This window comes from Crinia signifera, chromosome 6 (genome assembly GCF_055691185.1).
Source record: "Crinia signifera chromosome 6, ASM5569118v1, whole genome shotgun sequence".
NCBI classification, from domain to species: domain Eukaryota; kingdom Metazoa; phylum Chordata; class Amphibia; order Anura; family Myobatrachidae; genus Crinia; species Crinia signifera.
This window is the reverse complement of record NC_139222.1, coordinates 71,831,530-71,903,618: the sequence shown is the minus strand read 5'-3', so window position 1 is coordinate 71,903,618 and position 72,089 is coordinate 71,831,530. Positions and strand designations below refer to the sequence as shown.

The window sequence follows — 72,089 nt, the reverse complement described above, 5'->3', positions numbered from 1 at the left end:
GAGGGGGTGTGTCATGCACCACCCAAAGGGAGTGTCTAGTTCCATATATGGAGAGATTGTGAAAAGAGATTGTGAACGTGGCAACTAGAAGCGTGGGTGTGCACTGCTACATCTGAGAGGAATCTTTTAAAATTACTTATATACAAATGTAGATGAGCCCCAAAGCCCTAAAGTAGGAGCTACTATACTTGGTAAAGTGCTGGGAAATGGTGCTGGTGAATCAATGTAAATGTATCTATCTCTCATACCTTTTTTCCCCAAAAATGTAACAGTGTAATGTGGGCTAGGTGACATTAGGGAGATTGCTAGACTAATGAGGGAGATTGCTGCTATTTCAGGGAGTCTCCTGCAGAATGCAGGAGGGTAGGTAACTATGCTGGGGTACTATGTAGATGCAGTGGGACAGGACACTCTATCATGTGACCAAAAATGAGACTCTCCAGTAACTTCAATTTATTGGAGGTTATGCTATTGCTTTGAGATATCATTCATTACATGTCCATAAAGGAGCAATATAGAAATCCATAATAATAATAATAATAATAATAATAATAATAATAATAATAATAATAATCAGCATCCCTTTTGCACTTAACATTGATTAATGGGGAATTTTCTTTTCATAAGGTATATAATTCAAATTCTATATAAATCTTACAGTGTTCACCCCAATTGTTAACATTACATGCATCTGTTATTGTAAACGAAGCAAGGTTGTAATTAAAAGTGTAGCTTTGGATTCCTTACAACGTGATTAGACAATAATGGAGAACAGCTCTAATGAGCTTACACAGAGCAGGCAAATCACTCTGCATACCAATGTTTCATTTTCTGCCAGAGCCTCCGCCATCCCTACAGAGCCAGCTAAACATTGTGGAATCACATTGATCCTGAGCCTCTGAGTGCCGCCGCCGTCTTTCATCATGAGTAGGAACTAATGGAAACCTATTACTTGTTTTGTATTGCGCTCTGATATATACAGTACCTGCAGCAGGAACAGAACACAATGCCATACAAAGTGTCTTTTTAAAGTAAATGACTGAAAAAGTGATGTTACACAGAAAGTCTACATATATTTCTACCAGCAATCAATTCACCAAAAGGTGCTATACATTTTCCTCACATCGCTATTACATTGTCATTTGCTGAACAAAACCTTGTAATTTACGGAACAGAATGGTTGCATTTTATAGCAACTTGGCATTGTTATTATACCAAGAGCACTTTTCCATTCAATTGTGTCACAAGCCCAAAACGTATGTCCGAGCTCTTGCAGAGATGACTCAGAGTCATTCTAATACTGGTCACAGTGAAGACACATTGGGAGATGTGTATAAACACTGGTGACAAATGACATTGTGGTGAAAAGTCAGGTTACTGTATGACTAGTTTACTGTATCAGTCAGGTTACTGTTTCAGCTTACTGTATGACATACTGTATGTTCTGAAACAGATATACCACTCTTGGGTGTGCAGTCGCGCTTGATATATGCATGCCTTGGTGTGCATTACACCACAGGTGCATGTATACCAGAGTGTGACACAGAGAGAGTTCAGAATTGGCTGTTTAATTGTTTATTATTTTTATATATGCCGCTATAAGCAAAGCTGGGATGATCTGCTCTTAGCAAGGCAGGGGTGGGCCTCTGTCAGCGAGGCAGGGGTGGGCCTCTGTCAGCGAGGCAGGGGTGGGCCTCTGTCAGCGAGGCAGGGGTGGGCCTCTGTCAGCGAGGCAGGGGTGGGCCTCTGTCAGCGAGGCAGGGGTGGGCCTCTGTCAGCGAAGCAGGGGTGGGCCTCTGTCAGCGAGGCAGGGGTGGGTCTCTGTCAGCGAGGCAGGGGTGGGCCTCTGTCAGCGAGGCAGGGGCAGGGCCGGTGTAAGGTTTCTCGACACCATAGGCAAAACATCAACCTTCTGCCCCCTCAGGGACATAACTCCCAAAGGCAATGGAGATGCCATCCTCCGGACTAACACCACTGGAGGAGCACCTGCATGTACAGCAGCACCTGTGCGGTTCACAGTGGGATCCAAGTGTGACCACTGCTCTTCCACTGGTGCTCTGTGGTGCACCCACATAGTTAACTGGCTTTATCACAGGATTCAGACTTGGTGGCGCCCCCCCCCCCCCCCCAGAACCTGGCACCCTAGGCAGCTGCCTAAAGCTGCCTAGTGGTAGAGCCGGCCCTGGGTAGGGGTGGGCCTCTGTCAGCGAGGCAGGGGTGGGCCTCTGTCAGCGAGGCAGGGATGGGCCTTTGTCAGCTCTCTGTATTGATTGTTGCTGCCCCTAGAAATGGAATAGGGGTGCCAATGAGACAGAACTACCATTGGTGCAGCAGGTGCATTGCACCAGGGCCCCAGAGGACTAAGGGGCCCACAGCTTGTACCCCATTCACCCACTGGCGAGGGGCCCAAATTATACTTTTGCACCTGGGACCACCACTCACAAGATCCGCCACTGGGTGACATTATGGCATGGGAGTGGCTTCCCATGGCAAATGCTCTCCATACTGGCAAATTGCAGTCCATACTGGCATTCCAGAGAGATAAGACGCCTTCCCCTGAGACTGCCTCGCTGTAATTATCAGGGTTTCCCAGTAGGACTGCACACACTGGGAAACTCATTCCATGGCGGGCAGCTTGCAGATGGATTTGCAGGGAATTGCCAATTCTGCCCTGCTAAGGAATTTGTAGGCTTGCACAGGGCGGGATTTCACTCTGGCTGCGGATATCGGATCGCAGGGCTCTGAAAATTAGCAGTGCAGCAATCAGGTCTGAATCAGGCCCTTGGTGCGATTAGGCCCTAATGCCAATGCACAAGGATGCCCTTTACCTTTATATGTTTATGTGGTGAACCTCCCTGAACACAAAATAGATCTCCTATCTTAGTGGATGTTTCCACAAATCTTCCAAAAAATCCCTCTTTTCGTCTCTTTGCAATATGGTTGGCATCATTTTGCTATTAATTATTTATTAACAGTTTCTTATATAGCGCACACATATTACGCAGCACTTTACAGAGTATAGTTGTACATTCACATCTGTCCCTGCCCCAGTGGAGCTTACAATCTTTATTCCCTACCACATGTACACACACACACAGACATTCTAGGGTTAATTTTGTTGGAAGCCAATTAGCCTGTATATTTTTGGATTGTGGGAGGAAACCGGAGTACCTGGAGGAAACCCACGCAAGTACAGGGAGAATATACAAACTCCGCAGTTAGGGCCATGGTGGGAATCGAACCCATGACCTGCGCAATGGCTGCGTATTGCGAGTGCGCAATGTTTTTAAACTGCACATGCACATTTCTGCGCATGCGCTGTGTGCGAGTGGCCGGTGAGCAGATTGTTCACCGGGCGAGTCTTCTGATTACAGTGAGTATGCACATAGATCCTCTATAAAGTATGCCTTTTATTTTATTCTGGAACCCTCATAAACAGGTCAGTTTCCATCCCAGACATGTTTGGCTTCATAAAACGTAGGGAGACCTCCTATCTGGACAGCAACAGCTGCTTTATCTGTAACTGAAGGAAAATGAGCCAACTTACCACAGCACAAATAGGATACATCTGTAGGGTAGCAACTTCCTTCCATCACTGAGGACATGAGAGATTTCAGCCTCTACAAGTAATTAGAATGGAAACCAAGTTATTCCTCATTATACATTGATTATTTACTGCTAAGAGGGTGTGAAATCATGTTAAACAGTTTAATGCACCTTTCTTGGTTGAAAATACATTTATATGATATAATATATTGTGGCATAAAATATATCACAGTATAAAAAATTTTTTATACAGTATATAATTTTTTTAAAATTTATACTAAGACATATTTTATGCCACAATATATCGGGTCCCTCTGTGTCTGCCCGTTGGAAGTGAACTGTACCTGGGGATCCGGACAATGCTTGTAGGATTGATGCCGCTGCTTCCTCCACCCATGTCAGTGAAGGGCAGACAATTGCTAATGTCTAAGGTCAGCACGGGCAGCTCCCACTGGATTGCTGGTCCGGCAAAAGCATGAGAAGACGCTGATGACGGAACCGGAAGGGACGCAACATGGTTAGTCTCCATGGCAATGGGAAACTTCTTCCACCATCAGGAGACTACTTCTATTTATGCCATTACCAATATTACTTTCAAGTACCCCCAACTGGTCTACAGCATACCCCTAGGGGTACTCATACCCCAGGTTGGAAGTCGTTGTTCTAGAAGATAATAGATAGAGAATCTCGCCCTATGATGGGAGATCTATTTTAGATGGGATGTTGCTATAGGCAACCAATCAGATTCTATCACAGAAATGCGGTAAAAACCCCGTTATCGGGGTTTTTACCGCATTTCTGTATTCTTTAACCTCCCTCCGCAGTGTCACCGCTGCGGAGGGAATCGCCAGCAAAAGCTGGCAGTTCCCCGCAGCGGTGTGTGAGGGATCCGTCACGGATCCCTCCCAGCATGCCCTGCGGCCGGGGCGTCAGTGTGCACATGCGCAGACGGACTCCCGGGTCATAGACCCGGAAGTCCAGCAACGGCGCCGCATCGCAAGGGACAGCTCTTATCGCAAGAGCTGTCCCTTGCGTTAATGACCGCATATTTTAGAGAATATGCGGTTACATAGTTACATAGTAGGTGAGGCGGAAAAAAGACTTGCGTCCATCTAGTTCAACCTGGTATAGATATCCATTGCTGATTTGGTAGGTTCTGGTATTTTACAGACAAATTATATTTCTTATTTGTACCCATGGATGTTTTTCTTCAGTAAATGTTTGTCCAACTTTGCCTTGAACGCATTTAATGAGCCAGCCGTTACCACCTCTCTTGGAAGAGAGTTCCAGAGTTTGACTGTTCTGACCGTAAAGAAATTCTTTCTACTAGCTGAATGAAATCTTTTTTCTTCTAATCTATACTCATGCCCTCGCGTCCTAGATTCCTTTCTAGTAGAAAAGAGGGTGCGTGACAGTTCCTTATATTGGCCCTTGATATACTTGTACATGTTGAGCATGTCCCCCCTTAAACGTCTCTTTTCTAATGTAAATAGTCCCAAATTGCTTAATCTCTCCCCGTAGCTTAAATTCTCCATTCCCCTAATAAGCTTTGTTGCTCGCCTTTGGACTTTTTCTAATTCTATGATGTCCTTTTTATAGTGTGGGGCCCAGAACTGTACTCCGTACTCTAGGTGAGGTCTCACCAATGCTTTATATAGTGGCATAATTACCCTCGAGTCCCTAGTTTCCATTCCCCTCTTAATACATGCCAGAATTTTGTTGGCCTTTTTTGTAGCTACATTACAATGGGCACTTCATCCTAGTTTGCTGTCTATTTGGACTCCTAGATCCTTTTCAAGTATGGAATTACCCAGTTCCTCTCCGCTAAGGTTGTAACTTGCACACTGGTTGTGTCTCCCAAGGTGCATAACCTTACATTTATCTACATTGAACCTCATCTTCCATTTTTTTGCCCACTCATCTAGAATTGCAAGATCATTTTGAAGCATGGTGACATCTTCTGATGATTTGATGACTTTGCTAAGGTTTGTATCGTCCGCAAAGATGGATACATTGCTGAGTAACCCTATCCCAATATCGTTAATAAAAATGTTAAACAAAATGGGCCCCAAAACCGAACCCTGGGGCACTCCACTTAGTATCGGCATCATATCTGATACGGCACCATTCACAACCACTCTTTGTTCTCTATTATATAGCCAATTTCCTACCCATCTGCAGATATTTTCACCCAATCCTAGGTTCTCCATTTTATTAATCAATTACTTGTGTGGGACAGTATCAAATGCTTTAGCGAAATCTAGGAAAATCACATCTACAGCATTTCCATTATCGAGGTTTTTGCTAACCTCTTCATAGAACCCTAGTAGATTAGTTTGGTATGAACGATTTTTCACGAACCCATGTTGGTTAGCACTGAGTAGACTGTGATGATCTAAATATTTCTGGATACCATCCCTTAAAAATCCTTCAAATAGTTTACCCACAATTGATGTTAAACTAACGGGTCTGTAATTAGCGGGATCTTCCTTTTTCCTTTTTTGAATATTGGCACTACCTCTGCTATTCTCCAATCTTTTGGTACTATACCTGACGATAGTGACTTGCTAAAGATATAATGTAGGGGGGTAGCTAGTTCATCCCTTAATTCCATTAATACCCTCGGATGAATCCTATCTGGCCCTGGTGATTTATTTGTTTTTAGTTTGCTTAGCCTCAGTATTATTTCCTTCGGCGTGAAATCCACAATGAGATCTGGCTTATTTGTCCCGTTTGTGGTAAATGTTCGTTCCACAGTCTGCTCTCCCTTAGTAAATACTGATGAGAAGAACTCATTTAACAGTTTTGCTTTTTCCTTGTCCTCAGTAACACTTTTTCCACTAGTATCAGTTAGTGGGCCTATGTTTTCCTTAATTAAACGTTTACTATTTATGTATTTAAAAAACTTCTTTGGGTTGGTTTTGCTTTCAGTGGCTATGCACTCTTCATATAATATTTTAGCTGCTTTGATTACCCCTTTACAAGTTTTGTTTGATTCTTTGTATTTTGCGAACGCCTCCTCATTCAAGTTATTTTTATAGAATTTAAAGGCTCTGGTTTTATTGTTGATAGCTGACCTTACTTCTTTGTCCAACCATGGTGGCTTTTTTTTGTTGAATTTACCTTTAGCTACTTTAGGAATGTATTCAATAGTTAGTGAATCAAGCACCTTTTTTAGAGTATCCCACATTTCCTCTGCATTTTTTCCCTCCATAACCGTTTCCCACCCAATTCCTGTTAGGGCTTCCCTGAATAATTCAAAGTTCGCTTTTCTGAAGTTTAGTATTTTTGCAGATCCTTTTTGATGTAATTTACTGAAGTTGATTTCCAGTGAAACCATATTGTGATCACTGTTCCCTAATTGTTCAATTACTTTTGTGTTTGAAACTAAGTCTGTGTTATTTGTTAAAACTAAGTCCAAGAGTGCCTCATCACAAGTTGGAGTTTCCACCGTTTGTGTAATAAACTGGTCTTTAAGTAAGCTTAAGAACCCATTGCTTCTTGCTGATTTACCTGTTTCGTTTTCCCAATCAATGTCGGGTAAATTAAAATCCCCCATAATTAATACCTGACCCTGATTTGATGCTTGTTTGATTTGGTTTAAAAGAATAGACTCTGCCCTTTCGTTTATATTTGGTGGTCTATAGCATACCCCTATTATAAATTTGTTTTTTGGTTTTTTATTATTGTCGGTTATCTCTGCCCACACTGTCTCCGAGTTGTCGTCTTCCAGGTCTGTGCTCATATTTTTCTCACATGATGTTAAGTTATTATTTACATATAGCCCCACCCCTTCTATTTTCCCTGTCTTTCCTGTAGAGTGTATATCCCTCCATGTTTAATGCCCAGTCATGCGACTCATTACACCATGTTTCTGTAATACCAATGATGTCGTAGTTGTCCCTACTGATCACCGTTTCTAGCTCCCCGATTTTACTCACTAAGCTTCTTGCATTAGCCAGTAAGCATTTTAATTTATGTTTATTTTTAGATATGGCTCTAATATTGTGATTAGTTTCACCCCAGGACCCATTTGAATTCTTTACTAGCTTCCTCTTTCCCCTCTTCCCTTCAATAGACTCTCTACAGGCCTCCCCACCATGCACACTGCCTGCCCTCTTTATAGTTCTGGGAATTCTTCCTCTGTCCTTCCCTCCTTCTAAGATCATCTGTACCTAAGAACTGTAATGGGGTAATGTGACTGTTACAACATAACATTTTATTACATGACATTCCTGATGCACCCTGAGAGTTACCCCCGATTATACCCTTGTTATGTCCCACGACTTTGTCTATGTCTCCGTCCCCCCCATCATCTCCTTCCCCCATATGATTCCTGATCCCAGTCCGGCTTCATTAGAAATGCGATGCCGGGCGAAGAGGGCTGCGGATTTTAGAGAATCCCGCCCTTAGTGAATAAACCCCATACTTGCCTACCTTTAATTTCACCTCTCCGGGAGAAGCCCGGATAGGCAACACGTCAGGGGGCGGGAGCAAGTCTGACATCACTTGGCCCCCATGCCGGAAAACTCTGTGATATGCGGGCCGCAGAGAGGGAGCAGGGCTTAAATGCCACAAAATGCTGTGATCGCGTAATTTTAGCCCCGCCCCCTCTCCGCGGACCCGCTACTTCAGGTAATTACACCTGAAGTAGCGGGGGGGGGGGGCTATCTCCAGAAAGTGGGAGACTTGCCCACCTTCCCGGGGGCCGGGAGAAGGACCCGATTTCTGGGAGGCTCCCTGCGATTCCGTGAGGGTAGACAAGCCTGATAAACCCTTTGTGTTTGCAGTCTAGCAGGACATTTATAGTGAGTGGCAAATAAGTGAGTCATTGCCTTCAATGGGGGCTAGATGTTTGTTAGTTTCTGTTACTTTGTGTTGACTGCTGCAAGTACTTGGTTCTGAGACACTGCACAAATACACTCCTCTATCAGTGTTATTAATACCCCACAGTCAGGGCCGGATTATAATGGGGGCACAGGGGGTCAGTACCCCTGGACCCCCCTCTATCTAGGGGCCCCCTGTGGTTGGCATGTATTTTTTTTTTTTAGCTAATGGTTTTGTGCATGGCAGTGGGGTAGTGCTGCAGCTTCACCTCTCTGCCAATGTGACAATGATTAATGGTGCTGAGCATCGGGAGCCTAGACACACTGAGTGCACACGTGTGCAATGCACTACTGGGAGCTGACTAAGTCCCATAAGACTTTGCACAAGAGGTCAGAGGCTGAGAGGCTTGTGCTGAGCTCTGCTTGGTGAAGCTCATCATATGCTTCTTTGTCATCGGAGGGTTTTTAATCAGAACCAGTGCTGGGGATATATATATATATATATATATGTTTATATTAATTCCCCCCCCCCCCCTGCAGTTGACCATTGACCAAGTTTATACTGCTTTTACATTGTGTTTTGACAGTGTAATATTCTCCAGTGCAGTTTGCGGCCAGTAATGACAAGTAGGAGGGGGCCCCCCTTTCTAATGTTCCTCGGGCCCCCCGATGGCTTAATCCGGCTCTGCCCACATTATCAAAACTATATATAGCCAGATGCAATTTTCATAGCAGCCACTTTTTTGCCTTTGATTTAGCGCATACCCACTGAACGATATAATTCGGTGATGTCGCCATGTAGCCTGTGGTGCATGCAATCACTGGCAATATTGAGCGGCATGCATAGATGACAGGGGGAAGTATAAACACTGGATTAGGTTTAAAACTATGTCGCTTAGAAGGGCCCTTCTGAGCGATGGCTTTTAAAAATCCATCCCAATCCATGGGGCTTTAGATGTTTTTTTTCTTCTTACTATTTAGAACCTTCATAAACCTTCATGAAGCTACCAGCACCAGTTCATGTAATCCAGGGATGGGGAACCTTTGGCCCTCCAGCTGTTGTTGAACTACACATCCCAGCATGCTCTGCAACAGTTTAAAATGGCCAAATAGCAAAACTGTAGCAGGGCATGCTGAGATGTTTAGTTCAACAACAGCTGGAGGGCCAAAGGTTCCCCATTCCTGATCTAATCCAAAACTGGTTGATGTCCCATACTTCTGGTTATATGCTAATTCTGGGTGAAGAATTTCATATTGAAATTGCAATACATGATTCATATCTATGGGGGGAATCCTAATACCCTCGCTAAAAGATTGGGAATTAATTTTTTTTTTTTTTACAATGCTTTTTTGTTTTTATTCGGGAGATCCTATTGGATAGCCCAATAAAAAAGACAGCCGAAAACAGTTTTAAACTTCTGTGTTTTTGAAAAGCTGCAGTCCTATATTTGTTGAAAACGGTGCTGCTTTTGTGGAAGCAAAAACTTGATAAGCCGCGGCTGGTGCTGATTTAAAGTGTGTGTGTGTGTGTGTGTGTGTGTGTGTGTGTGTTGTAATCCCATATCAAATAAGTAGTTTACCTTCACTAGACTTGTCATTTAAAAAAAATATACTTTATTGAGTTATCAGGGGATAAATGTTTGTTTAAAATATTTTTTTTACATTTTCAAAGAAAAACAAATCTGAATGTATAGATTCAATAAACTGATTTTGTTTGCGATTATAATTTGTAATATTTCCTAGAAATGAATGTTCGCACCTCAGATGGAGACTCTAAAAGCACAAATGATTCATTCATTCCATATGGTACGTCACATATGCAGTACAGTTCCTCTGCGTTTCCTGCTGACATAAGGTCCACTCAACATGTTAATTGTTGGATTTAAGCCCTTCATGCAAGATGCTAATGGCACAGTAACTACAGACTAATTTCAGGAAGATAAATACAGATTATAGTACTCGTCGTTAACAGTTTTTAGTATTTTTTACATTATTAATCATTCATTTTTAAGCTATGCTTTTTATTTTCTCAGAGCGCATGAAAGAATACCCAGCAGCGTAAAACAAATAATTAAAGAATCAATGAAGGGTTTATTTGTGAAGCGCATACTAGTAAAACCTGCCACTTCTGACCACCTCCATTCCCATTATATAAAAGGGCAATGCTTTTGCTAGGCAGATATGGCTAGTAAAATTGTCGGGCATAGATGTGATCAGAATTGCCAGGTTTGCTACCCGATGATAAATAACTCAATATCATCGGGTGTACCCATTTTTTTTCTGTGTTTAGATGGATATTTTAGGAATAACTTTTTAGGTACTTATGTAGTTTCACGGCAGCAGTTACGTAGTCAGTGTAGCATCCTTGTCAGTATCAGCATAGTGTTCCCGCGGCCAGCGTATTCAGCATAGTCTGCGTCCCTGTCAGTATCAGCGTAGTGTTCCCGCCCATTCGCGGCTAGCCGGAGTTTACATAGTTAGGGTAGTTAGTCAGGTGTCCTTGTCAGTATCAGCGTCGTGTTCGCGGCTAGCCGGAGCTTACGTAGTTAGCATAGTCAGTCAGCGTTACGCTGTTAGCGTAGTCAGTCAGTGCTTATTACATTGTGTGGGAACCATTGACCATATTAACCTGCCTGACATGACAGGTGCAAATGTGTTCCTGAAACACCCCCACTATCCATGCCAGGCCGAAGCATTGTGAGCGGACGCGATACGCATCCTCCCGACTTGTTCATACCCCCACTATCCACTTCAGCATGGAGTTGATTTTATAAAGAGTGCAGCGAGCGGACGCGGAATACACGTCAAGTAATCCGCTGCGCTTGCCACGCATTATAAAATCAACTCCACGCCGGCGTGGATAGTGGGGGTATGAACAAGTCAGGAGGACGCGTACTGCGTCCCTTCGCGGGGCTCGCCACACTTCGGGCTGGGCGTGGATAGTGGGGGTTTGAAATGGAGGCATTTGCCAGTATTTAACATGGAGCACTGGCAAATGTGTCCTTTATTGTGCATGAGACGCACTTGCGCACCCCCCCCCCCCCTTTGTGCAGAGGAGACGTACGCACTACCGAACCCCAAACACTGTTTGTCTCCCTGAAGCGGACACAGGCAGGGTTGCCGTACCCTGCCACAAGAATTACTGAGACGCACAAGTGTCTGAGATGCATGAGCACCACTCTGCCGGCATCCGCCAGCGCAGGGGATCTGGCTGTTACCGGCGCTGTGTGAGAGGCGTTTACTAGGCTTGCCGGGGACAGAGCTGCAGCTCCCGGGGACAGTACGGTGACTAGCTGTCTGACGGGGACACTACGCATGGTTGCCGTGGAGACACTATGCTGACTACGCTAGGCAGCCGTTGGGATACACTGACAACGTAGCTTATGCTGGCCACACATCAGACCAACTTTCCTCCAACCATCCAACTAGTTGGTTGGTTGGACTGAAAATCTGGTACTGTGTGGGGGCAAATGCCAATAAGCAATTTGCTCACAAACACAGGAGAATGGACAAAAACATTCAGTAAAATTGTCTACAGTACATTGTCTGAGTGACAGTTGTTGTCCATTTTCAGATTTGGGAAACAAATTACTTAATTACAAATTACATTTGCTCCTATGTGGTTTTTATTCCATACGAGCAACTAGTTGGGTGGTTGGAGGAAAGTTGGTCTGATGTGTGGACAGCATTAGCCTACACTGAAAATGTAGCATAGCCTGCCGCGGTGAAACTACACAAGTACCACTTTTTATTTACTCCTCCTTTTCATTTTCCTCGCTACATATGGTTAATGCTTAATTATACAGACGAGCATCTTATGTGCTATAAATAGCAAGGTAAGATTCTGGTATACCTTGCTATTTTTGGCACATAAGATGCTACAGTTACAGGTACTTGGACAAAAGTCCAGTACATATGCAGCGTACAGATGTGTGCAAACCATTTCTTCCCTCTGAAGTAAAGATTCTGCTTCGGCATATACTGTTGTATGCACTGTGCTAGAGGTGTATTAACCACCTAAACAAGTTAAATTGTGACTTCATATATTATCTTTCGAGCCTGTCCTTAAGATATATTTTTGATATATAGCAAAGCCTGGCTTGTACTGAACCATATAATATATCTAAAGCAGGGACCGGCAACTGGCGGACCGCGGTCCATCTCCGGACCGCAGAAGCCAGATCTCCGGACCGCACAGTTATTGTGTAAATGCCAGGGGAAGTGAGACATGACGTCTCCTTCCCCTGACGAGCGAGCGAGCGTGCTATCACGTGGGCTGAAGACGCGCCCAGCGTGATCAGGGGGAGACGCCGCGCGCTCCAAGCCCGCCCCCCCTCCCTCCGCCGAGTGAAGGAGCTGACGCCACGCCGCACTCCACGCCTGAGCAGGGGCTGTCGTAGCGATCCCCATCCACTGCTGGAGAGAGGTGCAGGCAGCGGAGCCGGGAGGCACTTTTAAGTGCATCTGTGGGTTGCGGCCTGCCCGTCCACTTTTGAAGTACAGTATGCAGAGTTTACATTTTTAAAAAGGTGAGCAGAATGTGCCTTCATTGTCATTGTATTGCCATCATTGTCCCTGTGTTCAATACAGGGACAATGCTGCCAATACAGGGTCAATGCTGCCAATACAGGGTCAATGCTGCCAATACAGTGTATTGCCAGCATTGTTCCTGTATTGGCAGCATTGTCCCTGTATTGCCAGCATTGTGCCTGTATTGGCAGCATTGTCCCCGTATTGGCAGCATTGTCCCTGTATTGCCTGCATTGTGCCCGTATTGCCTGCATTGTGCCCGTATTGGCAGCATTGTCCTTGTATTGCCAGCATTGTGCCCATATTGCCAGCATTGTCCCCGTATTGGCAGCCTTGTGCCCGTATTGGCAGCCTTTTTTGGACCTCGACCAAAATAATTTCAAACTTCCGGACTCCATCAAAAATGACTTGCCTACCCCTGATCTAAAGTGTGTTGATTATAAAAAAAAAAAGTATTTTAGTTGATCATGTACCCATAACCCAAGTCATGAGAAGGTTTAAATGAGGCATGCCCAAACTGTGGCCCTCCATCTGTTGTGAAACTACACATCCCAGCATGCCTTGCCATCGTTTTAGCCTTCCCCAATAGTAAAACTGTGGCAAGGCATGATGGGACTTGCATTTTCACAACAGCTGGAGGGCTGCAGGTTGGACATGCCTGGTTTAAAACCATACACCAGGTGTATAATGGGCGACCCTGGTTTAGTGTTAAAGGGTCCGACCTGGCAGAGCGATGTGAAAACGGTATTAGTATCTGTTCCACGTATTATAAAAGCAGATAGTGTAAGCAGTTTCCATAGATGTTTCCCTTCCTCAACGCGCTGTGCAATTTTGCAGGTAACGACAGGACCTGTACATGCTGCAGATTGGAGAATTTATAAATAGGAATGTTTCTTAGTATAGGCAGTAATTCCAGCAGTTCAAGGAGCTTATTACAGTAGCTTTCATATTAATGGCCAGCTTTTAAGAAAATAAATGTTTACAGATCAATACTCTGCCAATGTGTTCTTACAAAAGGTCTATTCATACTCTGTCCCTGCCTGGAAAGCATCTAACAAATAAAACCATCATGGATATATTGCCAATTTGTAGTTTGAATGGGTTAACATTATTCAAGCTGACGTCTGCCAAACAGGATCCTACTTTTAAGCGATTGCAGCAACTGCTTAACAAATCTTAAGAGTGCAATTAAGAAGCTGTTCATTGCTCGCTGTGGAATGCTTACTTCACAGATTTCATTTTTATTGGGTTTCTTTATTGAATATTATCCAGCGTTCTTCATTTGGATGGTACCCAGACAGGCTCTTAGCAAGTTGCATTAAGATAAATGAAGGCGGAACAGTTCACCTAATCAACACTTTCCCTGCTACCTAATCAACACTCGTTTCTTCATTTTAAATATCTCTAATACAGATTTTTGGGGTTTTTTTCCTGTTATATTCCAACTTGACATTCATACGTCACCTGGGAGGGTGGCAATGATGTGATTTCTAACAGGATTAGACAGCAGAATAGTCTTAATTCATCACCCTCCTTACTAAGCAGAGACTGTAGTGTAAACTTTCTTATTCACAGGCAAGGATTCATAATATACAGTACTGTCTGGCTTACCCAGTCATGTTGTCTCACCTGTATACCATGCTCCAGTCAATCATCTTGGTGACTGAGACATATTAATGGGGAAATATAGATTCATTAGCACTTGGATTGAATTAAGTATATATAGTATTTTAAATGAGGCATGCAAACCATATTCCCTAATAAGTGCAGGCATTGGGCGATAATGACGCCAGCATCAGGGTTAATTTGATACCCCCCAGCAAAACAATCCCCCGCAATCAAGGAATTGGATACAGACCTTGGTGTCATCAAGGTACCTTGCATAGTAGCCAATTACAAGGTCATTAATGAGCAGACTGAAAAATATAGGGCCTACTTTAACCATTTTATCCCAGTTACACTATCATTTAGCATTGCAGGGAATAAATGGCTGCGGGGTCTTCGGAGACTCGCTTTTCAGAATATTTGTTCCCATGGCACAGCAAAGGACCATAGGGACCTAGTTAATGAGCCATCTCAACAACATGTTGTTACAATATGGTATATAAGGATACCAAATTATAATTGGTGGATAAGTAAAAATGTTAACCAATTATGATCTAGTGGGTTCTGATGTTATTCCAGAGCTATAAAACTTGGCTGTCCAGGAAAAGGCAGAATGGGACAATAATATACTTTAAGTTTCCTTTAATAATTATTTTACATATGCTGATAAAACTTCAATGCCCAATCTAAACAGCTTGGGTACAAAATACCAGCATTTGGGATCCCAACAGTCAGAATCCCAACACTGCCTGGTAAGTATTTTTACCCTACCCCCAGCCCACCCCTCCTGCAGCCTAACCACCCCCATTAACCCCCTTACTTACCTTCAGGTTACTGATCACCAGGATCTTGACTATTAGGTACTTGTGTAGTATCACGGCGCCCATCGCATCGCAGACCATAAGGCATGCGATGAGACGAGATTTTCCCCGATGTCATACAATGCGATGCGATTTTAAATTGTATAAGCACTATGAACGTGAACTCGAAGCGTGGTGAGCGGTGGCGGTACGCGTCCTCCGACCTTTTCATACCCCCACTATCCACGTCAGCGTGGAGTCGATTTTATAGAGTGTGGCGAGCGCAGCGGAATACATGTAAAGTAATACGCGTCCACTCGCCACGCTTCGGGCTCGGTGGCTCGCCACACTATATAAAGTAAACTCCACGCCGACGTGGATAGTGGGGGTATGAAAAGGTCAGAGGACGCGTACCGCTGCGCTCGCCACGCTTCGGGTTGGCGTTCATTTAACATTGTAAGCACCCATTAGTGGTGCTTATACAATTTAAAATCGTATAGGTGGCTTATACAATTTAAAATCGCATCGGTGTGCACCCGGTGTATGGCATGAGATGCGATGCGATTAAAAGTCATGCGACTTAATATCGGGGGCACCGTGATAATACACAAGTACCGACTTATTATGGCCACATCCCATTTAGTGATCGAAGTGTGTCCAACATAGTAATGACTTGAGTGGCATTGGTAACAATAATATTCAGTGAGCAGGTGTTGCTGGTACATTGCAGTCTACTGCAGTTATCAGACTAGCAGTATAAAAGCTAACCACCTCTTAGGTGCCCATTTCTCATTGAATATTTGTGGGAAATTCCCCCCAAAACACCAATTTTGAAGGGATTTCCTAAGTGTATGACGTAGAAACTGTTTTCAATAGCAAAAGCAGCGACCATAAGTCTCTATGGGGCACAATGCTGTCATATTTACCAAGCATGTGCGGAACTCCTGAAGAAGTGAAATAGTCACAAATTGCAGGGATGAGTGATGAGAAAGTATAATTACGAGGCCTCCTAATTTATCCGTATGTTGACATTTTTATACCCAGACTGACACCCCCTCCCCATCAGCCTTACCCTAACTATTGCCTAAACCTAACTCCAGTACTTATCATCAGGATCCTAACTGCCCAGATATCAGGCATACTTCTGGGAAAATAAAAACCACTGACGCTGCATACGTCGGCCCTCTCACATGTCACTCATTTCCTCCCACAGCACAAACTGTCCCCTCACTTGTCCACCACATTGCACTCACTATTTACTGAACCCATCGAGCGCATATAGTACACACCATCTGATTGACTTCCCTCCTCTCCAGCTCTAACACCCCTCCTTTATGCTCTGCTCAACTCCATTTTATGGGCCTGATTCAGACTTGATTGCACAGCTGTTATGCACGATGCTATGTTGTGAGGAATTAATGCAACTTTTTATGTTTGCATGGTGATTGACATGTGGACATTGACCATTTTTTCAGAGTGCGAAGAATAAAAAAAAGTGGGAGTGTCAGGAAAAACGCAGGCATGCCAAAGGGAGGGTGCAGCAGCCCAGATTTCAACATAGCCCCCGAGTAAGTCCTGGGCTACTGCAGTGATTGGGGCCCAATGTAAAAATCATTTGTACGTGAGCTATTCCGGGAGGGTAGGCGACCCTGGATTGGTATGTGTTATTAAAAAAAAAAAAAAAAAGTTAAGTATCTTCTCCCCATGCATAGTATCCACCACTGTAACTGGCTCTAAAATGTAGATAATATTTATTGACCTGCATATTGGGAGTCTGTTTTACACATAGCAGAGGGGACACAGTCATTAGGTTGACATAAACATTAGGTTCACATGGGCAAGGTCAACATGGGGTTTTTCAGTTTTTTGAGCTGACAGACGGTATTTCATGCCCTTCCATCTACTAGGTCGTGGTGGGAGAATAAAAAAGTGTACTAAGTGTAGTGCGGCACCATGACCGCAGCATGGCGAGCGGACGCGGTGCTACGTTTTAGTGTAGACATTCAGTTTAAAAAGTGAAAAACCCCATGTCAACCGTATGACCTGTCAACCTACACCCATGTCAACCAACTTATTGTAGACCTAATCATCCATACCCTAGCAGAGTACAGCTGCTTAATAAACCCTTTCCCTAAATAAGTTATAGTCTGACTTTAGAAGTTACGCTGGTTTAGACTAATACGCACCCACACCTTTGCCATTGGCCCCACATTACTTCCATTTCTTTTTTCTGGTTTGTTTAATCGTTAATTGTGCTGATTGAGTTGTCTCCCAAAAAGTGTGTGGATCATTAGGTCAACATTGTTTTAGAGGGTCAAATCATTGTCACATGCATTATGTTGACATTGGGTAGGTTAACAGTCAAAAGGTAGACATGGGTTTTTCACATTTTGTGTCAAACGTCAACATAACCATCGAAAGAATGCACCAGTGCCTCCCTAAGCTCGGGCACACGATTATATTCTCCCTCCATGCCCTAGTGCATGGAAGGGCATGAAATTCTGCCTGTCGGCACGTCGGTTGGAAAAAGAAAAGAAAAAGGTCAACCTGCCCAATGTTGACAGAACGCCACATGACCATATACCTACTTAAAATGGAGACAACCGTTCTTAAATAAGTCCCCTCAGACACTGTAGTATATTTAGCCAACTCGTCACAGCAATTTGGCACTAAGGCAGGTGACTGCTATGTAAGCTCAGCACCTCCTGAATCAGTGTGAAGAATAAAGATTCTCAGCTCAGAATGAAGACACTGGTAGCAGAACAGTTTCTCTATTCACAAAGCAGCTCTTACTAGTATAATGGCAGTTTCTTAATTTCCCATTTTTGCATTATATTAAAGTTAACTGGTATTTCAACACGTTTAAAAAGCAGAGTCCTACACGTTTCAGAGCCGTTTTTTAGGCAGTGTGAATGGCTCTATTTCTATGGCTTGAAACGTGTCCCTTGGGGGTTAAACAGGTTGAATGTGTGAATGGTATTAAATGCTTTTTAAAACGGTTTTCACCTGCAATGTGAAAGGTTTTAAAGTCCCATTTAAGAATACAGGGTCAATACCAGTTTCTGCAATGTGAAAGCAGTATAGGGTACTCCTTAAAGTTATCAGACAGGATATTATACCATTCATTTAAATATATAAGTAAACAGTATCATTCACTATTATAGCGGCAGAGGCTAGCGTTTGCACAGGTTTGTATACCCAGGCCCATCAGCAGGTGCACTGGTAACCTCGATATTTTTGTTCTGTAGAACAGGGAAATATTACATAAGTTTCATAATTGTAAGGAAATTTAAAACAAGTGCAATAAAAACAAATGCATAAGTAATCACATATGGGGCCTTTCAGTTTTGTTAGCAAAGCAAAATGCACACAAATTGATGAATCCATATTGTACTGCAGGTGGGATAGTATCTACACTTCTAGGTGCCAGGTTCACAATCTCTCCATATATGGAACTAGACATGCCCTCAATTGGGCACTGTGCAAAATTCTACCACCAACTATAATGTCCCTGAAACTAGTTTACAAAAGTCGGCAAGTATGGTTGAGGCATCCCAGCATGCCCTGGAACAGATTTAGCATTGCCAAGTAGCAAAACTGTAGCAGAGCATGCTGGTACGTGTAGTTCAACAGCTGGAGGGCCAAAGGTTCCATGTCCCTGCTCTATACACACACACACACTGGCCAGCTAGCAATACTTTTGTTAGTTTTCTAGTGTAGTTAGGCACCGAGCCTGAAACATGGCGAGTGCATATCACCATGTGAGGGGATGCGGTGCACTATTTAGAGTCAGGTGACTGTTGACATAAAAACCTGAAAAAGCATGCCAACATGCTTGTGTTGACCTTAAATTTGGGCAACCCAGTACCACAGGACAAACAGAACAATATTTAGTGATGTTAACAGCTGTGCATTCAGTTGTGGACTATATAGTTCTATTGAGCTGGAGGAGGGGGAGGTTAATGCACAGAAGCACATCTTTTAAAATCTAATGTAGTGTGTGGTGTGCTAAACACTGAAATCTTAATTCCTGTATAAAAAAATGAAACTGGGGGGGGGGGTGCAATGTGCATACCCGACATGGAAAAATAGCAGCAGCTCCCTATTCAATGCAGTCATTAACAGCATTAATGCGGGATCACGGCAGAACAGGCCCGACTTCAGAAGCTGTCGGGCCGGTTGTGCCGATAACAGCCATGGATTGTCATGATCCAGGCTGCAGATCGACAATCCACGGCCATTTTTGTGACCATGCCCCTATTTGCGCCTATCGGGACATTGAATCCCGTCTGTCGTTATGCAGTCGATGTGACCGCAAACGGGTCAGGATTATGGCTGTCGGCGGGGATCGACAACCGTGACCCCAGATTGCATACCCCCTTATTGAATGCATGCAAAAGTAGCCAGTATTTGTTCTTTAGAGAAATCATAAATTTTTGCGTCACTTGCATATCATAGTTTAGCCACAAGGGTAATTACTTTACTGAATCTAAAGCCGTGCACACACGGCAGCGATATGGTCTGGAATCGCTAGCAATATGGTCGCTGGTGACCACATTGCCAGTTATGGGAGTGTGCCCCTGCGATAAATCGCCGGGTGTGCGCTCCCATTTATAATCGCTGGTTGCAGGAGCTTGCTGCACCTCAGCACCAATACATTTGACCTTACGTCAATCAACTACCAGAAAAATGTAATGCAGTTTTTGATAATTACTAAGGTTTTAATTAGCATTAACCCTTAAATGTAGTACATTTATAAAATCAATGTCAAATTAGATATGGAGGAAAACAACTCCTTATATAAGGCATGTTTAGGGGCTCATTTAACCCTCAACGGGACAGGAGCACTGTTAAGAACCTGGCCTAGCAAAGTGGAAGCTAGTAAACCTGTGCCACGATTACATAATGCAGGGGTCCTCAAACTCTGTCCTTCGACCCCACACAGTTCATGTTTCCCAGATCACTCGGCAGGTTACTTTTTGTAAAAGCCACAGGTGGAGTCAATGTAACTTATGATTCTGTGAGGAAACCTGCACAAAATGCACTGAGGACAGTTTGAGAACCTTTGACCATGTGAATACTCCTGTACCGCCTCAGATAAAATAGATCAGTAACTGATCTAACAAACCTTTTGGGGGATACGGTCGAATTGTCGACCACACTTGGTCGACAGGTGTGTAGGTCGAGATATGACAATGTCGACAGGGGTTTAGGTTGACATAGGACAAGGCCAACATGTTTTTTTACTGTTCTTTTGAGCTGACAGGCGGTATTTTATGCCCTACCATCCACTAGGGCGTGGTGGGAAAATAAAATAGTGTGCCAAGCGCAGCGAGGCACCGTGCCCGAAGCATAGCGAGGGGCTGCGGTTGCCTTCAACTATGTCCATGTCGACATTCAGGTAATAAAAAAAAAAACAGTGTAAAAAAACATGTCGACCTAACCCGATGTTGGCCTTGTCCTAAGTCGACCTAACCTGTCAACCTTTACCTGGTCAATAAAACGATCCAATCCCCTTTTGGAGATTACCAGCCACAATATGACCCTGCTTTTAGGAATCCTGTGTTTGCTTGGCTAATGCATGAGGCCTCCATAAACCAGGAGGACCCAGTTTAACATTACAGTCCAGGAGATAGATAAAACTTGACAGGGGTACCATTAAGTCAGATACTCAAAAATGGAGTGTAATGGCAGAATTTAGGACATGAGGCCTGAACCCTTTGAGAGCCAACAGCTATGAGATTTGCAAAATATCCACTAGAAATGCCAACATAACTCAGATTTGTTACATAAATTCAAATAAAATAGTATAACAATTTCCTATATGAATGAAACAATACAGGTCATTATGAGGAATAAAAAAAAAAAAAAAAAAAAAAAAGTTTGCTTGGCAATTTTCAGCTATTTTGACAACTCTTGGCACTCAGTGTTAAAAACCTGCAGTGTCAGGGTGTAATTAGAGTGGAAAGTCTTTATATAAGCCAATGTCTTCCTCCAATAAATCTTTGCCAAACAGTAGTCAAAAGCAAAGACAACTGGGAAGGTCTTAAAGAAAAAATAAAGTATGCATGTTTTTGCCACATGCCATTCCCCATTTTAGTTTTAAGCAGCACTCACATAAAGGGTTCCAAATTAACAAAGCTTAAGGAGGGGAAGCTTTCGAAACATAGCACAATAGCAATCAGTGACATATGGAGAAAGATAGGACATGTATGATACATACTAGCCTCTACCTATACTTAACCACAACAGCTAGTACGGAACATAACTACCACATGAAGCATTTAGTACTCAGTGTCACCCAGTGGCGTAACTAGATACTTGTGGGCCCCATAAAAAAAGTTTGTAAGGGCCCCTATTTATCACCTAAAGCTGAAAAATGTATACAACACATGATACTTTGACAGGCAAAGTGGGCCCCTCTCAGCTCTGGGCCCCATAGCAGCTGCACCTATGGCAGTTACGCCTTTGGTGTCACCATTTGATTGGCTGGCAATTTACATTTGTCCCTCCCCTTTTGTTACAGCTGTTACCAGTGACAGGATAATAGCTGTAAACTGCAGGTGCACACAGGGAGAGAATACATAGTGTTTGCACATTAGCAGCACTAGATAACAACAAGTGAAGACATTTTTCCAAATTCAGAAGTGCAATCACCCCACTGCTCAAGTATAGACTTTTAACCAATTTTGTATTTACAGGTTATGTTCCTACATTGGTACCATGTACAAGTTTAACAGGTGGGGGGGGGGGTTAAAGTTAAAGGTTAAAGTTAAGTTAAAAAAAAAAAAAAAAAAAGGGGTGGGGAGGGAGGGAATACATTTTAAGACAGATTCTTCCAGGAGACTGATCATGCTTGTTTATGGGCAGTTTGGAAATGCAACCGACATTATGCGAATATATATATATATATATATATATATATATATATATATATATATATATATATATATATATATATAACCATCTCCAATAGGACCCTCACCCTATGTAAGCTGGTGTGCTTAGCTCAGAAGCAGCAGTACACCTTTCCCCTGTGCAAAGGAAGCACCCCATCAGGTTTTCTGGATGTAATTGTGAGTGTGGAAGTTAAAAATAGCCTGCTTTTGGCTGGGGAGTGCCGACGTTGGGCATCGAAAGCAAAGCTACACAGTCAGGATGCCGTTTCCATGGAAACCATCCATAAAAGCATCAGGCATTACTGAAATTCAGGGTGCTTACAACATGGCTCTCCTGACCCTTCAGTGCCAAAACAGTACACCTAAAACAGGTACAGATGTAGTAAGGACATTGGAATAGGCTCTACAATTGCAGAACTGGCATGACTATCAAGGCATCAATACATTTCATAGCCAATTAAAGTGAACAGCAAACATCAAATAAAACAATTTATAATATTTAGGAATAGATAACTTTCTAATCACATAGTAAAGATACATACCCCTGTATAGGTTGGGGGGGGGACCCCATGAGATACAAGGCAAAAACACAAATGGCCAAAGAAAAATATTTATTATAGGATTACCTGTACAACATATACCATTAATAAACAATACTGTTAATAACATGTTTCAGTAATTTAAACTAACAAGAAGCACAAACAATATGAAATAACAGTGCAGCGTTCACAGGTTGTAGAGTCCAGGAGCCAGACACATAGACCATGAATTACCCAGCCAGGACTGGAGGCACACCAGACTGCCGTCCTGCACAACTTCGTCAAACTGTGCAAGAAAGGGTGTGTCCGCCCAGCCACATTATATTGTGTCCTTGATTGCAGGACAAGGTTCAGGAGGTGCTAGAAGAATTAACTCCTCACGCACTGGTGTGCAGTAGGGAAATCTTATTTGGCTCTCCTTTACTGTAAAGTGATGAATACAACACATCTCGGTCAGGCAAATTAAAAGTTCCAAATCAAAAGTAAATGGAATTTAAAAAATAAAAAAAAAACATATTGCAATGTATATTACAGTGCAGGTGTAGCCAAATCCAGTCTCCGTGAGCTACAAACAGTTAACATTTTCCAGGTCTTCTCACAGAATCAAAAGTGAAGTAATTAGTGCCATCTGTGGATTTTTTTAAAACGTGTCAGTGAGTAATGAATGCACCTGTGCACAGTTAGGTGGTCTGGATAATGTGACCTGTTGGTATGTTTAAAGGCCCATACACACTAGAAGATAATCTGGCCAATCTGGCTGGTTGAAATGGGAATCTGGAAATTTTGGGGAGCAAATCACAATTGGCCATTTGCTCCTAAACATAGCAAACAAATTGGTCAATTTAAGGTCCACACACACTAGAAGATATGAAAGACGAAAGATATTGGTGTCCAATTTCCTTTGAGCTGATCATGAAAGATATTGTGCGTCCACACTGAACACTGGATGCAAATGGCATGAGCAATATTGGCAGATTGACCTGCGTGTCCGGAAGATGTCAGTATCGTTAACAATGAGCTGAGGGGCGCATTGTTGAAGATATGAGGCATACACACTAGAAGATATTGCCATCAATATCTTTCCGAAACCTGTTTCTGAATGAGGTTTCTGATCTTCTAGTGTGTATGGGTCTTTATGACTGCTTTTGTCCGTTTTCCAGCGTTTGGGAGCAAACGGTTGATTGTAATTTGTTCCCAGAAATTTCCAGATTTTAATTCCAACCAGCCAGATAGGAAAGATAATCTTATAGTGTGTATGGGCCTTAAAGGACTGGAGTTGGCTACCTCTGTCCCAGTGGTTCCCAAGCTTGGTCCTTCTGGCACCTTAACAGGTCAGGTTTTAAGGATAACCATTGTTAAGCACAAGTGACTAATACCCCTTTAACATCGCAAATGTCGGGTTGCACACAGAATTTGGACACGGGAGCGACCTGGCATTTGCAATGTTTAGCCCCCACAGCGACAAGTAATAAGCCTGATCAGTGACGTCAGAAAGGGGCAGGGTGTCATTGGGGGAGGAGCCAGCTCTTGGAGCTGATGCTGCCTCCTTCCTATAGTGTGAACGGGACCGGGTTACCCATTTACAATACCCAGCAACCCGGGTCCAACCCGGAATTAACCCTTCTTTTAACCTGGATCGGAATGCTGGGTTGCTGGACCCGTGGTTTTTCAAATGGCCCTGTCTCACACCACAGAGTCCCGGGTCGGGCCCGGGTTACTTGTGCAGTGTGAAAGGCGTATTAAAGGGTATCATCGATGGTCGATGTCCATCCCTATTGTGTACTCAGAACTGGTGCTGCTAAGTGTTACCTAAGCTCTGTTTTTGAGTTATTGTAATATTAAGTATTGTGTACCCTGTGTTGTTCTAATGTGTGCACATGTACAAGGCAATAAACCACTCATGGCGTTATATAAATAAAATGTAATAATTAATAACAATAACATTGTGAAATCTTTAGCAGTGGAGTGGTTACGCTATGTGTTTTTTTTTTTTTTATAGCCTGTTAAGCACCTTTTGAGAATGCATCATTGTTGCAAGCTAGCCTGCAAATCATAATTTCTTTTGAAAATATCTCCGGATGACAAACAATACAGCTCTTAGTATATAATGGAGCAGATGACAGGGAAGAAGGGGGCTACCAACAGGCCTGATTTACAGGAAGCGGTACATCTGTCAGAACAGACTTAGGTCTACAGTCATTAGGTCGAAACTGGAAGGTCGACTGTCCCCAAGGTCGACAGGGTTAAAGGTTGACATGGCTCGAGGTCGACATGGGCCAAGGTCGACATGGTTTTAGGTCGACAGTCATTAGGTTGACATGAGTTTTTCACTGTTTTTTTACCCGAATGTCGACACAGTCGACATGGACACAGTTGGAGTCGGACCGCAGCCCCTCGCATCGCTCGCTTCGCTCGCAATGCTTCGGGCTCGCTGCGCTCGGCACACTATTTTATTCTCCCACCACGCCCTAGTGGATGGTAGGGCATGAAATACCACCTGTCGGCACATGTCGGCTCAAAAAACAGTGAAAAACTCGTCGACCTAAAACCATGTCGACCTTGGCCCATGTCGACCTTAAGTCATGTCGACCTTGAGACATGTCGACCTTTAACCCTGTCGACCTTGGGGACAGTCGACCTTCCGGGGTCGACCTAATGACTGTCGACCTAAGTCTGGTCTGACAGATGACCGTTTCCCGATTTACAGGGGGACAGAAAAAAAGGTACAATTTCTGCATGCACAAATATGCTGATGTCATAAGAGGCATTGGTGTTTCTATAATGGATGCGATGGGTCCGATATAAATGGCCCCTGGGTTCAGGGGGACACACTGCAACCATGCACAATCCCAAACACATTGGTCAGATTGGGGAATACTTGTGGGACTGAATCAGCACCACAGTGCAGACAGATAGCAAAGGAGTTTTCAAAGCATCTCTGCTTCAAGTGCCATGTGCTAATGATTTCCAGTGGCGGGCTGCAGGACTGCAGCCCACCAATGCAATCCCCACCTCAGCTCATGTCAGTGAGCCAGATGCAGCCTGGGAGACTGCACTGGGAGACTTTCTATTCCAACCTGTCAGTCACCCACATGACATTGGGACCCATACCAAGCAGCGATAATCAGACAGCTGGCACTCCCTGCCTGATTGCCAGCCCTAGCCAGCTTCTATGGGCTGCATCTTATTCAATAGCATGGAACAGATCTGACCTGCTGACTTCCTATTGTCCTAACATGCCAGAGACTGTTCACCCTGGAGACCTGCTACAACTGTGCTAGCGCTGGTCCCGGTGCTGGGAACCATGTGGTGGGGGCAAGGTGGCAGGAAAAAGCCACCTTGGCCAGCAGCAGCCCAACCCCTCTACCCAGATAGGAGCAACCGCTGGTGAAAAAAAGAGGTGCTGCGTGGGCACTAATTGCTTGCACTGATTTCACAATGCCCCCTTAGTGCACAAGCACTGTGAATATCTCAGCTGCTCTGAATACCAACATTCCAGTTACAATCGGCCACAGTTATTAGGGTTAAAAAGCATTCCTGAGGTTTTCATGGTATTTCTCTAAACACAGTTCATATGTTTACATTATGTGGCACAATAGGAGTACAAAAGGCGGCACATGGAAATATAAGCAGAACCTGCAGATGTGAACTGCAAAAGGTAGATGACATGGGCAATGGAAGTCATTGTCATATTTGTCTAATTGCCTGGAACCTGGAACCCTAATAATAACAATCTCTACATTGCTGTGCTGATGCCAATTGTGTCAGAATCCCCCCTCCCCAATTGTCATAAGTAGGAATGACCAATGACGTATCTGGGATACATTTTCTGTATCTTTTGTAGATTTTCTAACAGTTTTCATATGAATAACCCAACAATTATACCCTTTTCAGACAGAAAAGTCTGAAAATCCCGGCACATACACAGCATTTCAAATGCCGTGTCATTTTGCCGGGTGCAGTCTGACCCCCCTTCACACAGAAGAACAAATTACCGGGTTGAAAATTTATACCCGGCAATTTGCTGAATAACACGGGTATTTCTTCTGTGTGAAAGGGTCAACACGGGTCATAAATCCCGTGTCCTCGACCCTGGTCAATTCCAGGGTCGGAGACACGGGATTTATGACACGGGTGTGCCCTTTCACACAGAAAAAGGACCCGTGTATTTAATGAAATTCCCGGCTGGAACTGCTTCACCCGGGTATTTCATTTTCTGTACGAAAGGGCTTTTTCCCTGCTTTTCAAGTGCCGGGTTATTCGGCCACCACTGCCAGACCCAACCTCACACAGGAGAGTGTTTCGCAGGGTGGGAGACCCGGAGTTTAAGAACCGGATCACACAGAAAAAGTACCTGTGTTTTTTAATGAAATTCCTGGGTGGAACTGCTTCACCTGGGAATTTCTGTGCGAAAGGGGTATTAATTGCACTTAGTAAGTACAGTATAGTATAGTAACTGTAAACATAGTAATGTATAATGTGAACATCTGAAATGCATGTTATGAAAAAAAAAAGTGTTTGTGGAAAGTTTTGTGATTCCTCAAATGAATGGTACATGCTCCTCAGAAGAGAATTTCCCGTTCTGACTGTCACGGGAGGATTTCCATCTCAGCAGAAAGAAACTGCAGTTCCTCTTTCCAATAAAGTGCTTTATTACTGTGCCATTTAGTGAGCTCAGTCCCAAGCGTCTTACTGTCGCCCCCACATCTCCCTCCCACATATACATGTGGGCTGAATCTAACCCATGGAAATCCCATGGTTTCTTACGTACAGCAAAACAAATAGTACTTCACCTGACTGAAGCAAGTGAAAATAATTGCATGTAAAAATGTAATGTTGATACTGTGCCATTGTCATCTCGTTGAGTTATATTATAATAGTAATTGTGAAGTCATCAGTTATATGATTGTGATTGTGACATCAATGCTAGTAAATTGCATTCTCCCTGCTGTGTGGTACAATAGCTGCACTATAATGTACCCATGCCCGGGAAGTCTTTGCAGCCTGGTAGCCAGATATCAGTGATTATTTTTTCCCTGGCAAAAGCTTATTTAAAGCTGGTACTAAGCATATCAAGTAATATGTGTCCGTTCAATTAGTTATTCCGTTCCATACACATTAATGCTTACTGAATTTTATCTTAACATAAAATACTGGGCCAGATGCAGTAAGCTTCAATAGTGATAAAATGGAGAGTGATAAACAGCCAGCCAATCAGCTCCTACCTGTCATGTCACAGACTGTTTGAAAAATGTCAGGCAGGAGCTGATTGATTGGTGGTTTATCACTCTCCATTTTATCATTTTTGAAGCTTAGTGCATTTGTCCCACAATAACTTAATTTGTAATAAGGATTCTCATTGCTTCCTACTACTATGAAAGGGTTACCACCAAGATAAGATATGGATAGCCTAATGTCTGGCACTGCTATGGGACTACATATGCTAGCATACTCTACCACAGGTGTTCAATAATTTGCCCTAACACCAAAATTGAGGCCGTGCATGCCTGGAGTGCCACACATCACCTACCACTGGCATCAATTATATTTTATTAAAATTTTTTTACATTTCGAAGTTTTTACCATTTTTTTTATTACTTTAATATTTGAAGTTATTTGATATAATTTAGAGAAAAAAAGGGGATGGCATGAGTACTGGGGGTATCGCAACATCACCTAAAAAAAATCTTTGCCCAGTGCATTGCTGGGGGACCTTTCTCTCCCATGGTGTAAGTAAATGGTTGGTGCCCCCCCAACACACACCACCTTACATAAATATATGTATGTATGTGGGTATGTATGTATATTATGTTTCAAATAAAGACAGTGTGACAACTGTGGTCCTGCTAGAAGGGGAAGTCAGCCACAGAACCAATATTGATGGTTTTCAATTAACTGATTCAAACTTGCAGAGGTGCCCCCTTGGAAGCAGGAGCCCGGCGACAGATGACTCCATTTCCTCCCAGAGCTACACCTCTGTTTCTCTCCCTCAGCAGCTTTGCTTAGTAACTGACCTAGGCATGTGGTACAAAGGGGACAGCGTCCTTGCTCAGAAACTGGCCCGGACCCCTCCATATTTTTTAAATAACCAAATATAAGCACACACACCAACATTGCGGTCAGTGGCCAACAGCATTTCCCAGAAAGTGATTGGGATTGCCTATGTCGGCATACACTGCAATGAAATGTTCTGCCGACACAAACATTGTGTTGCCATGAATTTTATCAGTCTGACCTTCGCCAGCTACTAGCTAAAAAATATATATTGTGTTATTTGTGTATATAACTCACACTGTCTTTGAAGGACATCACATTCATGTTTTTACAACAGGGCTGTGAAAATGAAAACCACTCATGACTCAGCGTTGGGGGGAAAGCAAGTGTGTGTTGCCAGCTAGTCTGAGTCAGTGTTCTCCACATTATCATCAGTGCACAGACCTCCTATGTGATGTCAGTATACATATTGCTGGGGAACACTTTCCCGGTTATTAAAAAAAAAAAAAAAAAAACACAAGAAAAATCTTTGTAACATGAATAACTGTACATAATAATATTGTAGAATGTTCTGATGCTTGTGAATGATAACATATATGAATTTCCTCCCAGAATATGTGCATCCTTCTGCAGTGATGCTAGGCTCATCTTGTGTATAGATAACAGTCCCATCCTCAGACATGTTCCCTGCTCAGCAGCACTAGCAGCACCCGGGGGGAGGCGGGGCCAGCCAGGGGATAACCTGTAATACAGGCTGCTGCTCTCCTTATAAGGGGGAGGCGGGGCTATATCTGGCTAGCGGGCGGTGCTGCTGCTGCTCCCGCTCCCAGTCTCGGTCTTGCTGCCGTACACAGGCGGCGGAGAGCACAGTACAGCGCTGGGCTTTGCTTGGGGGAGTCCTGGCAGGATAAGGCGGAGAGTGCATCGTCAGCCTCAGGCTTGGCTCATTGGTAGGAAACTGCTCCTATTCAGGGAATGCTGCAGGTTGCAGACGGCTCTGGGGTATTGTTGGCAGCCTGCTGCTGACCTATATTATCCTGACGCTGGTGTGCATGGTGCCGAAGATGAGGGTAAGGAGCAGCTCTTCTCTTTCCTTTATGCCATGGTCTCATTTATTTATTTATGTATTTATATTTTCCGATAGTTCATAGAAGCCACGTTAAGCTATGAAGTACCGATGCTTGCATTGTAAGCTCTGCAAACCTGTTCTTACACTGCCACCTGTGTGCACTAGCTCTGTACCCAGAAGTACACCTGCAGTCAGTTCCATAGGCATGTTAGCTTATTTTGCCTTGTTCTATTATTACATTATATTCTTGGCATTCATCCCTGACCGCTTTGCTACTTTGTGACCTGCATGTTACACATAGTGTGTGGCTGTTGTATACATTATAGTGTCTCCTGTCAGACTGCCCACACAGCTCAGGCTAGCACCAGGTCAGGGGCAGCGGAGATCCCCATGGAATGCTATTGTGTACTGCTGGCCTTGTGGTTACACTTGGTGACATGATGCAGGGCAGGTGCTGCTTGCTGTGTATCTGATACAGGGACAGTCACTACTTGGGGGTTTTCTACTTTGCTGCTGCTCCAGACAGTACCAGAATTCCTCTCGGGGGAACATATGGGCGTCACTGTAGAGATATATATATATGTTGGGAAAATACTAAAACCAGTAGTTTAACGCAAGCGGCATAAGCCTACTGTGTTATTACTGTGTATCGCCAGACATATTAGTAGTGCTGCCATATGTCTATGATGCACCATGGTGGTTCACTGAATCTTAAGTACAAAGAATAATACAGTCCTCCACCCCTTATGTTTTTTTGGCCATAGACCACAGGTTCTCAAAGTTGGTCCTCAGGACCCTACATAGTGCATGTTTTGTAGGTCTCCTCACAGAATCAAGTGAGTTAATTAGCTCCACCTGTGGATCTTTTAAATGACCAGTAATGAGTGCACCTGTTGGGTTACCTGGAAAACATGAACTGTGTGGGGTCCTGAGGACAGAGTTTGAGAACCCCTGCACTAGACAATCTGATCTAAAGATGGCCTTTACACAGACCAACTTTCATCCTACCAGCTAGCTCATTGGTTGGAGTGACAATTTGGTCATGTATAGAATAGGCAAACACGGGATTTCTGGTGCCCAGAAAACCCCCCTCTTAGCAAGTGGCTCATTATGACCACTCTAGCACTGATATGCAGTGCAATTTCTAGAACTGCCTCTATGCAGTTTAAGGGACAAAGCAGCGCTGTACACTACCAGTGCTAGCAGCTTCTTCTAACAAGCTTGCTGTGTGTGGATCTGAGCCACCAATCCAATGCACTGTAGCTAACCAGATACAGGAGCCCTTACATTAGCTGGGAGGTTGTATGTGTTTGTGTATTTTATTATGGTATGTAACATTTTCCTGACAACTTGTTTGATTCGGCTTATACTTTAGACCAGTGGTTCTCAAACTCTGTCCTCAGGACCCCACACAGTTCATGTTTTCTAGGTCACCCGACAGGTTCACTCTTTATTGACTGACACATTTTGAAAGCGCCACAGGTGAAGCTAATTATTTCACTTGATTCTGTGAGGAGACCTGCAAAACATGCACTGTGTGGGGTCCTGAGGACTAAAGGTGCCCATACATGTTACACTATTGTATACATCGGTTTTGTGATGAGATGTAGTACAAAAAGTATGTGCAGCACAAAACAGATGCGACATTGTATATGATAATTGTACCGTGTATGGGCACCTTAACCTTGAGAATCTGTGGTTTAGACAATCTATAGTTAAATATTAATACTGTATTCTATAAAATGACAAATATTTACTAGGTCTACTGCTCCCTTATGGGCCCCACACACAGCACAATTTTCAGACCTTTTCTGAGTGATTTTAACAAATCACTCAGAAAATCACTGAAACAGCATGTAAATCGCTGTGTATATAGCCCACACAGCGATTTACATGCGCCCCCCCGCCATTCTGAATCTGTCCAAGATTTTGAACGGACCCGCCGTACAATTCAGAGCAGTCGCTCAGAAAGCTCCTGCTCATCTCCCACATGTGTGGCCGCGGGCAGATGAGCAGGGCTGTTCTGAGCGACTGAAGACGCCGCCATCATGCCCGCATATGACGCACTGCCGATGCTCACCTGTCCTGCAGTCTCACTGATGCTGCCTCCTGCGACGTGCCCCCTCTCTTAGCAGAAGATGCTGCGGGAGAGAGGACGCGACGCTGGACTCCGGACTGGGTAAGTGTGTGTATGTATAGATAGATTTTTTTTTTTTTTTCTTCACTGTGCCGCCAACGATTGTGTGTGGTAGGGGGAATTCCACTGGCCACCAATGTATTAAGAGGCTTTTTTGGGGGGGCACTGGCCACCAATGATTAAATTGTTTTATTGGCCACTAACCATTATTTGCTGGGGGGGGGGGGGGGGGGCGACACTATGCCACCATCGTTTATTTATTTAGGAAATTACTGTCTATACCATATAACATTATTTTTGTGATGAAGTGCAGTTTTTTACATATCTTTTCTGTGACCGATTTGAAATCTCCCATGCTGAATCTCTAACACAAATCTCTCTGTATGTGGCTCATTATCGGAAAGAGTGAAATCTCCCGTTATGTATCTCTGGCACCAATCTCTGCGTATGTAGGGCCATTTAGACTTGCTTACTGGCTCCAATTATTCTACTGGGTTGGAGTCTATGGCTTAAGGCCCATACAAACTAGAAGTTTCTTTGTAATCTGGCTGGTTGGAATGAAAATCTGGACATTTTTGGGAACAAATTACAATCAATGTAAGATAGAAGCTGGATTAGCTAGTACATAGTTTTACCTCTACAAGCTTTGATAAATACCCGCTAAACGAATTTCAGGGGTACAGCAGGCCTGGCTGTCCTTTTTGCTCCCATACTAGATTTTCATTCCAAGGACGAAAGATGTAAGCTGTAACCTTGACTGTATTAACCACATATGATGCAGTTAATAATGCATGTTTGTGAAGCTTTTTAAAGTCCTTACTGTATAAGCCCCAATGCAGTTGGGCACCTTTCACACTGTCACAATGGTTTCTAGAACTAATTTGTTAAAACTTGGTCAAATTTGCTCGGAAACTCTTTTTTGCTCTTGTAAGTGCGCAGTCTGCACATGATTCTGGCTATTACAGTAGATAAGACTGTGTTTGCATGTACCTTTAGGGTAAGACTTCCTGTGGAATTTTGGTTGGAAACGTGCCTCTAATTTACTAAATTACATGTAGCCTACAGGACACTTTGCTATTTAGTAATCATGTACTAAGGAATGGAGAGAGCTAGGGGAGAAGCTTCTAGCTGTCATTTAATAGAACGTGCTAGATAATGACAGAAGTGAATCTGTTGCTTTGTGTATTCCTCCTCACTTTATCAATGAGTTGTTTTATCTCGCTCGCTAAGCGTTAAAGTTTTAATTTATTTGGGAGAGCTACTCCTGTCTGCACAATGATGGGTTAACTTTCATGTGTGTACCTTACTTCCGGAGTCTGGTGTTTTAGTCCGAATGTGTCTTGAACACTGAACATTCCATTTAGTTTTTTGTTTTCTTCTGAACACAATCTGATTTGTTTACATCATAACCTAGTTTGTTCTCCTTCTAGAGGAGCAGGTGTAACGCTGCTGCGTTTGCCTGGCGAATGAATGAATGCTTAGCCTTAAATGTTGCACAAGGGGATAACCTGGCATAATTGCCTTATTGTGAGGTTACGGTTTTGTTGCAGGAAAGCCTTAAGTTTAAGCTGCCCTGTTACATTGACCATTATGGGAACCGCTTTATCTAGTAACATGTGTTTGGGTACATTACATAGTGACCTTATAGCATGTTTTACTATAGGTGTGTTCTGTGACCCCTCCCTAGCCCAGTGCTTAAGTGCTGACCTGTTTATTGACTTTTAAAAAATAAATTGGCTCCTACTGAATCTGCTTTGAAGTGTTCTGGAAAGTGGGATTCCACAGTGCAGAAATGTAAAACTGGAGGTGATTAGGTTACTAAAAACTTACAAGGTAGCTCTATAAGATAAACAGCTGGGCCACCATGCTTGTGCAGTACATTATAGGAATTTCAAAGCAGTAGTGGATGTTTATATTAACCCTTTGAGGGCCAACATCTGAGATGTTTGAATTAAAAATGCCACCGTCTTTCAAATTTGTTATATAAATTCAAAGAACAAATGTTCTATAAAAATTGATTACACTACCTATATAAGGCAACCATTACAGGTCATAATGATGTATCAAAACGTTTGCTTGACAATTTTCACACCTATTTTGACCCATTAACTTGGAACTCCAAAGGGTTAAAGCTTAGAAATCCCAATTTACCCTCCAATCAGCTTCTGCATGTCATTTTGCAAACACTAACAGTATGGCAGAAGTTGATTGGCTGGTATTTATATTATCTCAATTTGATCTCTATCCAGACTTTACTCTCCTTAATAGCTTACTCTCAGGTAGTTAACTGTTAATAGTTAAAAAAACAAACTGATTGTATAGGAAGACAAATTAATTAATTGATATCATCTAATAGTACATTCTATTAAGGAAAAAGTTAATGGGTAGTCAAATTTAAGTTGAGCTTATTTAATTTATAGCAGAGTTCAATTTACCTTCAATATCTCATACTGTAACTTAATTTGTTAAACCTATTACTTAACCTAAGCAAACAAAACCTACATTGCTGAAGTTAAATTTGTTGGCTAAAATGTTCCTTTATTAAAAGTTGAGGTGTGATACCTGGGGGTGCCCTATACCTCTGCTTACCTATGACGGTTGAGGTGGCTTCCACATTGAGCATAATGCTGACATGTATATGTACTGGCTACTGCAACTCCATTTGTGGTCTGGAACATTAAACGCTGGATGGGTCACATTATGTTTTTTAGGGTGGCACCTCAAATTGTGAATGATATTGAGGCTCTATATCGGAAAAAAAATCGATGTTGCTGGTAAGGTTATGTATGTCTTCATCCTTGGCTACTATGTTGCACATGTTTCATGGCTTAAACCCCTCCCCCAAATACCTCAGACACATAACTGGGATTATTGGCATACATTAAGGACACTATGCAGCGCTCCTGCTGGATGAGCCAAACTCCTATGTAAATACTTGGCTAGTGCAGTTCTGGGTCCAATTTATCATCCCCCTAATTTATTCTTTGAGATGTCACTACGAACGCAGCTGAGTGTTGCAGTAACCCAGCTCCCAGCTGTACAGCACTTTCAGTGAACATTTGCTCACTGGAATTGAGTATACTTACAGTAATCCCACCTGGCGCCAGCACTGTCACACAAACAGCATTACTGTGACAAGAACTTTGATGTGGGTTTGAGCATAGGAATGATTTGGATATTAAAACAAAGAATGCCAATATACTGGGAATCCTAAGAATGGAGCCATTGTACATTTGTTACAGTTTAACACTTCACGGCTTTTCTTTCTTAGTCTGTGTTACTTGCTGTCCCCTGTGGTACTGTACAGGATCATGTAAAACAGGGTCTTAAATATTCCAATAAAGCTTATCCTGGAATTAATTCCCAAGTCGGTTGGATCTGTGATGCTTATAAATGCTGTGCGTCTATTCCTCAGGTGTTCCGTACCCTGTTGTTGTATTAGTACAGTGCAATGTTTTGAGGCTTGTACATCAGTGTCAAACTCGCTCACTCTTGTACCTAACTAACTTTTTGCATTTTTGTAGCTTGTTAGTTAATCAACCTTTATCGTACTTGTTGGCCACCATAAAAGATCTTGGTGAGCTTGCATCTCTATGATTAATGAAAACCTAGACAATGCGGAACGTTGTCTATTGTGTAATCCAACTGTCATAACAGACGGTGTTCAACTCAGGTATGTTTTACAGTGATGAATAACACTGAATGCTGTATAAATGATTTTAAACAATTGGCTCTCAATCAACCAGTATACCTCATGCCCACCTTTAACTTTGCGCTCCTAAACAGTTATTGCCAGGTTGAGGTGCAGTTTGAAGGCATCAAGCTAAATAACCCGGGTTAACCAACCTGGGTAAAACCTGGATAGCCCCCTCTGTAATGGGCAACCCAGGTTTAATGTGGAAGGTGCAGGTTGACCATGTTGGAAATTCTGGCTCAGACCAGGTTGCCATATGCAAGTGGTATAACTTGGTCAATTCTAAGTAGCAGTGTATGGCCAACTGATTCTCCCCCCCCCCCCCCCCCCCCCTTAAGTCATGCAGGACCTTCCTGGACTGCAGGATTGCAGGTGACCCTTTTTACCGCTGCTGGTAGGTCAGAGTTTAAATGTTCAGTCAGGTCTGACCTCCATTACGATTCACACGGGACTGTGGCAGATGCGATGTGTGATTTTGGGTCAATTCGCCCAATTTCTCATCCCCATCCGTTGGGATCAGGTGAAAACAGCATAAATTGCATAAGTGTATGGGGGGGGGGAATACTTCAGGGGCATAATTGGTGTCTATTGCAATACCACAACTTATCAATGGTTCAAGGTGCTGCCTTGAAAATCATGATGTCCGTTAAGATGGTTTTCGGAGGGTAGTATTTATCAACTTCCAAGACGTGACCACTGATTGGTTAAGTACTTTATTTCTCACCTGTATTTGTATTTCTAATATTTAGGGGCCTTAACTTTTTCACAATGCATACAGTATAGATCTGGAGATGGCTAAATTGTGAGAAAGAAGTACCAACCAATCTGCTCCTAAATGTCACTTTCTTTACGAATGGATCCTGTAAAATGAGCTGATCGGCTAGAAATTTGCTTTCTCTGGACTTAAATACCCCCTTTAATATTTAGAAAGTTTTTTAAATTACAAGCGTAACTTTTGGTTTTGTGAAATGACACTACATAAAAAAACAAAGGTGTTGACTGATCAGATAGATGGTATGAACCCTGTAAAGGGTAAATATGACTGCTTTCCAAAGTAATCTGGTAAGAAGACAATATATGCTACTAAATACAAATCTGAAACTCATTATTGCTCTATCAAACAGGGATCTTTTATGGTGGCTGATGGAATTTATATTAGGGTTTTCTTTTTTTCTTCCTATTGGTTAATTGCGTCTAATACTTATTTAAATGCAATGCTTTCCAATTGACTTTTTTATATAGTTATTGCTCTTTTATTAGATTAGACTTGTCGTTTTCATGGACTTTATATTGTATGGCTGTACTGTGTGAGCCGTACTGCATGCGTTGGCAGGGACACATAATAAGTAGCTTTTATGCGGCAATCTGTAAGGACATTAGTAAGTGGAGTGTACTGACAAACCATAAATATAGAAGAGTATAGAACGGGCACACAAAGTACTGTTCATCGCCCGCTTAATAGGTTTTGTGAGAGACTTAATATCAGCCCACACCTAGGGACTAGCCTCTCTGCCTGGGTACATTGTTGCTGCCTCAGTCAATTCTAAGCCTCCAATTAGAGGTTCTGAGTTGATGCAAAGGTGCTACTTATACAGTATAATGCTGTTCCCTGCAGGTATAGTGTACCCTGCGGTACTTTCTGTAAAATCCATGCTGTGTGTTCCAAGTAAACAAGCCATCCAGAGGGAGAGAGCTGGCAGCTTCCCTCTGAGACGCAGGATGTCTCAGATCCCGAAGGTTCCTCAAGTCAGACAAACCAACGTCACCATCTTACACTTATGATTCTAGCCAAGTGTCTAATTGACACACCTCGTATGTCTGTCAATGCAGTAATGCATTTACAATGTTATGTAATATTTTTATTTTGTGTTGGTAAAAGAAAGAACACAACAGATTAGTGTACTCTACCCTTACCCACTTTGAGTCAGAATCCAATGACATAATTATTTCTTTGCTAAAGGATAAGTGGGGGTGGCTTACTTAATGGGTGGTTGGCCAAAGCAATATAGGTACTTGTGTAGTTTCACGGCGCCGTGCTACTTCCAGTTTCTACACTCGGCAAACTAACTTAACTCCATGCCAACATGGATAGTTCATACCCCCACTAATTATGTTGGCATGGAGTTGATTTTAGATAGCGTGGCGAGACACCGAGCCTGCAGCGTGGGCGAGCGAAGCCAGCTAGCCATGCTGGCGCCGTGAAACTACACAAGTACCGCAATATATTAGGAAACCGGGCCACATGCAACCCCTGAGTGGTCACATGCAGACCGAACTACTTCTGCTTTATTGTCAAACATTTTCACCTGAGACTGGTACTAGCAGATAAGTGGTTCTGTTGTGCACTAAAGCAGTTTCTAAGGTTGTGGCTATGCCTGGTCTTACCGGGGACGAGTGCTCGGAGAGCCTCTTATTGGAAAAGGTAAATAAAAGTGTATTTTTATAAGTAGGGACCCACCAGTGCTTCATTAGTAAATAAAAGTGTATTTTTATAAGTAGGGACCCACCAGTGCTTCATTAGGAATGCAAACATGTGTCTCTGAATACTTCTTACAACTCAAACTAGTGAAAAAAAAAAAAATGAGACAATGTATAATATAACTATGTAGTTAAAATTGCTCATTCCCAGTCTCGAGGTTTTGTTTCAAATTGCTGTACTTTACCACTGAGTGACATCTGTGAGCGATGATCCACAAGTGTTTAAATTTAAAACCCAGCCATCTATATGGTAAACATTGCAGGTCATCATGACTAATCATGCTTGCTTCCAAATTTTCACACCTATTCTGACCAATTATCTTGGCACTCAAAGGGTTAATACAGTTTTTAGCTCGCTTGTGTCCAACTTTTTTTTATTTTATTTTTTAATTTATTTTTTGGTACTAATTTTGGGTCCAACAACCTTCACTTTCCCAGACATAAGGAGTGCTTCAATTTTCCATTACAGCTCAACAAAAACAAGTCTGTCTGTAGGAGCTCAGGTTAAGTTGTAGTATCGGTGATAACCCAGCCTATTGTGTTGCTGTAAATAGCAACATGTCATGGTGCTCACAAACACAACTCTGGTACTGAACTTGGATTTTAAAAGTGCCTTATTTACTGTAACCAGACTACATTCCATTGTCACATGATAACTGGTCTGACTGGGAAACTGATATTCTGGAGTCTTTTCAGATGAGGGGATTGGAATCTGACATGTCAAAATCAGTTATGACTTTTCTTGCTTAATGTGAGTAATTAATGGAGTCTTAAAAATTCTGTTTGCTGATTGGTGCTTCATTCAGATGAAGGAATGTGTGTTCTGGACAAATGTACAGTACATGGTACTGGAGAAAAACAGACATTCTTTGCTGTTGGGGACATTCTGTTCCACCAAGCATGCATTTTTAGTAGTTTCTAGGCAATGATTCGTTAGTTAAACTATGCATGGTAGCTACATAAACTTTGCAATATCCATAACTTCCATGATAATTGCATGTGATTCCCCCCCCCCCACCACCACCACCAAGGCTGACTGTTGCCCATTTCAGTGGGTGCAGATTCAGTTATGGACTGAGTACTGCCAGTTTGTTTGTTTCACTCCTAAGTCACACATGGTGCAGACACTGGTACTATTTATTTTATTGTTTCTTATATAGTGCACACATATTCTGCAGCGCCTTACAGTGTATAGTTGAACATTCACATCAGTCCCTGCCCCAGAGGAGCTTGCAATCTATATTCCCTACCACATGTACACGTACACAAACATTCTAGAGTTAATTTGTTGGGAGCCAATTAGCCTACCAGTATATCTTTGGATTGTGGGAGGGAACCAGAGTACCCGGAGGAAACCCACACAAGTACAGGGAGAATATACAAACTCCGCACAGTTAGAGCCATGGTGGGAATCGAACCCATGCCCTCAGCGCTGTGAGGCAGTAATGCTAACCATTACACAGTCCGTACTGCCCCGTACTATGATCTTCTATATTGCTGTGTAGTTTTCACTAATGGTTCACTTTTAATTCCAATGTTTATTACTGTGTTTGAAAAATGTGCTGCATGCCTTATTTATTAAGATGGTAGTATAAAACAAATGCATAAATCCATTGTAGTTGCATTTTGGCTGTAGTGTCACTAAACTGTATTTAACCAATGTTCGTTCTGTTCTGTCTTCCAGGAAAGTATGCCACAGACACCAATATTTCCCAGCATGCTTGGCTCTGCCTGTAGTGGACAGGTGCAGCCAGAAATGGGGGAGCAGTGTGGAGATCCAGTGTACCAAGATGGTTGTCTGGTGTCTGGGTCCCTAGAAACGTTAATTGAACGCCTCATGCCCACCATTGACTACTATCCTGATGTAAGTGGGACTTCCTTAAGACTTGTAGTACAGAACTGTGATATCAGGCTGTTATGATCAATAGTAACATTCTTATGGCCTTAAAGACTAAGGCATGTGGGTGTGGAGTTTGCCTGTCCTCCCTGTGTGGGAGTCCTATAGTTGCTCTGGTTTCCTCCATCCTCAAAACCAGAAGTTAGACCAGAAATAAGTGTCTGCATTGTTGGGAAGGATTCGGTATGGAATCCTGTGGTCAAAATCCTGACCGCCGGAATCCCGACAAGGGGGGGGGGGGGACATGCATCACCCCGCGAAACCCCCCCCCCCCCCACCCCCTTGCGGGCTCGCTGCGCTCGCCATACAGCATGCCCGGCTCCTCGCTACGCTCGGCACACTAATTTATTCTTCGGCTGTCGGGATTATGAACGCCGGGAAACTGACTGCATCCCGTTGGGAATATGGGTTGTGTTTAGGTCAGGAACTGATGTGAGGGGCTGTGTATTGTGTGCTGCATGAAAGATAAATGGGTGTTGCTCAATGGTTCTGTTCTTCTAATTAAGAATCATGTTTTTACAGGTCATATTCAAATGTGGTCTTCAAGTAATTATTAGGTTAGTTTATGGAGTATGACAGGCTAGTGACTGCTGACATGTGGGGGGGAAATATTTCCATAGCCAAAGTAGCGAGGGTTTCCTCTATATATACACTGTGCAGTAGCCCAAACAATAATTCCCTTTGTCTATTGCCCCCTTGTTTTCTGCTCTCCCCAGAACAGAATGCGCAGTCTGAGGCCTGGTCTTCAAATATCCAATAAACATGAAAGGTCAGAGGGGGGTTTTGTTCCTGCCCAAATGCAGCAATAACAAAGTCTTTATTTCTCCTTTTTATTGTGTGATTATGTTGCTAGGTAACAGCTCAAAGTAATGTGTTAATAATTTTTCCCTTCCATAGTAAGCCTAATTTTGGCACTACTGTGTAAGTGCTGCAATAAGCAACCTGTCCAGCTGGCCTGAGACTAACAAATGCAGACGGACAGTTCAGCTTTTGCATTAGTGTTCCCTGTAATGGGTTTGTAAAGTGGCATCTAGTCTATGGAATGACCAGGCATTATGTTGTAGGTTAGTGTAGCACTGAAGGTCAAATTGTGACTGGTTCTGGACATGAACTGTTGTATAGCTGAAAGTGAGGCATTTTTAGGTGCTTGCTACTTAGACATAACTAGGAGACCTGAGATTACAAATGTTGTGACACGTATAGGTACTATTCTTTATTTACTTCTGTAAACGTAGATTGTCAGGGAAGTAGCATTGTTTTGTAGTAACTGACAGCCAAATAGGTTTCCCTGAATCATGAATCACCACTGCATGTGGTTGTGTCCCCCCTCCCTGAAAGCATGGGGCTGTCAGAAAGCCCATTGAAGTCACTTGGGAGCGCGCTCAGCCAGGCCTTGTTACACTGACTGTGGGAAAAGGCATTTTAAAGTAAACAAATTAAAGACAAACAAGCGCTGCGGTATAGAGCCAAGAAAAATTTAGACAGGAGTGTAGTAGACAGAATTGGGGGTTTGTGCCAGCAAAGCCTGTCTCCCATGTGTTTAAAGCCAGTTATGCTGGAGAGCTGGTTACAGATACAGCAGATACATATTCCTTCAGGTGTTAGATGGAATGACAAGTCACAACCTTCCTTCCTGCAGGTGTAAAGGCGCATACACCCTGATAGATTTGGGCAATGATTCAATGTGTTTTACAATTTCTTCTGCTCCTGCACAAACTATTTGGTGTCGAACGATTGAGCAAACGATTGATCTTTAACGATGGTGGAGGGAGCCAGTCAATCAGCCTTACCAAATCGTTCATCGTGCATACACATGAAACGATTGGTACACATCGCTAACGATTGGTTGCTGATCTTTCTGAATGCAGGAAAGATCAGCGATCTCTATCAACGACCGGCGGGTACGCGCATCGCCCCATAAATTCATACACTGAGCGATTGGTTGTATAAATCCTTCAGGAACACCCAGATCTTTTGCCAAATCTTTCCATGTGCGCACCATTAGGGTGACTTGGATTCTTCAGAAGAGGGCTGTTCACAAATCTACACATTCTGGCATGTTAAGTAAAGTATTACAATGGTTTTATGGTTGATTACAATCAGCATGCACCCAAACATGAGCAATTTTGGATACAAATTTTTTTTTTTTTTTTTTTTTTTTTTTTGTATAGTCACTTTTAATGTGACCGTAACTGGATCCTATAAATCGATTTCCACACAATCTCAAGATCCACCTGTGGATCTTTTTAAAATGTGTCAGTGAGTAATGAGTACACTTGTGCACCTGCTAGGTGATATGGAAAACATGAACTGTTGTCGGTCCTTGAGTACAGAGTTTGGGAAACACATTTTATAAATGGATTTTCTACTGCAGAGTTCCTTTTGTATCCTACCTGTGGCTCCATTTTGTACTTTATTTAGTCAACCTAAAAATTGTTATATTAACTCTAATAGGAATGCTATAGATCCACCAGGTTTTAATACTATTAAGCTCTTCACTTGATTCACCATGTCTGACTAATCAAACTGTCCACTCCTACAGACTCCTCATCCATCCAGTAATGTTGATGTCCTCTCTAAACACCCCCCCCCCCCCCCCCTTTTTCCCTCACCTTCAAGGCAATGCAAGTATACATAAGTCTGCACTGATCTGTTGCTAGTATATTGTGTTCTGAGCACAACGGGGCTTGTGTTTGCACAAAGCTGCAGCTACTACATCACACAACTTTATACAGATTGAGACTCCGTCGCACCCAGTGTATAAATGCTTGCTTGCGTTGCCTGGTAAACTTGCCCTATGTATTTTTGGGGAAATGAGACATTTTGGTCTTGGTGCTGATTGAATTCTATACCATTATTCTGTAAAATTAAAAATCAGTTGATCTCTAAAATTGCTAAGTGAAACCAGTTGAATATGCTACCTAAATCTGACCAGGTTCTTTTCTCCATAGAGAACCTATATCTTCACATTCCTGCTTAGCTCGCGCGTCTTCATCCACCCCATGAGATCCTTGTGAAAGTGGGACAAATTTGCATCAAACAGCTGGAAGCAGGAACAGAGGCTGACAAGGTAAGGAAGCTGGAGTCGTGCTGCGATCTATCCCAATGGACCCATTAGTTTATGTCATACTCACTGGGTCAAACAGTAGTTCTGTGCAAAATCAGGACAATGGCTGGCCCGCCAACTGCTTTTTTTTTTATTTATATTTTGGAAGGTTTAAAAAAATCCTGAAAAATAGGTCAATCAATGTACGCATCAACCTGTATATTCAGTTGTTGTGGGTGCCTTAGCTTTATTTACGCTTAGAGTTATTTATTACTCAAGCTGCAAATGTTTTATTGCTGCCCCCCCCCCCCCCCCCCCCCTCCCCCCTTTTTCCCATAACAATTTCTGATTGTGGCTTCCTTATAAACTGTATTCTTGCATGGAAAGAAATGATACCTTGGCTTGGTGCCTCGGACAGCCAAGGCACATTACAGGAATTCCAGCTTCCATGGATAGGAACGAATGATGCAGGGTAAAGCACTTGCCAGGATACTGCAGGGAGATGGCGGCTGACCACTTAACACCCCTTCTTCCTTTGACAGCCACGTCACATTCTCTCAGTATCCACTATCTTACAGACACACACGCCTTTTATTATAGTTGCACTCTCTTTACACTTTTTCGCTGACCACAAGTTTTTGTTTTTGGGAATTTCCAACCCACAGAATTGAAAGCTGTTTACTTACGTCTCACCCCTGTTTTGCATGTATGCTGATGGAGAATTGAGGGGGTGCCCCACAGGAGTTTGCGTACTTATGAGTAGTGTCTTCCACAGGAAGAAACAAACCTTGTCACTGCGTGGAAACTTACACTTTTTCTTCAACCACAATTAATCTATTTATAAACTGATCAGTTTCTGTATTCTGATCACCTGACTGTAGTGTGTACCAGCTGTGCATAAACATAGTACAGGGATGAATTTATAGTAGTGACAGCATACATGAGTCAGGTCTCTGTCTGAAATGTCAGTGGCGTGTAGGCAGCAAAGCCCAGTCTGTTAACCCATTCCGGTGATTATACATGGTGTGTTGGTGTAACCCCAGTATTTCCTCATATCTAATGTTGGCAGCTGGATTCCACTTCATTTGGGTGACATCACTACACGCTGGTCGTCATAACCTTATGGAATCAGCGTATAAAACTTTAAGGCTCTGAATCTGGGCAGGACAAAATCTAGTAGTGGGATTTCGGTGGACCTTCTCTTGCGATGTATGCAGGCTCAGACCATTTGTCAATGCTTTCTTGTCTTTCACTTCTACAGGCAAAGCTGAAGTCATTTGCAGCCAAGATCATCCAGCTTCTGAGAGAGTGGACTGAGACCTTCCCTTTGACTTTCAGGATGAGAGGGCCAGGAAAGAGTTGAAGGAAATCACACAAAGAATCACACAATGTGATGAGGTGAGAAGCACAAGGCGATGCAATGAGTGTTATCGTAGAATCCCTACTGCATGAAGGGGTTACATGGTTTCAATGGCGTAATGATGGCACTGGTGGGTTAGCTGCTTGATCAGTAGGAGAAATGAAACCTTCAGATGCAGAAAGCCTGATAATTTCATGCAATTAGTCTCCATTTCATTTATCATCCACTTTTCCGGCTGCCTGCTTGAGCCAAACCATGAGAAAGGAGCTTTTGTTTCTATCCAAGCTCATACAGACGGGTGCTGTCTCTGGACCTCATCCTTGTACCATCCGCCCCCGATATTGCTCCAGCCACAAAACCTTATGTGCACATGCTGCTAAGAATAAAATCATTTGTATTCTAAAGCTCATTGCTTCCATTCACCATACAAAAAAGGTTTTGGAGCATTTAGACAGCAGCGTGTGAGCCAGTTTTTGGTCTGGAGTATCAGCTCTGTGTACATAAGGGCAAGCCTTGCTGAGACGATAAGGGTGGGAATCCCTAAACTTCTTAAAGTTTAGCACTCTTTATATTTGTAGGGCAACTTTTTTTTTGGGGGGGGGGGGGGGGGGGGGGGGGGTACTGTGATGGTTCTCCCACTGCTTTTATCAGTAACACCTGATACCATAAAATATGTCAATAGTTGATCATGATAGAAGGTTAACTTTTACTACTGGCATAAGCCATAAGTGATTTGTACCGCTGTGACAGTGTTATTACTGGGGAGGGATCCAGAAGATTCACTTCAGTTGCTTTTGATAACCACCTCCAATATCCCCTGCTAAGTGTCTGGGGATGCACACATTTTGTATGCATACCCAGACCATGTCTGTTTTTGGGAAACAGACATGGCCTGTTAATGGCCAGCTCTCTTCCATGTGCGGCTGAACCGGTCACTCTGCTTGCGCATCCAAGGACCATAATTGCGGTTTCCATACTATTGACAATGTTTTAGTCGACAGTAGTTCAACGTGGAAGAGGGTGGCACATGAAGGGGTTGATAGTTTTTCACTAGGTTTTCTTTTTGGACTTTTTTCATACTTTATGCAATTGGCATCAGTGTGACTTTGTGTGCGCCTAGCGCAGTTGTAGCAAAGCCACCTGGCCCGAAGCATGGCAAGCCATGGAGTACACCAATTGGGAGATGACATGGTCAGGTGTCAACACTGATAAAAAAAAATGTTTGTGTTAAATGTCAATGTCCACCTGACCTACACATTGGACCCCATATGTGATTTTTTTTTTTTATCGAATAATTGGAATACACTAACTGTATACAGCTAATACTATTTCAGTATCTTTATTCCTGTTGCAGTTCTTTGCTCCTAAAGTTTGTCATTCTTTCATTGTGCTTTAGGAAAATGGGACAATCAAAAAGAGCATCAGCCAGATGACCCAGAATGTGCTGCTTGCGCTTTCCACCAGGGGTCAGTTTCAGGAAATCCGGGAAAAGATTCGCCAACCAGTCACTGATAAAGGGACCATTCTGAAAGCCAAGCCCCAGTCCTCTCAGAAAGACATCCTGAGCGTGTGTGGAGACCCTCTGGTTTTAGCTCAGCAGCTCACGACAATCGAACTGGTGAGTCTCACTGGCTAACTCCTGTAGATGTTCTATCAAAGCATGGCCAAGGCTATGATTAGGTTATGTAGATTGTTTTGTCAGAGCAGAATGTCTGTAATCACAAAAACAAACATCCTCCCTGTTTATAGGAGCGACTAGGAAGCATTTATCCTGAGGACCTAATGCAGATCATTTGTCACATGGACACTCTGGATAACCACAAGGTGGGTTGTTTTTCTGCCGACATATTATTTTTTTTTTTTTCTTGCTAATTTTATATACTTTACAGGTACAATCTGTTTGTAACATTTTTTAAAAGTATATATTTTCTAAAAAAATGGCCGCATCATTCATAACTACTGTTCTTTTAGTATAAATACAAAAACCAAAGGAAGTCAATTAATTGAAGTTAAATATTGCACCCAAAAGAAGTTGCTTTGACCAATGCTGGCATTTTTATGAATGTTTTGAGGATCTCACAGCAATGCTGGCACTCACAGGGTTGAATATAAAGGTTTGCTTGGCAATGTTCACACCTATTTTGGCAAATTACCTTGGCACTCAGAGTTAAACTGGAAAAAAAACAAAACACTATACACTTATTAAAACACCCGGCACATGGATGTTGGCTGGGTTACAGCCAGAGGATTTGCAACTTGAAAAGTCCTATATTGCCCAACGAGTGGTTCTCAAACTCTGTCCTGGGAACCCAGATCACCTAGCAGATACAAACACATTGTAAAAGATCCACCGTTGGTGAAGTTAATAATCCCCCTTTCAGACATACGCGGAAAATCCTGGTTTTTTTCACATGAACGCGCCCCAGACCCAGGACTAGCGTATGTCTGAAAGGGTATACCCGGGATTTCACTCCCAGATACTGAGCACCTGCAATTGACCAGGGTTTTTCCCGGTATTTAACTCCCGGGTATAATACCCGGCTTATGTCTGAATGGGTTTACCCGGGTTTTTCAGTTTTAAACATGTGATGTTGCTTTTTTTTGCTGCCGGGTGTGTCCCATTTTAATGATGAAACCCTGAAATGCTTGAAAAGCCTGGCTTAGGTGTGAAAGGGGTCTACCCGGGTTTTCCTGGATTTGAGCTGTAGTGTGGAAGGGGGGGGGGGGGGTCTGTTACTAATACCCCTTTTCTACTAGCAACCTGGGTCGGACCCGGTAATTTGTACCCGGATTGATACCGGGTTGGACCTGGGTTTAAGACACATTTCCACTACAGTGCTACCCGGTAAATTGCTGGATCAGCCCTGTTTACACTTAACCCAGGTAAAGCCTGTTTTTTCCTACAGATTACATAAGAAAAGGCCTTTTTAAAGGGCTTTACCAAAGGGGAGGTCATAAAACAGGGCCACATTACCCAAAAGGGCCACCATTAAACACAACATTTTCTGATTAAAGAATAGACCAGAAATATTTATTTGAAAAAGTTTTCCCTTTATTTTAGTCCCAAATATTCTAGTCCCAAATATTCAATATGAAACCTTTTCAAAAATGTCTTCACACACGACACGTAAAACTATTGTGAAAACTGTTTGCAGTATACCTGAGCCATTTGTGTACCTAGACATGTAAAAAAGTGCACATACGACACGTAAAACTATTGTGAAAACTGTTTGCAGTATACCTGAGCCATTTGTGTACCTAGACATGTAAAAAAGTGCACATAAACATATAGAAAATGCACATAACAATGCCCCAGAAGCTCCAATCAGCTCTGTTTTTCAAATATACTGGGTTGGGAGCGTTTCCACTAACTGTGAACCCAGGTGCAAACCGGGTGCTACCCTGATCATTACCTGGGTAGGATTGCAGGGGAATCCAAACCGGGTTATTTGACAGGGAGCATTTCCACTAGCAGAAAAACCCAGGTAGATGCGCGTCCCCGTGGAGATTACCGGGTTATTTCTGCTAGTGGAAAAGGGGGTATTAAATCCCGGGAGTGACCTGGGTTGAAAATCCTGGGTAAACCTGGCCAAAATCCCGGGTAGTATGTCTTAGTATTATATCACCTATGCTTCTGTGAGGAGACCTGGAGTACATGTGCAGGGTCCTGAGGACCAAGGTTGAGAACCTGTGTCCTAAACATTAGCTGCCAAAAACTGGAGTAGGTGTTGGCTTCTATCATTTGCTGCTTATCTACTATGAGTGGCTTAGGTGTTTTATCTGAAAAGGGGTGAATTTATAATATAATGAATGGAATCTAATAGCTGCACATTTGCAGTCATGCTTAATTAAACCTGCCTGAGTTTGACCTTTCCTGGTGCCTCTTTAGCTGTGACACCACTTTCTCACGTTGCATAGAATCTGTATGGTCACCTACACCTTGGCTGTGTACAGCGGAGCTTGTCTCTCCTAATGTTTATAATCTATTCTTTCTCTACTAGTGCCGAAGTGATGTCACCAAGACCTATAACCTAGAAGCCTATGATAACTGGTTTAACTGCCTCAGTATGCTTGTGGCTACAGAGATTTGCAGGGTGAGTTCTGTGCAAGAATCCAGTCTTTATTTTTTTTTTTATTTTTTTTTATAATGCTGCTGTCAAATATCATGGGTGCCTATGGGTGCCTAGATTCAGCACAGATCTAAAAGTACCTTGGATATCTATATTTTTGTTTGTTTGTATCTTTCCCAGAGAAATTCCAGAACTGTAATTGTTCAATGTATGTTGGCAAGGGTATGTTTTTTAGTGCAGTCATGCCCTCAGCCTAATCCTTGGCAATTGTGCCCCTCTTTCCACCCCCCCCCCCCCCCCCCCCCCCCCCCCCCCCCCCCCCCAAAAAAAAAAAATGGTGCTAGGCGATGGACTGACAGGTGACCCAGGCATGAGTGGGAGTTGCTCATTCAATATGCACTGCACTGGGTCCCCGTTAATTATTGTTGGTCACGCTGAAGAAGTATGCTTTCAGTATTCATGTTTGTGCAGTGAGGAAAAACACTGGTTTTTTTTTTTTTAAATTCTTAAATGACGGTTGTTAAAGTAGATGTGGTTTGAGCAATAGCTGTGCAACTTCCTTTTTCGCAGTAGGCCACTGCTGCTATACAAGCTGAGTAATACACTAAATAATTCTAAGAACACTGTTTGCGGTTTTAGAAAAAGTGGTAACCAGTGCTGAGGGAGCAACCAAAGTAGTGTAGAGTCTGCTGAGCCTGATCTGAGTATTGTGTAAGCATCGCAAACGGTGAAGTGTGCTGAAGCAGGATTGTATCCATGGTCTCTACAGTGCTATTGATGGGCATTAGCTTGTTGTACTGAGCTCAACTGTACATAGGGGATTGTGTTGCTGAAATATCTTCCAGCTGACTGTACAATCAGTTGTGCCTGAAGGATTATTACAGTGTCATCCAACTGCATGAATTTATATAAATGTTTATTATATATGGTGCATTGTAACTTCTACAGTTATTGCACCGTATCTTAAGCTGCTCATACATACAGATTGTCAGATTGGGCTGGTTGGATGAGAGCAAATTACAGTTGACCATTTGCTTTGAAATGCTGGAAAACTGCAAAAAATTGTCACTCAGATCTGGCTGGTTGGGACAAAAACCTGGTAATATCTAACAATCGATCTGTAGAGGTTTGGCATAATAGATTCATCTGTACCAGGAAGTCTTTTCCAAACCTTATTTCTTATCCATCTTCTGGATGTCTCTTCAGGTGGTAAAGAAGAAGCAGAGGACAAGGGTGATGGAATTCTTCATTGATGTTGCCCGGGAATGTTTCAATATTGGCAATTTCAACTCTATGATGGCCATAATTTGTAAGTGTCAGGTACAAAAGATGCTGTGTGGATTTTATTTATGTTGGTAAATATTGAGATCTGATTGCTTAAACTTACTAATTAGGGGATGCTTTAATTAGCCACAGGGTCTTGACATGGTAGTCCATATAGCTCCTAATGGTGGCTGGAGCTATGTAGCTACTGACCATGGTAACACATTGGTCAACCCTAAAAGCACTATATGCAGAAAGGTTTGTGCCTCCGGTAGATGGAAGCAGAAATCTAAGAGCCTCTTTAGGGTGACTCGTGGGCTTACCATGAACAGTAATTAAACTGCTCTAGACCAGTGGTTGGCCAAACCAGTCCTCAAGATCCACTGTAAGTTCATGTTTTGCAGGCCACCTGTGGATCTGTAGAATGTGTCTGTTAGGAGTGAATGCAGCAACTATTCGAAAATGTGGTAATGACTACACCTGTGCACCAGCTAGGTGGTTTGGAAAATGTGCACTTTTGGCAGCTCTTGAGGACCAGTTTGGCCAGCCCAGCTCTAAACCATTAACTTTGGAGCTAAAACTGATCCATGGATAATTTAATCACCTACTTAACTTTGGTTATGCCCTCAGCCCTTTTATTTAAAACCTGGACCGTTGGTGCCCATTGAGGACAGAGCTTGGGAAATGTTGCTCTATTGATCGCCTAGCAATACTAGCTTGGTCTACCTTAAGGCTTGTACATGGCAGGGTGATATTAAGCTGTTATCTATTTTTTTTTTTTTTGTGGGTGATGGTTGCAGGAGCATGCACCATCCACCAGTGATTTCTAGTCAGTCATAATTGCTTGCAATTTTCATCTAAAATCTCTGGTCGCTAATAAAAACAGTACCAATATAGTGCTGAGAGATCCGCAAAAATTGCTCAGCGACCTTATTGCTCACCTTCAAGTCTGCCCAGTTAGACTTTGAGGCGATCTTTGTTTACATACCTTGCCCTGTATTTGCACATTCATTCAATTGTTTTTGGGTGGACAAATGGGCAATTAAAGTATCAAATCTACAGTTGCTCCATTCAGATGGCTATAACCACAGCGGACCTATTTCTTCTTGCAGCCGTATGAGGTGTGAGAAACGTGTGTAGTGTCTGAGCCTTTTTGTGGTTTGGAGTGTTGAGCAGGTGGTTGTGTTCTTGCGTTAAACAGTTGACCTCTTCTGGTGGTTTATAGTAACTTTTGTTTTATTTGTAGCGGGTATGAACCTAAGTCCGGTGGCACGGCTTAAGAAGACTTGGTCAAAGGTCAAGACGGCAAAATTTGATGTCCTGGAGGTAATGTGGAGTTGTATTAACTTTTGAATCTTCATGCATACAAAATTCTAGCCATACATGTGGTAGTCTTTTGACTTTCCCCCTCCCCTATTTGAAAAGCCTAAATTAATACCTGAAATAAAAGGTTAAAGTGTGTTTTATATTATATATACACATTTTTTGTGTAGGAGCATTTTGGTTTAAAACATATGCAGCATTGGTTACAGCATAATCCCAGGTGTCTGCGTGCCCCCCAGACTTTTGCTATGTTTAGCTGAAAATCTACCATGTAAAGATGTGCATCAGGGCTGGGCAATTGCGGCCCTCCAGATGTTGAGGAACTACACATACCAGGATGCTTTGCATTAGTTTTGCTATGTGGCCATGCTGAAACTGATGCAAGGCATGCTGGGATGTGTAGTTCCTCAACATCTGGAGGGCCGCAATTGCCCAGCCCTGATGCACATCTTTAAAAGTAAGTCAGGTGTGCACGCAGGTTCAGAATTGATCACTTTGTAAGAAGCCCACCCAAGCGATGTATAAAGCGGAGTGATGGTCACGGGACATGATTTTTAGTACCTCTCAGTGGAAAATGAGTGGGTCGAAGTAATTTTTAGCCCCTCCTAACCTGAAAACAATACCTAATCAGTACTGGCTCCTGTGTCTATTCAGTAGTAGTTCCATCTTCTGGTCAATTACCTATTTGAACCTAGGCTTCTATGCCATCTAGTGTTCCTGTATGATATGGCAGGCAGAAACTTTATGTATTGTCTGCAGCCGCACTTACAAAAGTATTCCCATGAATAGATCCAGCCATATGTATCTATAGGAAATTATGCGTTTGTCTGTAAAGAGCTTTAACTTCAGGCCAGGTTGGATTGGAGAATGGGCCTGTTAGATCATTCTGCTTTTATAACGATGGTCTTTTACACTTACAGCATCACATGGACCCATCAAGCAATTTCTGCAATTACCGCACTGCACTTCAGGGGGCAACGCAGCGGTCACAGAGTGCCAATAGCAGCCGGGAGAAAATAGTTATCCCAGTTTTCAACCTGTTTATCAAAGATATCTTTTTCCTTCACAAAATCCACTCCAATCGTTTACCTAATGGACACATTAATTTTAAGGTAAATTATAAAAATTTTCCCACCATACTCATGGCAAAATATACTCTGCGAGACATATTGTTGGCTCTTGCAGCATAGTGGGTTGGTTGGGCCTGATCTAGTCTTGTAGACTAAGGGAATTGACCATGTGTGTTTTTTTGTTTTTTTGTTTTTTTTGGGGGGGGGGGGGGGGGGGGAGGAGGGGGGTGCACATTATACTTAACCACCATTAAAAACATTAATTGCTCCTTAAGTTTGTACATAGGTCCATTTGACTGTAAAAACATTAATTGCTCCTTAAGTTTGTACATAGATCCATTTGACTGTATATTTCTATAAAAAATATTTCTTCCAGAAATTTGGGGAGATTTCCAGGCAAATTCATGATTTCCTAACCTGGAAACAGGTGGAATGTCCATTTGAGAAGGACAAAAAGATACAAACATACCTGCTAACATCGCCAATCTACACAGAAGAAGGTAAGTTGTTTTTGCCGAACATTAGCCTTAAGCTATATCTGCATAAGAAATGCAAAATGGCCTATGAAGTCCCACACGATATGCAGCAAGTGACTGTAGCGCCAAGCATTCTTTGCTTGCAAACTCTTCCATTAAAAAAGGACACTCACACTTTATGTATACCATGACTTGTAGCACACCGAGGATTTCTGGGCATATGCTTTTACCCAGAAATTAGGACATGAGCCTTAAGAGTATTTCCCAATTTTGGCCAGCACTGATGGTGGGGCAAATGTAACATGTGCGGGGTTTGTTGAAACCAATTTAATGGAAATTGCAGGGCAAACACTGGTGCCTGTATTTTCAGACAAAATTTGCCTAAATCTCAAAGTGCTTACACACTGGCTATATATAACACATCGTGGTGTGTATGGGGATACACCAACTTCCTGTAAAGCTGTGCCGGGAGCTGCCATTGTGATGTCAGTCCCGACTTATCAGGCAGTTCATGCTGCTCGATCTATCTGCAGATCAACTGTACTAGTATTAAACTATCAGCAGATGTTATATTTGCCCCACCTGCAGTGCACACTGTTTAATCCATTAGAAAAAGACTTTGCTTTTGAGAGTACTAATTAACCCTCTAAGTTGTAACATGTGTATTTTGTAGCTCTTTTTGTGGCTTCCTTTGAGAGTGAGGGTCCGGATAATCACATGGAGAAAGACAGCTGGAAGACGCTCAGGTGAGTCCTCTATGGTGACTATTTCGGCAGCCTTTGTGCCATAGTGATCAAAGCTGATAGTCTTTACTCTGGAATATAGAGCTATGAATTGAAATGTTACATCGCTAAAGGTTTATACTGGGCTGTTTTTGGCCAGTGTGTATGCACAGCAATGATCGCTGAAGTCACTGGGCTGAATAGATTTTTCTGCCTGGCCTTTTATTATCTTTTTTATTTTCCACCGCTGTGCATGGCTTTCCGTAGCAGGAAGCAATGGAAAGCTGTTCAGTCTGCTGGTAAAACCATCATATAAATGGCAGCTGCGAGCGATTTTATGTTACCACTCATCACCTGGCCATACACACTGGGTGGCGTTTGAGCTGAAAGCTGCTCAAACGCCTGCCCCTAAACCCTTGCCCCTGCTTTCCCCTAGTAGGCCCTCTATGGACTACATGCAGCTATTATGTACCCTGCACAGAAAAACAGCATTGCCTGTGCCAGAAAGTGATATTTTTTTTTTGTGTGTGTGTATAAACATGAATCAGGCCCTACTGTAGGTTATAAAGCAAATATTGAGTGACTGTATCGTATGTTGTGCTACAGGCAACTCCTTTTGCATTTAAGATGGTAGCTTATATTTGTTTTTTTATTCCCCACACAGGTCGACACTTCTAAACAGAGCCTGATTCTGAAGGCACCTGAAGCACACAGAATTATTTTAGTTTTTTTATGTTTTCTTGTGTTGTCCAGAATGTTTTGTTCAGAAAGACTGTCCTCGCTGGCTGGGGGTGGTCTACTGATTTTGTACATAATCTTTTACAAAACTAAAAAAAAAATTGTACTGGTATATAAATTATATAAATATATATATTTCATGTTTTAAGCACTTAATGGGAAAAATATCTGAAATGGATACAGGTTTTCTTATGGTTTTTATTTAAAGAAAAATAACCCTTTGCTGCTGGGATGCTGGCAAGAAGAATGCAGAAATTTTATAGCTGTCAAAGTACAGAATAATGCACTGTATTAGCCTTTTTTTGCAAAAAGGGTTATCCCTGTATAACAGATGGGCAGGGCCCAGTTTTCTGAAATTGCTGGGTGTTTATAATGTGTGGGTTTTTATTGCTATTTACTTTCCTTTGTCTGCCCATAAAACCATTTGCTGCTACAGTGACTGCATTGTTCTTCAGATGAGTAAACCCCCAACTGAAACTTTCCGACAAAATTGGGAATATTGATCTGGGCTTTTATTTTTTAAACATTCCTCAAAATGGTCACTATATACGCTACACAGGCTGATAGACACAATGAAGGTGCCTTTTATTTATTTTTATGCCGTTTTAAGCATGCCGAAATGTACTTGTCTTTCACAATGGGCAACGTTTATTATAAGGCAACAGGCTGGGCCTTTTCTGTTTAATAGAAACCTTTTTTACAAAGGTTTGCTTTTGGAAATGATGCACTGTAATATATATTATAGATTATTACAGTGAAAAGGTTGACATTCCATCGGTTAACATGAAAAGGTCGACCTGAATTTTTCACCTATTTAGGAATCAATGTTGGCCTAGAACCGCAAGTGGTTTCACTCCTATCCCAGCTTGCTGCCACACTAAGTTTGGGGCTGGATTTTTATCACTCCACTTGATTACTTTTTTTTTGTTTTTGTTTTTTGTATGTGGTTAATTACATAAGCCTACTACCTGCACTCTGTCTAAGATAGCTAGAATTACATTGTAGCCTTACTCGGACAATTACTAATATGGAATTTCTATTGAAAATTAGGTGTTGCTCAAAGTAGCCAATAAGATGATACTTATTTAGCACCTTCTAGAACATTGGTCAGGGAACTTGGTCCTCATTACCCCACACAGTACATCTGTGAATCTGCTGGGTTACCAGCAAAACATGCACTAATTACTCAGACACATTTTATAAGGTCTGCAGATGGAGTTAATTATTTCACTTCTGTGAGGAGACCTGCAAAACATGCACTGCGTGGTTACCCCACCGAGTTTCCTGACCGCTGTTCTAGAAGGTTCTGGTTGCAGTGGACACATCCCATCTTCCATAACACTCCCATCTTAGTAAATGTACCATTAAAACTCCTCCTCCCAAAGATACCTATTTAAATTTACTACTTTGGTTGTCCTACTCTTTCCTAGTACAATGGTGCAGTGATCATTCACAATCTAACAAAGCTGCTTGTTAGTCATATGAACGTCTCAAAAGCCTACAGCAAGATGGCCATAAAGGGGTTTCTTTTCTTTTTTTTTGGGGGGGGGGGGGGGGGGTTCCTGGAGGCCAAGGAAAAAAGAGACTGCAGATTTGCATTATGCTACCTTACAAGTCAAGGGTATTGTTTACCATCTGTTTTACCCTGATCAGAATTTCCAAAAGCCAGTTTAGTTTCAGTACATGTTAGAGCTGAGGCTTATAGTACAAGATACAATTTGCCATCTTTCTGTGACTGAAGTATTTGTATCTGCCAATAGCTGCTTTTCTAGAACTAGTAAGTACTGTATATTTCCATATAATGTAATCTATACTACAGACTACATGCCATTGCTTGCTACACTTAAATGACCTAAAAAAAGCTCATCCTACAAGGTGAATGAACAAAAACTTTATTTTGTGTATTATGAAATCATATTCATGGTTTCCAATGCAAGATTTGTGGCCTGGTGGACTCTGGTGGGACATTCAACCTTGCAGTTAACTCTTAACACTACAGAAGCTTTTTCTCATGCACTATTGTTATACCTCTGCCTACATTATGTTCCTTTGGTTATTTCTGTTGCATTTCCTACAGTACCAGCCGTGAAGCAGGATTTTCTGTGTTTGACTATGTGTTTGTATCAATAAATACAGACTTGCTTCAAAATGTGTTTTAATTTTTTCTCAGTTTTGAGTAATTGTTACAATCATTTTTAGGTATAATTTAAGTACTTGTATGAAACCTGCTAAATCTGAATGTTTATGCTACGTAACGGCAATAGAATAAAGAAAACTGACCTTCCCTTTTTCTCCGGTATACAGCAAGTTGGTATAATAGGATGATTACAACAATGGTTGAATTATTTTGGCAGAACACAAGAATGACAGCAGCTTTAAAAGGTTTCATCATAATAAAGAAAAGTCATCCAGTGAATATTTAAATCTATTGTGTTTAAGCTTATCTGTTGAATCTTAAAACAGTAGTGGTATTTGGTGACCTGCATTGTGGTGATTAAAAACTCTATAGTTTGTGGAAAGGTTCTTGTCAACTTTCTTCCCAAATCCAGTTTATATCCTGGTGGCGTACTAATAGATGTTGGATTTCCCAAAAGACTTTGTGCTGCTGGCTCATGCTTCAGTATGGAAGCCAATCACTGCATGATAAGTTTCCCTACAGCATCCAGCTCCTGGGAACTGCAGTGGAGGTGGTGGTTTTGTATCTGTGTGATTCATTTAAAGTAATGTTTATATATTGAACTTTCTGTGAAAGCAGATATCTCAAATAACAAAATAAACCACCACCCCACCACCCCCCCCCCTGAAGATTTGACTCCACAAAGAGAAACCTCTTAATCTACAGTATATTGCATTACTAGAAATGGCTAGTTCTTTGCAGTTGGCGTCTTGCCATTTTTCCCCACTGTAGAAGGTTTATTCTAAATCCATGTAATACAGATATGTAGCTGATTACAGAAGCCACGTTCTAATTCATGTGTAACACATTTGCATATTCTACTACAATGTCTAGTTCACCTCCACAGAAAATTTTCATTTAATGTAATTGTCTTCTCATTGAAAATGTGTTGCTTTCAAAATGTCACATTACAATAAATGGCCAAAGTGTTTTTCTCACATTTCCAACTAAATAGCTGTAAACTACAATACTTGACAAATATATTTCAAGTAATTTTGTATAAATGTATTCAAATTCAATCTGTAATGGTTCAAAGTCATGAGGTTTTAAAAATAAAAAATGCTTAATTTAATTAAAATACATTTCAGTTAAAAAAACAGTGCAAGTGCAGGCCTTTTATAAGGTGAGAAATGTCTGCACTGTTTCTCAGCTTTTATAAATGCCTGCACTTTAATCTTTGACATGTACCCGCCTATTTGTCCTGTCGACGGGGGCTTGACCCCTGAAACGTAGACAGGCTCTTCACTATGGATTAAACCTGGTCCATTTTATTCACCTGCATCAGTCTCCGAGTGCCTTTGTGTACATATATATTTTGCCATCCATACAGCTCCAAGCCAGGATCTGTACTACGTCCCCTAGATCCTGGCTTGGAGTTCATCCCACAGTAACGTATATGTGTATGCCTGAGGGTGGGGACTTAATGTTCCATACAAATGACTGTGTGCAGCCGGATTTATGCCAATTGAAGCATTCCCTGAGTTGGATATGAAGCTTTTTTGCAAAGTATTGAATGGTCCAGTGCTGGTTTCTTCCTAATATGGACACAGTCTCCATATGGATGGCAAATATATGAATATACAAAACCTGGCACGGACACTATTGGAATCTAAGCATTGTGCAAGCTATTATTGTGCTCTATATATATATATATATATATATATATTATATATATAATGGACCAGCACTCACTACGAATAATTCAGAGGCTGTATGCCTTTGTCAAAATCTGGAGACAGCAAGGTTCCCCAGCTCCCACTGGACGTCAGGAAACAAACGTCACTGCAACACTTTCAAGCAAACGGTGAAAAATTAATTGTAACGCCCCAATACATTTTTCACAATTTGTTTAAAAGCTGTAGTGACGTGTTTGTTTCCTGGCGTCTGGTGGGGGCTGGGGAACCTTGCTGTCTAGAAGATAGATATATTTAGAACCATGAAATTGATTTGATATTGATGCACATGAATCAAAATCTATGAAGATCAGTGCAAAAGATTTTTGGAAGTTTAAGGGCAGTGGTTTTAATCTGTAACTTGCGAGCTACCAGTAGCTCATGGTCATAGTTTGGGTAGATTGCCTGTCATCTTGGATTAAGGGGGTTATTCTGGTTCACTTGCAAAGGCAATTTCCATCTCAGATGGACAAAACCATGTGCTGATGTAACGTGCAGAGAGATCTCAGATTTGGGTTATTTTGTTTCTGCAGGGTAACTACTGGCTGCTTTATTACACTGCACTATAGATATCAGTTTGAACATGCAAATGGAACTCTATGTACATGTTACATCAGACCCACTTGCAGTGCAGCATGGTTTTGTCTATCTGAGAGTGAATATGCCTTTGCGAGTGAACCAGAATAACCTGAAATCAAGACCTGAATCCAGGAGCCACCACAAGGCAGGAAGAGAAAACCCGGAGGCTGATCCAGGGACCCTCAAAGATGAACACCACTGGTGAGACAGCCGGACAGCTGACACTCCCACAGAGATAAGTGGGAAAGTAGTTGGGAATCACTGAGAAAAAGCTGATCCGTTTGGTCCCCTGTACCTGACTGGCCAACTGCAAATGAGAAATTAGCAGACTGATTTGAAAACAGAACAAGTGAATCCAAATCGGTGCAAGATATTTCAGGAGTTTAATAGCTTTTTTTGAAATTGGCAAAAAAAACTTGAAATTGATTTCAATTCAAGTGCACTGATCAAAAATAGCTTGCACTGTTTTGCAAGATTTTAAGATTATTATGTTTTGTTTTTTAAAAAAATCAGCAAAAAAACATGAAATTGATTTCGATGCACTTGCACTTATTTCAAATCTTAAAAATCAGTGCAAATCAGTACATATCAGTACAAACTATTTTTGGAGTTTTATGGGGTTTTTGAAAATCAGCAAAAAAACATGAAATTGATTTCGATTCACGTACACTGATTTCAAATCTTCCAAATCAGAAAAAATAAGTGCAAATCAGTAAAAATCAGTGCAAATCTTTTTGAGATATTTTTTTAGGAGTTTCATGCCTTTTTTTGAAATCAGCAAAAATCCATGAAATTGATTTCAATTCACATACACTGATTTCAAATCTTCCAAATCAGTAAAAATCAGTGCAAATCAGTGTAAATCTGTGCAAATCAGTGCAAATCTTTTTGAGATATTTTATTAGGAGTTTTAAGCCTTTTTTTGAAATCAGCAAAAATCCATGAAATTGATTTCAATTCACGTACACTGATTTCAAATCTTCCAAATCAGTAAAAATCAGTGTAAATCTGTGCAAATCTTTTTGAGATATTTTTTTAGGAGTTTTATGCCTTTTTTTAAATCAACAAAAATCCATGAAATTGATTTCAATTCACGTACACTAATTTCAAATCTTCCAAATCAGTAAAAATCAGTGCAAATCAGTAAAAATCAGTGTAAATCTGTGCAAATCAGTGCAAATTTTTTTGAGATATTTTTTTAGGAGTTTCATGCCTTTTTTTTTTAAATCAGCAAAAATCCATGAAATTGATTTCAATTCACGTGCACTGATTTCAAATCTTCCAAATCAGTAAAAATCAGTGCAAATCAGTGTAAATCTGTGCAAATCAGTGCAAATCTTTTTGAGATATTTTATTAGGAGTTTTAAGCCTTTTTTTGAAATCAGCAAAAATCCATGAAATTGATTTCAATTCACGTACACTGATTTCAAATCTTCCAAATCAGTAAAAATCAGTGCAAATCAGTGTAAATCAGTGCAAATCTTTTTGAGATTTTTTTTAGGAGTTTCATGCCTTTTTTTTAAATCAGCAAAAATCCATGAAATTGATTTCAATTCACGTACACTGATTTCAAATCTTCCAAATCAGTAAAAATCAGTGCAAATCAGTAAAAATCAGTGCAAATCTTTTTGAGATATTTTTTTAGGAGTTTTAAGCCTTTTTTTGAAATCAGCAAAAATCCATGAAATTGATTTCAATTCACGTACACTGATTTCAAATCTTCCGAATCAGTAAAAATCAGTGCAAATCAGTGCAAATCAGTGTAAATCAGTGTAAATCTGTGCAAATCACTGCAAATCTTTTTGAGATATTTTTTTAGGAGTTTCATGCCTTTTTTTAAATCAGTGTACGTGAATTGAAATCAATTTCATGGATTTTTGCTGATTTCAAATCTTCCAAATCAGTAAAAAATCAGTGCAAATCAGTGCAAATCAGTGTAAATCTGTGCAAATCAGTGCAAATCTTTTTGAGATATTTTATTAGGAGTTTTAAGCCTTTTTTTGAAATCAGCAAAAATCCATGAAATTGATTTCAATTCACGTACACTGATTTCAAATCTTCCAAATCAGTAAAAATCAGTGCAAATCAGTGCAAATCTTTTTGAGATATTTTTTTAGGAGTTTTAAGCCTTTTTTTGAAATCAGCAAAAATCCATGAAATTGATTTCAATTCACGTGCACTGATTTCAAATCTTCCAAATCAGTAAAAATCAGTGTAAATCAGTGTAAATCTGTGCAAATCAGTGCAAATCTTTTTGAGATTTTTTTTAGGAGTTTTAAGCCTTTTTTTAAATCAGTGTACGTGAATTGAAATCAATTTCATGGATTTTTGCTGATTTCAAAAAAAGGCTTAAAACTCCTAAAAAATATCTCAAAAAGATTTGCACTGATTTGCACAGATTTACACTGATTTGCACTGATTTTTTACTGATTTGGAAGATTTGAAATCAGCAAAAATCCATGAAATTGATTTCAATTCACGTACACTGATTTAAAAAAAGGCATGAAACTCCTAAAAAAATATCTCAAAAAGATTTGCACTGATTTGCACAGATTTACACTGATTTACACTGATTTGCACTGATTTTTACTGATTCGGAAGATTTGAAATCAGTGTACGTGAATTGAAATCAATTTCATGGATTTTTGCTGATTTCAAAAAAAGGCTTAAAACTCCTAATAAAATATCTCAAAAAGATTTGCACTGATTTGCACTGATTTACACTGATTTGCACTGATTTTTACTGATTTGGAAGATTTGAAATCAGTGTACGTGAATTGAAATCAATTTCATGGATTTTTGCTGATTTCAAAAAAAGGCTTAAAACTCCTAATAAAATATCTCAAAAAGATTTGCACTGATTTGCACAGATTTACACTGATTTGCACTGATTTTTACTGATTTGGAAGATTTGAAATCAGTGCAAATCAGTGTAAATCTGTGCAAATCAGTGCAAATCTTTTTGAGATATTTTATTAGGAGTTTTAAGCCTTTTTTTGAAATCAGCAAAAATCCATGAAATTGATTTCAATTCACGTACACTGATTTCAAATCTTCCAAATCAGTAAAAATCAGTGCAAATCAGTGTAAATCAGTGCAAATCTTTTTGAGATTTTTTTTAGGAGTTTCATGCCTTTTTTTTAAATCAGCAAAAATCCATGAAATTGATTTCAATTCACGTACACTGATTTCAAATCTTCCAAATCAGTAAAAATCAGTGCAAATCAGTAAAAATCAGTGCAAATCTTTTTGAGATATTTTTTTAGGAGTTTTAAGCCTTTTTTTGAAATCAGCAAAAATCCATGAAATTGATTTCAATTCACGTACACTGATTTCAAATCTTCCGAATCAGTAAAAATCAGTGCAAATCAGTGCAAATCAGTGTAAATCAGTGTAAATCTGTGCAAATCACTGCAAATCTTTTTGAGATATTTTTTTAGGAGTTTCATGCCTTTTTTTAAATCAGTGTACGTGAATTGAAATCAATTTCATGGATTTTTGCTGATTTCAAATCTTCCAAATCAGTAAAAAATCAGTGCAAATCAGTGCAAATCAGTGTAAATCTGTGCAAATCAGTGCAAATCTTTTTGAGATATTTTATTAGGAGTTTTAAGCCTTTTTTTGAAATCAGCAAAAATCCATGAAATTGATTTCAATTCACGTACACTGATTTCAAATCTTCCAAATCAGTAAAAATCAGTGCAAATCAGTGCAAATCTTTTTGAGATATTTTTTTAGGAGTTTTAAGCCTTTTTTTGAAATCAGCAAAAATCCATGAAATTGATTTCAATTCACGTGCACTGATTTCAAATCTTCCAAATCAGTAAAAATCAGTGTAAATCAGTGTAAATCTGTGCAAATCAGTGCAAATCTTTTTGAGATTTTTTTTAGGAGTTTTAAGCCTTTTTTTAAATCAGTGTACGTGAATTGAAATCAATTTCATGGATTTTTGCTGATTTCAAAAAAAGGCTTAAAACTCCTAAAAAATATCTCAAAAAGATTTGCACTGATTTGCACAGATTTACACTGATTTGCACTGATTTTTTACTGATTTGGAAGATTTGAAATCAGCAAAAATCCATGAAATTGATTTCAATTCACGTACACTGATTTAAAAAAAGGCATGAAACTCCTAAAAAAATATCTCAAAAAGATTTGCACTGATTTGCACAGATTTACACTGATTTACACTGATTTGCACTGATTTTTACTGATTCGGAAGATTTGAAATCAGTGTACGTGAATTGAAATCAATTTCATGGATTTTTGCTGATTTCAAATCTTCCGAATCAGTAAAAATCAGTGCAAATCAGTGTAAATCTGTGCAAATCAGTGCAAATCTTTTTGAGATATTTTTTTTAGGAGTTTCATGCCTTTTTTTAAATCAGTGTACGTGAATTGAAATCAATTTCATGGATTTTTGCTGATTTCAAATCTTCCAAATCAGTAAAAAATCAGTGCAAATCAGTGCAAATCAGTGTAAATCTGTGCAAATCAGTGCAAATCTTTTTGAGATATTTTTTAGGAGTTTTAAGCCTTTTTTTTTAAATCAGCAAAAATCCATGAAATTGATTTCAATTCACGTACACTGATTTCAAATCTTCCAAATCAGTAAAAATCAGTGCAAATCAGTGTAAATCTGTGCAAATCAGTGCAAATCTTTTTGAGATATTTTTTTCGGAGTTTTAAGCCTTTTTTTGAAATCAGCAAAAATCCATGAAATTGATTTCAATTCACGTGCACTGATTTCAAATCTTCCAAATCAGTAAAAATCCTAAAAAAATATCTCAAAAAGATTTGCACTGATTTGCACAGATTTACACTGATTTTTACTGATTTGCACTGATTTTTACTGATTTGGAAGATTTGAAATCAGTGTACGTGAATTGAAATCAATTTCATGGATTTTTGCTGATTTCAAAAAAGGCTTAAAACTCCTTTAAAAAAAATCTCAAAAAGATTTGCACTGATTTGCACTGATTTTTGATGATTTGCACTGATTTGCACTGATTGGGAAGATTTGAAATCAGTGTACGTGAATTGAAATCAATTTCATGGATTTTTGCTGATTTCAAAAAAAGGCTTAAAACTCCTAAAAAAAATCTCAAAAAGATTTGCACTGATTTGCACAGATTTACACTGATTTTTACTGATTTGCACTGATTTTTACTGATTTGGAAGATTTGAAATCAGTGTACGTGAATTGAAATCAATTTCATGGATTTTTGCTGATTTCAAAAAAAGGCTTAAAACTCCTAAAAAAAATCTCAAAAAGATTTGCACTGATTTGCACAGATTTACACTGATTTCAATTCACGTACACTGATTTCAAATCTTCCAAATCAGTAAAAATCAGTGCAAATCAGTAAAAATCAGTGTAAATCTGTGCAAATCAGTGCAAATCTTTTTGAGATTTTTTTTAGGAGTTTTAAGCCTTTTTTTGAAATCAGCAAAAATCCATGAAATTGATTTCAATTCACGTACACTGATTTCAAATCTTCCAAATCAGTAAAAATCAGTGCAAATCAGTAAAAATCAATTTCATGGATTTTTGCTGATTTCAAAAAAAGGCTTAAAACTCCTAAAAAAAATCTCAAAAAGATTTGCACTGATTTGCACAGATTTACACTGATTTTTACTGATTTGCACTGATTTTTACTGATTTGGAAGATTTGAAATCAGTGTACGTGAATTGAAATCAATTTCATGGATTTTTGCTGATTTCAAAAAAAGGCTTAAAACTCCTAATAAAATATCTCAAAAAGATTTGCACTGATTTGCACAGATTTACACTGATTTTTACTGATTTGCACTGATTTTTTACTGATTTGGAAGATTTGAAATCAGTGTACGTGAATTGAAATCAATTTCATGGATTTTTGCTGATTTCAAAAAAAGGCTTAAAACTCCTAATAAAATATCTCAAAAAGATTTGCACAGATTTACACTGATTTTTGATGATTTTTACTGATTTGGAAGATTTGAAATCAGTGCACGTGAATTGAAATCAATTTCATGGATTTTTGCTGATTTCAAAAAAGGCATGAAACTCCTAAAAAAATATCTAAAAAAGATTTGCACTGATTTGCACAGATTTACACTGATTTTTACTGATTTGGAAGATTTGAAATCAGTGCACGTGAATTGAAATCAATTTCATGGATTTTTGCTGATTTCAAAAAAGGCATGAAACTCCTAAAAAAATATCTAAAAAAGATTTGCACAGATTTTTACTGATTTGGAAGATTTGAAATCAGTGTACGTGAATTGAAATCAATTTCATGGACTTTTGCTGATTTAAAAAAAGGCTTAAAACTCCTAATAAAATATCTCAAAAAGATTTGCACTGATTTGCACAGATTTACACTGATTTTTACTGATTTGGAAGATTTGAAATCAGTGCACGTGAATTGAAATCAATTTCATGGATTTTTGCTGATTTCAAAAAAGGCATGAAACTCCTAAAAAAATATCTAAAAAAGATTTGCACTGATTTGCACAGATTTTTACTGATTTGCACTGATTTTTACTGATTCTGAAGATTTGAAATCAGTGTACGTGAATTGAAATCAATTTCATGGATTTTTGCTGATTTCAAAAAAGGCATGAAACTCCTAAAAAAATATCTAAAAAAGATTTGCACTGATTTGCACAGATTTTTACTGATTTGCACTGATTTTTACTGATTCGGAAGATTTGAAATCAGTGTACGTGAATTGAAATCAATTTCATGGATTTTTGCTGATTTCAAAAAAAGGCATAAAACTCCTATAAAAAATATCTCAAAAAGATTTGCACTGGTTTGCACAGGTTTACACTGATTTTTACTGATTTGCACTGATTTTTACTGATTTGGAAGATTTGAAATCAGTGTACGTGAATTGAAATCAATTTCATGGATTTTTGCTGATTTCAAAAAAAGGCTTAAAACTCCTAATAAAATATCTCAAAAAGATTTGCACAGATTTACACTGATTTTTGATGATTTTTACTGATTTGGAAGATTTGAAATCAGTGCACGTGAATTGAAATCAATTTCATGGATTTTTGCTGATTTCAAAAAAGGCATTAAACTCCTAAAAAAATATCTAAAAAAGATTTGCACTGATTTGCACAGATTTACACTGATTTTTACTGATTTGGAAGATTTGAAATCAGCAAAAATCCATGAAATTGATTTCAATTCACGTGCACTGATTTCAAATCTTCCAAATCAGTAAAAATCTGTGCAAATCTTTTTTAGATATTTTTTTAGGAGTTTCATGCCTTTTTTGAAATCAGCAAAAATCCATGAAATTGATTTCAATTCACGTGCACTGATTTCAAAAAAGGCATGAAACTCCTAAAAAAATATCTCAAAAAGATTTGCACAGATTTTTACTGATTTGGAAGATTTGAAATCAGTGTACGTGAATTGAAATCAATTTCATGGACTTTTGCTGATTTAAAAAAAGGCTTAAAACTCCTAATAAAATATCTCAAAAAGATTTGCACTGATTTGCACAGATTTACACTGATTTTTACTGATTTGGAAGATTTGAAATCAGTGCACGTGAATTGAAATCAATTTCATGGATTTTTGCTGATTTCAAAAAAGGCATGAAACTCCTAAAAAAATATCTAAAAAAAGATTTGCACTGATTTGCACAGATTTTTACTGATTTGCACTGATTTTTACTGATTCTGAAGATTTGAAATCAGTGTACGTGAATTGAAATCAATTTCATGGATTTTTGCTGATTTCAAAAAAGGCATGAAACTCCTAAAAAAATATCTAAAAAAGATTTGCACTGATTTGCACAGATTTTTACTGATTTGCACTGATTTTTACTGATTCGGAAGATTTGAAATCAGTGTACGTGAATTGAAATCAATTTCATGGATTTTTGCTGATTTCAAAAAAAGGCATAAAACTCCTATAAAAAATATCTCAAAAAGATTTGCACTGGTTTGCACAGGTTTACACTGATTTTTACTGATTTGCACTGATTTTTACTGATTTGGAAGATTTGAAATCAGTGTACGTGAATTGAAATCAATTTCATGGATTTTTGCTGATTTCAAAAAAAGGCATAAAACTCCTATAAAAAAATCTCAAAAAGATTTGCACTGATTTTTACTGATTTGCACTGATTTTTACTGATTCGGAAGATTTGAAATCAGTGTACGTGAATTGAAATCAATTTCATGGATTTTTGCTGATTTCAAAAAAAGGCTTAAAACTCCTAAAAAAAAATATCTCAAAAAGATTTGCACTGATTTGCACAGATTTACACTGATTTTTACTGATTTGCACTGATTTTTACTGATTTGGAAGATTTGAAACCAGTGTACGTGAATTGAAATCAATTTCATGGATTTTTGCTGATTTCAAAAAAAGGCTTAAAACTCCTAAAAAAAATATCTCAAAAAGATTTGCACTGATTTGCACAGATTTACACTGATTTTTACTGATTTGCACTGATTTTTACTGATTTGGAAGATTTAAAATCAGTGTACGTGAATTGAAATCAATTTCATGGACTTTTGCTGATTTAAAAAAAGGCTTAAAACTCCTAATAAAATATCTAAAAAAGATTTGCACTGATTTGCACAGATTTTTACTGATTTGCACTGATTTTTACTGATTCGGAAGATTTGAAATCAGTGTACGTGAATTGAAATCAATTTCATGTTTTTTGCAGATTTAAAAAAAAAAAAAAAGCTATAAAACTCCTAAAATATTTTGCACTGATGGTACTTATGTAATATCTGGGCTCCCATGTTAAATGCACCCCATTTTTTCATACCCCTACTATCCAACTATGCATGGAGTTGACTTTATATAGTGTGGCGAGTGCAGCGAGCCACCGTGCCTGAAGCGTGGCGAGCGGACGTGGTCTCATAAGAAAAACGGGAGCCCAGATATTACATGAGACCGCGTCCGCTCACCACGCTTCAGGCACGGTGGCTCGCTGCACTCGCCACACTATATAAAATAAACTCCATACGTAGTGGGATAGTAGGGGTATGAAAAAATGGGGTGCATTTAACATGGGAGCCCAGATAATACATAACTACTGCACTGATATTTTACGGTTTTTAAGATTTGGAAGCAGTGCACATGAAGCAAAATAAATTTAATGGTTTTTTTGCAGAATTAAAAAAAAAAGCTATAAAACTTGAAATATCTTGCACTGATTTGCACAATTTGAAATCAGTGCACGTGAATTGATAGCAATTTCAGGGTTTTTGCTGAAAATTGGGAAAATCAGTAAAAATCAATGCAAGATATTTTAGGAGTTTTATAGCTTTTCTTTAATTCAGTTCTTTTTTTTTTAAATCAGCAGAAAACCATGAAATTGATTTGAAATTAATGACCATGAATCCAAATCTGTGGAAATCAGTTAAAAGGTTTTTCAAATCAACCTAATACTATGAAACTTCCAAAAATCTGTTGCACTATTTTCCACTGATTTCGATTCATCTTCAGATTTCAAATCTTTTATTAGCAATGAAAAACTATAAACCTAATAAAATGTCAGTGAATCAGTACAATATTTCATTAGATGTATTTTCTTTAACAGTATGAAATATTTATATTATAGGTGCCCTTTCTTAAAATTTGTGCTCCCTGGATCACATTTAGTAGATGTTTAAGTACTATCATGACTGTCAGCAGCACTAGTACTGGGTTGGTGCTCCTGCATTGAATGATTTATATTAATTTTAATTTGACATCTAATGATCATTATTAGTGTCAATGTTTTTGTGTGCCACCATAACTAGAAGTGCTATTAAACACAAGACTTATAGAATATGAAAAAAATAATGCTTCATCCACATATATTTTTCATATTGTATTAATATTGGACAAACAATAAAACATGTGTTACAGAAAAGGTAACATGGAAGAATATTCCACATTGTATAACATTTTACAATTGTCTATATGATATTTGAAGATCTATAACAAAAATGGTATGTTAAAAATTAGTCAAAAAAAAGAATGGTAAAATAACGATAAGACGGCCAGGGATAAACATAATTCAAGAGGTTCTGGAGTTTGTCTATTAAGTAGTATAATAAAAAAATGTAGCTTTAGAAATACAGCAATTTGAAGACAAATAAAGATTAATTTTGCCTGGTAAGCACTAGTAAGAGAATGTGGTACTTATCTGGGCTCCCATGTTAAATGCACCATGTTTTTTTTCATACTCCTACTATCCAACTACGCATGGAGTTGATTTTATATAGTGTGGCGAGCGCAGCGAGCCACCATGCCCGAAGCGCGGCGAGCCCCGCGAGGGGACATGGTCTCATGTAATATCTGAGCTCCCGTTTTTCTTATAAGTACCGAGAATGTTTATATTATTAAAGCAGCAATATCCCACCGCTCCAGCTTCATACACCCTATTACACTTACCTCCTAGTGACTAATAGAAATAGCAATACTCATGTACAATGTAGCAATACTCATGTACAATGTCCACATTTAATTGTAACTAGAAATCACCAGAAGTTACCGTTGGACATTTAATCTTATTCTGGTAACAGGTTTCTGCTGCAGTTGAGGGACTGATTTGTCAATGAATTTTAAAGCTTGCTCCATCCAATCAGATCATTTATGAAAAACGACAGCTAGAAGCTGACTGACTAATGCACGGCTTAACATATACAGATGGTTGTGAGGTTATCAGACTCACTGTAAATCTGTAATTATGATATTTTATTAGGTGTAGTAATTAATGTACTATTTTAGTCCGTCTGTACCCTCTTATTCTCCATAGATGTTTCTATCCCCCAAATCTGTGTGTATTTCCAGATCATATAGTATTAGGCTGTAGAACTCCACAGTAATTAATGTACATTTTAGCCCTATTGTTCTCTATGTATGTCTATATTCCCCATAGCTGCGTGTATTTCCAGATCAGATCGCTCTTGCCCAAATATGGTCTGACAGGAAATACCCAGGAAAGAATTCACCAAAAGGTTATGTCCAATTACCATACTTTTGTTCCTGCTATCACAGGAGGGTGGTAGCTGAGGGACAATCTTCACAGGGGGTGATCCAATTCCCCTGCTATCAACAGGAAATGTTCACAGGGGGTAATCAGGACATAATGTAATCAGACTGTGTTTTGTATCTTGTGTTGACACTGCTCTGCATACCTCTGGCCACTTCCAGACTTTCTGGGGCCTGACCCAGCAGGGGGGGGCAGCAGCAGTACCTGGGAGGGGGGATAAACCTGACTTGAATCCACCAATAGAGATTGAGTGCAAGCCCACTGATGGTATGGAGATGCGTGGGAATTTAGAAGTTTTTAAAATGACTGGCACACAAGCCAGGAGAGAGAATTGATGGACTGTCCTGGACTAAGAGGTTATGCTCTGTCTAGGTATCGTGTGGACTCATCTGCTATCACTGCTGTGTGGAATAAGTGATAGTTTTGTGCTTTGGAACGGCTGCTACAAGGACTGCCATTGTGGACTGCTACCCGATAACGTTTATATGCTACATTTGCCTCTTGTTCCTGTCTTTATCTACATGTGTGTGCTGTGATAAAAATAAACCATATTTTGGTTTCATCTGCTCGGTGTCTGAGTGATTGAAGAACTTGTATCCTCACAATGGTTTTTATAACTCATTGTGTAATACTTACTGATATATCAAACCCCATAGACTCAATTTATGGCTCTGATAGTTTTTTGTTTTTTAAGCAACGCTTAGCAGAAACTGGTGAAATAAGATCTTTACAAAGGACTTTAGTATTGTACTTTGGTTTCTGTAAAGGAACAGTGTTAATGAAATTACATAATTGTATGTACATTAGAAGCACCCTGCAAATATGTTCAAATAATTAACGAGTCCACTAGGGTCAAACACAGCCTTGATGTTAATAATGCCACCATCTCTCCATTTCAAACGTCAAAACTTGTTTAATGCTGGGGGAAACTGGTTTTCCACAGAAGATATTATACTGGGAATTTTTATCTACACTACTATGAACCAAGATCCAGAACTAGAAATAAGGCGTTAGATTAGATACAGGAGCAAGGAGTATGAAGTAGAGTGCTGAGGAAATAAGTCTAATACAATCAATTACTAGCAGCTTCAGCTGCCAACCAAGGCATGTAGGTGGGATCTCAGAGTACATATATTATATACGTGTATGTAATATATGTGCTGGACCAACCCCTCAGGGATTGCCACCACCTGCATCAGTCACCCAGAAGTCAGCATAAATCTTTTCACAGCTCAGCCACCTAAAATCTGTGATGGTTTTGGCAGATTCTTGGCAACCCCAGGGAGTTTTGTAATTGTAAGATTATGGAGTTGAAATTTGAAGGCTATACAGATGCATCCTCATACTTAAAGATCGTTGAGTGTTAAATAGCCTTTGCATATAGCATTAAGCCACAGTGCAGCACATCTTTTTGAGGTACTGTTTCCATTTAAATACATCTTCATAACCATGTGAATAAGACATATACTGTACACAGACCTTCCTGACATGAGACATGCTTATATACTGTGTGCAAGTGATGCTCTATATGCATAATAGATCCTACGTTAGTTTGTTATCCTAGTACCTCCGTTACACAGTACATAGATATGGCTCATATTTTAATTAGCAAGAGCTGCTTGCGCATCTTATTTGGATAAAGATGCAAAATAAAAAAAGATGCCCAGTATTGCATACAAACTTCTGACTCACATCACTTATCTTGCAGTGTATTGGAGTTATAGGACTTGGAACCATTAAGAAGGGGGGGGGGGCAACGAAGGTTTATATACTGAGGTGAAGGAGAAGCACCAACCACAGTCCTCAAGGCACATCAACAGTACAGTACAGGTTTTAGTGATATCCGGGCTTCAGCACAGACAGATTAATCAGACTCACTCTAGCACTAATGAAATCACCTGTGCTCAAGCCTAGATATCACTAAAGCCTGTACTGTTGGTGTGCCTTGAGCACCATGGTTGGGAACGCCTGGTATAGTCTTCAATACAAAGTGAGCCATACTGAGTAACCCGATCCAGAATAGCTTTCAAAATGTTTCTAACTATGGGAACCATATTACTCGAGTGCCATTGGAGCATAGTGTTTATTGTCCAGTGGATTAGGAGTTTCCTTGCCACCTTCATTGAATAAACTACCACAAGACATTTCATATTACTTGCATGGGGTGAGTATAATCATTTTGACAGTGCACTTTTATTGATTTGCTTTCAGTTTGTTTCATATAATACCCCTGTTCTTGGCACGTGCAGACTAGAATTACAGCTACACCATTAGCCTATGTATCCACTTAACGGACCATCACAACACCTGAACTAACCCTAAGGAATATGTACTAAACCTTGGTTAAATGGAAATAAGATACTAGCCAATCCCTGCCACTTTATAGGCAGTTAAAAAAACTTGAAGCCAGGCATTGTTTGGTTGTTCACTTATGGCTAATTACATCGACCCCCATTAGCTCAGTACAGCAGCCCAAAGTCCCACACCTTAACCCTCCAGTGTGAGAACACTTGAACCACAGAGAGGGAATTTTATAGAATCCAAAACATGTATGGTCAGTATACAACATCTCA

General features: G+C 40.5%; 1 protein-coding gene across 1 annotated transcript; it reads left to right on the top strand.

Moving 5' to 3' along the window:
• The first annotated feature begins 29,528 nt into the window (after positions 1-29,528).
• Positions 29,529-54,515, top strand: RASGEF1A (RasGEF domain family member 1A). Its single transcript, XM_083146288.1, is given in 15 exon segments — positions 29,529-29,809; positions 39,802-39,981; positions 42,966-43,005; positions 43,008-43,084; positions 44,322-44,385; positions 44,388-44,458; positions 45,817-46,038; positions 46,170-46,244; positions 48,422-48,514; positions 49,697-49,799; positions 51,000-51,079; positions 51,997-52,188; positions 52,523-52,646; positions 53,296-53,368; positions 54,009-54,515. Coding segments are annotated over 15 exon segments (1,437 nt in total). The 5' UTR covers positions 29,529-29,791; the 3' UTR covers positions 54,034-54,515.
• Positions 54,516-72,089: the final 17,574 nt, after the last annotated feature.